Source organism: Sus scrofa, chromosome X (assembly GCF_000003025.6).
Source record: "Sus scrofa isolate TJ Tabasco breed Duroc chromosome X, Sscrofa11.1, whole genome shotgun sequence".
NCBI lineage: Eukaryota > Metazoa > Chordata > Mammalia > Artiodactyla > Suidae > Sus > Sus scrofa.
In genome coordinates, this window is record NC_010461.5 from 2005145 (window position 1) to 2077233 (window position 72089).

Below are 72089 nucleotides of genomic sequence, written 5' to 3' on the forward strand. Positions count from 1 at the left end.
GAAATCCCTATCAAATTACCCATGATGTTTTTCCCAGAACAAGAACAATCCAAAAAATTATATGGAACCACAAAAGACCAAGATTTTCCAAAGCAATTCAGAAGAAGAAAAAAAACACCCAGGAGGCATAACTCTTCCAGACTTCAGGCAATATTACAAAGCCACAATTACCAAGACAGGTGGTATTGGTGCCAAAACAGACATACAGACCAATGGAACAGAATAGAGAACCCAGAAATAAACCCAGACACTTTCGGTCAATTAATCTTTGACAAAGGAGGCAAGAACATAAAATGGGAAAAAGACAGTCTTTTCAACAAGGATTGCTGGGAAACCTGAATAGCTACATGCAAATCAGTGCAACTAGAACACACCATGCACAAAAATAAACTCAAAATGGCTGAAAGACTTAAATATAAGACAAGACACCATCAAAATCCTGGAAGAGAATATAGGCAAAACATTCTCTGACATCAACCTCATGAATATTTTCTCAGGTCAGTCTCCCAAAGAAATAGAAATAAAAGCAAAAACAAACCAATGGTACCTAATCAAACTCACAAGTTTTGCACAGCAAAGGAAACCACAAAGAAATGAAAAAGACAACTTCCAGAATGGGAGAAAATAGTTTCAAATGATGCAACTGACAAGGGCCTAATCTCTAGAATATACAAGCAACTTATGCATCCCAACAGCGAAAAGCCAATCAACCAATGGAAAAATGGGCAAAAGACCCGAATAGACATTTTTTCAAGGAAGATGTACCGATGGCCAGCAAGCACATGAAACCATGCTCAACATCCCTGATTATTAGAGAAATGCAAATCAAAACTACCATGAGATACCACCTCACACCAGTCAGAATGGCCATCATTAATAAGTTCGCAAGTAACAAATGCTGGAGGGGTTGTGGGGAAAAGGGAACCCTCCTGCACTGTTGGTGGGAATGTAAGCTGGTACAACCACTATGGAGAACACTATGGAGGTACCTTAGAAAACTACACATAAAACGGCCGTATGACCAAGCATTCCCACTCTTGGGCATATATCCAGACAAAATTTTCTTTAAAAAAGACACATGCACCCACATGTTCATTGCACCACTATTCACAATAGCCAAAACTTGGATTCAACTAAAATGTCCATTGACAGATGACTGGATTCGGCAGATGTGGTATATACACACAATGAAATACTACTCAGCCATAAAAAAGGACAAAATAATGCCATTGGCAGCAACATGAATGGAACTAGAGACTCTCATCCGGAGTGAAGTAAGACAGCAAGAGAAAAACAAATACCATATGATATTACTTATATCTGGAATCTAATATATGGCACAAAGGAAACTTTCCACAGAAAAGAAAATCATGGACTTGAAGAATAGACTTGTGGTTGCTTGGGGCGGGGGGGGAGGCAGTGGGATGGACTGGGAACTTAGGGTTAATAGGTGTAAACTATTGCCTTTGGAGTGGATAAGCGAGGAGATCCTGCTGTGTAGCACTGGGAACTATGTCTAGTGACTTGTGATGGAGCATAAGCATGTGAGAAAAAAGAATGTATACATGTATGTGTAAATGGGTTACCATGCTGTACAGTAGGAAAAATTGTATTTGGTAAATAAAAATGAAATAAATTTTTAAGAAAACATTGAAAAGGAGGACCTGGCTGAATCAAAAGCATCACAATGTTGTTAGTATGGGTTTTGTGATATATCACCAACATTAATCAAGGAAAAGAGGGTTTTCACCAGAAATGCTAGAGAAATGAATAGAATAGATATGTAAGAAAAAACTAGAAACAAAGTTACTTCCACCAAACGTTTTCTATGAAACAGACACGTTTCTTGCAACACTGACATAAGATGAAACAGAAAATTTAAATATTCCTTTTTTTTGATTAAAGAAATGGAATCTGTCATCACCAAACTTTCCATTAAGAACATGCAGGTCCAGAAGATTTTACTACAGAAACTTCTCCAATATATAAGAAGGAAAAAGCACTGCACTCCCTCAAAGTTTTCAGAAGGAGAGAGAAGAAAGTCTGTTCTATGCATTTCCTGAGACCAGCATAACCTGAAGCCCCAATTTCTGCTCTTTTTCCAATAGTAATCTTTTAGAGAGTATTCACATACTGATTCATAGCGTAGAGATCCAAATTATAAATTTACTACCTCTTCCACAATGAATGTGTCAGACCTTCTAGACTGTTAAACTTATTTTGAAATATTTCGGAGTTCCCATCGTGGCGCAGTGGTTAACGAATCTGACTAGGAACCATGAGGTTGCAGGTTCGGTCCCTGCCCTTGCTCAGTGGGTTAAGGATCCGGCATTGCCATGAGCTGTGGTGTAGGTCACAGACGCGGCTCGGATCCCGCCTTGCTGTGGCTCTGGCGTAGGCCGGCGGCTACAGCTCTGATTAGACCCCTAGCCTGGGAACCTCCATATGCCACAGGAGCGGCCCTAGAAAAGGCAAAAAGACAAAAAAAAAAAAAAAAAAAAAAAAAAAAAAGAAAAAAGAAATATTTCAACATTAAAAACACCAAACCAGGGAATGCTTCTATGCCTCAATCCCTGCATAATTTCTGGGCAGGGAATTGCCTTCTCCAAGTGAAGACAGCTTTGGAGTGTTGACAGTTAACACCAAAATAACCTTTTAAAAAATCTTTGTACTTCCTCTTGTCATTTCCCAGCATAACACACTTAAATCACCTTCCAACAACCATCGGAGCTTCACTTGAAACCGTCCTTTTTGGAAACTGTGTCTCCTTCTGAAATGGATCACACACACTCTGCTGGTTCTTACCTTGCCTGGTTTTCCACCCTACCACTTATGAACAGGTTATCTGCGACTGATTGTGGCTTCACTGGCTTTTCCTTTGTCCCCTTTCATTGGAAGGCATCCCCCTGGATGAGGAACAGAGTCTGACTTACAAGGTTTAGGAAATTATGGCACTAAATCAGTATTTTCTGAACACAGACGAAACACCAGACAAGAGGAATCTTACTGAGCATATGTGGATAAAAGTTTATAAGGCATATATGGATAAAAGTTTCTAGGTTACTGGACTACATTATATACATCCTACCAAGTTCCTATAAAGTGAAGGAAAATCCAGTCTTTCTGCAGAACACTGAGAGTTCTCTCAGTGCATCTGAACCCCGGAAAATGCTGATCTGGGAGTCCCTCTTCTTCACATTGGATATTTTAATGTGCAGAGTCTAACTGTCTGAAATATGCACACAGGAATTAAGTGTCCACCATGGAGTAAAACAAACACACACTCTGAAATTAAGACAAAGAACAAGCATACACGCACTGATAAATACTCATGCAGGAACAGAACACCAGGAGAAAACAGTCCCAAGGGACAAGGACCTGTATATTTCTGGAAACTGCTTTCCCTGACATTGGTAGGATATTAAGCCCTGTAGATTTACCTGCAGGACTACAAGTTTCCAGAAGTATTAGGAAGGTTGTGGAATATGTTAAGTTTTTTTTTTCTTGTAATAGCACTCTTTTCCTCTCTGCCTAAGTAAGCTAGAGAAGACCTTGGTGCTAGACATGATCTTAAAGGAAGCTCCAAAGGGTGAAGCCTTCTAGCATGAAAATGGGAGAAAATGTAGAGATAGCCCTTCCTCGACTCACACTGAGTGTTTACCTGGTCTTTCCTTGGTCTGTCACCTCTTAGTCTTTCCAACTCCCCTGACATTTAATGGAAAAATGGCCATCCTTTCCTGAGTCAGCCTAATGAGGCACCCTTGGAAGCTCTGAAGTGTCCAAGCTGGGGACTTATTACATAGAGGAATCCCTGTTCTCTGTAAGTCGGTTTCTAGGTCTACCTTTAAACATCCTACCCTGTGTTACTGAACCCACCATGGTTATCTTTCCCTTTCTTTGGGAATTTCAGGTACAACTAGTTGGAGGGTGGGGGGTGCCACAAGGCTCTTTATTCCCTTCTAAACACACCTGGTCCATGGCACCCCAGCCTCAAGGACAAAGGACCTCCCTGGTTCATTTATTAACCTGCTCTGCACTGGGATGCAGCTAATACCAAAGTTCGAAGAAAATGACGTTGAAGAAGTTACTCTTTAATGAATAAAGACTACTTATGAAATGAGAAAAATGAACATAAAGGGGAAAGGGGAGAGGACATGGGGGCTTCCTACTCTTTGGAAATTTGCAGGTTCCTGTAAGGATGGATGCTTCACTCCGTGTGAGAGAAGTATATGAACACATAAGAATCAGGATTTCTCAACTGCCCCCTGGTTGGCACGTTGGTGGATAACTCTCTCTTGGGAGAGTCTCCCTGCACATAGTAGGATGTTTAGCAGCACGCTTTATCTCTATCTCCTAGATGGAAGGTGTCAACACCCACTTTTCCCATGAGGACAACAAAAACTGTCACCATTCATGTGCCTGGGAGGGACGGTGATGCCTCACTGTGAACCACTCCCCAACAAGAAGTTGTACAAAGCCTTCTTAGATCTGCTCAAACCAAAACTCTAGTTTAAGAACAGAGAATGCTACATCAGGAATCAAAACTGAGGAGATGCTGCAAACAGGGCAGGCTTTGGGAAGACAGCTCTGAAGCCTCACTACTTACAAGTGTGGGCTGAGACCAGAAGCAATGGCATCTCCTGAGGTCACCTGTTAGAAATTCACACTTCCACACACAACACTATATCCACTCCATCAGAACCACCAGTGTCAGTAACTTTCTCTGGGAATCACTGAGCATGCTGTCATTTGACACACACTTGGAGAGAATTTCACCAGGATCAGATCTCAAACAGGGGGCTTGTGCTTAATTAGCTCAACTGAGATTATCAGTACTTTGGAACCTTAGTTGGGAATCCTTGAGGGAACAGGATGGGTCCGGTGACCAGGGTCAAAAGCTTCCTTGCACGATGGAGAGATGGGAATTGTGAAACTTAAGATGTCAAACCATGATCACAGGGAAAACAGGTAAAGACGTCAGAAATTTAACACTGAGGAGAGAGAGGCATCATAGTTACAGTAACCTGGATAAATTGAACAAGGAAGAACCTGGAAGAGGGACACAGGATAGCTTAGCATTGTTTTGTGGAGGTTTTGAGAATAACATTTCGGTAGGAGTGTCCCCGTTTTATCATACTATCACCTGCATTTTGATCTTAAACCTTAACGAAAGATACGGAATTAAAGTTCTAGCGACTTCCTTTATTTATAACAGGATTACTAAGAACCAAACCCAACCTGTGCCATCATCTGAAAGTAATTACTGCTTAGCTCCCCCTTGATTGGCAGTTGGAAAGGTCTTCCAAACATGGGATGATCTTAGGATTCATTCCCAAGGAACACATGTTGGTAGGACTCCAAGAGTACAACCTGGAAGAAGTAGGTTATATAAGGAGACATGGAAGTGGAGGTGACAGGAAGCCAAGAGGTGTTTGTTGGGACCTTTGGGTGCCCCTGCTCCAAATTTGCTCAATCAGGCAGCTACAAGAAAAAAAAAACCCTGAGATATTTGGTGACATGAAAACCCCATCATATATTTTCCAACAGAAGAATATAGAGGACAATAGACAGAGAAGTCAGTGGGAAAAGGAGAGAAAAAAAAATGCATGGGGGACCCAAAGAAGAGAGAACAACCACCACAAAAATATAACATTTTTAGGAGTTCCCGTCGTGGCGCAGTGGTTAACGAATCTGACTAGGAACCATGAGGTTGCGGGTTCGGTCCCTGCCCTTGCTCAGTGGGTTAAGGATCCGGCGTTGCCGTGAGCTGTGGTGTAGGTTGCAGACGCAGCTCGGATCCTGCATTGCTGTGGCTCTGGCGTAGGCCGGTGGCTACAGCTCCGATTCAACCCCTAGCCTGGGAACCTCCATATGCCGCGGGAGTGGCCCAAGAAATAGCAGCAACAACAACAACAACAACAACAAAACAACAACAAAAAAAAGACAAAAATATATATATAATATTTTTAGTCCTTGCAAGTGTGAATGGAAGTGGCCAACCAACAAAGATGGAGGCTGAAGATCCCTTTTCTGTTGCTTTTCAAGTGACAGACATCTGTTGATTTCACAAAAGTATTGAGATTTTGTCTGTGACTTTTTTCGGGGGGCTGCACTCATGGCTAGGGTTCCAATCAGCGCTCCAGCTGCAGGCCTACACCACAGCTGGAGCAATGTGGTATCCAGAACTGTGTCTGCAACATACACCACAGCTCACAGCAATGCCAGATCCTTCACCCACTGAGCAAAGCCAGAGATTGAATCCAGGTCATCACATATTACATTAAAAATGACATTTTCTGAAAAGGTGTTTTGCACACAGAACGATAAAATGAGTGGTTGAGATACCTTCTTCACATGAGGTTACTGGACATGTCACAGGTGGACCTCTGAGTAAAAAAAAAAAATAACAGAGCCTGCTGTGGGGTAGAAGAAGGTTATGACCCCAGGGAATGAGGCGTCTTTTAACATTGTTCCACCAGATGGTTTGTCTTCAGTTTGAGAAAAGAAGTGTAGACGTATCTCTTCAAGGTTAAGGAAATAATACGGGTCCTGGGGATATGTGCCTTGGATTGCTGATCCCATTATGGACCTTGGACATAAAAGAAAATAAGTATTACTCTCCTTAAAACACTTGGCATGTATTGCGATTTGTCACTCACCATAAAGGCCAAATATTCAGATCCACTTAAGCTTCTCAGAAAACAAATCCCATCGTTCAAAGCACAAAATGCCAGAATAGCTCATCACTGCCAAGCAGGATATTGGAAGATGACTTAATGTAACCAAGGGGTAAGATTAATCATTGTACATCCAACGTTATGACAACAGACCAAGACTATAAAAACGGGGAGGATTCCGACTCTCTCTAACAACTGGGACACTCCAAGCTTCTCCTGAAGAAGAATAGCAGGAACCACCAGGATGAAGAGTCTGCTGCTGAGTCTGGTCCTTGGTCTGGTTTGTGCCCAGGAACCTCAACCTGAACAAGATCCCTTTGAGGTAAGAGGGATGGGCTGGGTGGGAGTAGAGCTTGTGAATGTGTGTTGCTGTGGGGGTTTCCTTGGGCGCCTCCAGAAGCCTAGCCATCCACCTCAAACTCAGAATTGCTCCATTAATTGGCTCCTGGACTTGTAGGATTTGGTCTCTGTGGTATCTACTCTGTCTATTCCTCAAATCGATATATTGATATAGTTCTTGGAAAAAGAGCTGGATCAGCCAGGAACTGCTGGGAGTGGAGTTATTGCATCTGAAGCTGAGCATCAGCTATTTCTGAAATGTCTCCATTCCTTGTTATATGCTGGCTTGAGTTTTCACATTATTATCTAAATCTGGCTCCGTTCGGTCAAATCTGCTAATGTGTGCTGATAGGTAAAAGGGAACGGACGCTCCTGAAGGATGATGTGGGGGTCATCAGAAACAGAGGAACTCTCCTGAATCACAAGTATTTCTTTTTAGCTTTCAGGAAAATGGATAACCAGCTACATAGGCTCTAGTGACCTGGAGAAGATTGGAGAAAATGCACCCTTCCAGGTTTTCATGCGTAGCATTGAATTTGATGACAAAGAGAGCAAAGTATACTTGAACTTTTTTAGCAAGTAAGTAAAAATAATGGGGAAGGAAACCACGTATAAATACCAGAACCTGAGGAAGGTCTGGCATCCATGTGTGCAGGGAAATGCCTGGGTTTGAACAGGAGCCTGGTCCCCTCATGTGAACAGCCGAGAAGGGTCTCTGGAGACCTTGAGTCCTTGCCACCAGAAGCCTTCCGAGAAGGTCAGGAGTCCTGCCTGAGAGTAGAGGTCCCAGAAGGTCCCCTGGCTTCAAGCCATTCAAGGCAAGAGGGGCAGAGCAGCAGCAAGAGCGCAGTGCCCTAAACCCTACAGTCCCCACCTGGGGCTGCAACCTTTCAGGCAGACTTTGTAGGACAGGCTTCACAGGGAGCCCCACTGGCTGGGAGCAGGTGCGGAACACAAAGGGGTCTCTACTCAAAGGTGAATCAGCAAAGGTTCATTGTGACTATGTTTATTAAAGTCCTCATAGCACAAAGCACGCTTGATGGAATGTCCACTATAGAACAGGTGTTTTATTGGGAACATGCCCACACAGAAACAAACTTTCAAGAATAGAAATATTAATGATAAAAACCCTAAAATATTTATGCCTGAGGAGCTTGGGGTATAGATATATAAATATGTATAACTGATTTTATTTTAAACAGCATGTATTTGAGAGTATACTGACATTTAACTTGTACACACACACATATCATATCTCAGGATACATACAGAACTGTTCTAATTTTGTAACAAATACTTTACTATCTTCCTCTTTGCCATGTTGATTATGTTTGTGCCCTATCTTTGACTTGTTGTGGGGCCACTCTCTCTGAAATCAACTCTAGAGTGTACTGACCCACAGGTACCCCTCTAAAGGGCAGGGTGCTCTGAGATTTCACTTGTGGACACTGGTTTCACCACCTCAACAGTCATGATATAAATCTCCTCCCCAAATCTCATTTCTGTCCCTCACCGTTAACCACCCACCTAGCCACAGGTAACAACGGACCTGATTATTCTCACCTCCTCTAGAACTTCACACAAGGAAATCACACAGTCCACATTGTATCCCCTGCTTCTTTCACTCAGCAAAATGGTTTAAAAAGAGAACTGTTTGTCTGCATAGAGAAGGAGTCCCTTTTCTCAAGACAAGTGGAGGGACTAGGTTTGAATACACAACCATGTGGATACTTTGCAGTTTCTGCAACTGCATGTGGTTTTTGTTGTCACCACTTCATGGTTTGGTTTTGTATGTTTGTTTTTTGAGTCACTGGATGCATTTCCATAATGACTAATTACAGTGAACACAACTCACTCTGGTCATTGTCTGGCAATAGGTCTTTCCACTAATTAAGCCAGTATTTCTTGGGTGATTTCTCTTGTAACATTTGAGGCATCTGCATTTGTCATATATACCAAATACACATTTTTCACTTACGTGCACAGAGAGATACATATGAAGTCACTCAAATACATTGTAATAGAGGTGACAATATAAACATATCAGATACGTATACCACTTACTTATGTTATACAGGCATATCATGTGTATCTTTGTGTGTGATTTTCCTGGTACACACATATGTATCTTTCAATGTGTATTCCTCTGATGATGAATTAATAGAAGAAGACTTTCTATCTTGGATATGAAAAACTAAAATTTCCTATAATTTCTGCAATGTTTGGCGATCCTTTCAGCATCTATTGCCAACGTTATGAAAACCCTAACGGCTCTTTTGAGAGCTCTGCCTCTCATTACTAGGCAAAGGATGTTTTAAACAGTTTTTTTTTTTAATTTGTTTTCATTTCAGTAGGAAAAGACTTTTTTTACTCTTTTCCCCTAAAGTCTCAATTTCTTTATTTAGTTTCAAGGAAACATGGCTAAATATGTACAGTTCATTCTCAGAACTTCTACTCAGAACGAATGTGGAAATGAAATGTCTTGTCCCTTGGGAGCTACCTGATCTGAAACAATGCATTCCTGTCCTGTGCATGTCCCAGGGCTCTTAGGCATTACGGTGTTACTTACACTGGGGCTGAGAGGGTGCATCAGTGAAATTGGCAATTATAGGTCAAATTTTTAGGATGTGAAATCAACCAACTCACTGCTTTCTTTTTCAGGGAAAATGGAATCTGTGAAGAATTTTCGCTGATCGGAACCAAACAAGAAGGCAATACTTACGATGTTAACTGTGAGTAGGAGAGTTGAATGGATAAAAGTAGAGGAGGGTGCAAATCGGGGCCTCCTGTCCCGTCAGGACACCACACATGTCCATTCCAGGGTCCATCAAAGGACAGGTGTGGTCAGGCACCTATCCTCAATGCTCGAAGCCCTCTGCCATCCTGAACAAAGGCTTCCATCCCACAACTCAGAGGGCCCCTCCCGACTCACAGGGGTCCTCCATGGTGGACCCTAGACTTGGTCTTTCAGGAGGGTCTCAGGTATATGGAGCGGTTACTAGAATATTTAAAACACCCTTCAGAACGCGTGTCTCAAGGGTCTATGTGGACAGGACACATCAATATCATCCTGCAGGAGACAACTTTTAGAAATTAGCTCTGAACATCCTAATTGCTTCCGTGAATGCCAGATGAATTTCAAATCCATGGAAATCCTAGGAATTTCAAACACCAAACACAACGCTTCTTACATGCAGCTTCTGGTCAAAGCAATGAGGATGCTGGCTAAGATTTACAGCTCTACGTTCTATGCGAGAGCCTGCAGCCACATAACCAGTGGTCATTGCTCCAAGGCATATATATTGGATTACAACTTACATATATCAATATGGGATTCCAGGAGGTCCCTAGTGGTTTACGATTTGGTGTTCTCACTGCTGTGGCCTGGGTGGGATTTCCACATGCTATGGGTGTGGCCAAAACATAAGTGATTCCAACCCTTGCTTACTATAAATCATAGCACAGCCGTTGCACTATTAACACAAAGAAATCAAATGTGTGCCAGATTCTTAGCCCTTCATGTACATTGATAAACTTTTAATATTAGGTAGGAATTTTTTGAATAATTTTTTGCCTTTATTTTATGGCCCCACTCATGGCATATGCAGGCTCCCAGGCTAGGGTAGCATCTGAGCTGTATGTGCTCCTCCATGCCACAGCCAGAGCAACCCAGGAAAAGGGCCATGTGTGCAATCAAAACCAGAGCTCAATGCAATACCATATCCTTAACCCACTGAGCAACACCAGAGATCCAGCCTGCATCCTCAAGGATCCCAGGCAGATTCATTTCCAGTGAACCACGATGGAAATTCCCAAATCATGCCTTTTTTCTTTCCTAGGGGATTTCTTTCCCTCAGCTGAGGCACCCGTGCTTCTACTGTATAGACCTTCATTTCTGCCATGTTCCTATATATTTTCCTGGATCGAGAAATGGCAGTTCAAGTAGGGAAAGAAACAGAACAGCCCACCTCTTCCTCCACGCCTCTTGGCAACGAGCAATCGCAACCAGACTAGCTTGGGTTTAGGGGAAATCCCTGCACCCATACGAAGCACACACTGGACTTTGGGTGAGGGCAGCCTCAGCCAAGATATAGCCTTACCTTCCTGGCCTCTACCAGCTGCAAAACCTTTATGGCCATTAGAAATTGAGATGGCAAAACCCTCCCGGAGAAACCATGGTTAGAGCAAAGGGGGTTCCGGAGAGTCTCAGGAGAGGCATCATCTGACATGAACTGTCCCCAAATAAGCCCAGGCTCATGGATGCCCAGGGGCTTGGGAAAGATGCATACACAGGTATGGGGTTAGAAACCAAGGAAGCCATTTCAGGAGCTACCTCGTCTTGGCCCAGGCAGACAACTGGCAATTCAGTGGTGCTGACTATGAATAATGCTATGCGGGGTTTCAGGAACACAGATGGGCTGATGAAAACCAGATCTTGATGAGCGATCCCAGTGAGGTGTTATGGAGGGCTGGAAGCGAGAACGCATGCCCAGGGCTTAGAGGGAACACAAACTCGGTCAATGCTTAATCTTCTGCAGAGCAACATGGCACAGCCACAGAGGGGGAGGTGCAGGCCTCCAGGTGGGGGTGAGCTGATGCTTTAGGTGCTCACTGCCTGCACAGCTCCACGAGGACAACAGTCCTGATAGCTATACACTGGCTAGAGGCCTCTGGGCATCTGCTAAGGAATCACCTAGATGGAGAACAGAGGAAATGCAATCACGGATACTGATGGTTCAGAATATGGCAGTTCTGGTTCGGGGTGGGCACTCAGTAACCCAAAGGGTGGAAGGGTGCCTTGACTCTGGTCCTAAAGAGTGCTCTAAGCCATGGCTGGGAAAATGAAAATTGACAGGATGTTTCGACTTGGATTTCCTAACCTCCCTCATGATATTTGAAATGATGCTGCCTTCATTGGAACTCACATTCAAGAAAACATGCTAGTAGCATTGCAAGGGGGAATAAGGTTCATGCCATCAGAAGATGTCCATAAGGAAAAGCCCCTCCCCTTGCCATCCTAATCGGCTGAAGCGTTCCCTGCACCCACAGGGGGAGAGACCCATAAACACAGGATGCACTGGAGCCCAAGCCCCAAGTTTTCCATGATAAAGTTCAGCTACAAGAAATTAATTAAGGCCAGGCAACATATACATGAATGTATGTATGTTTATGTGTATAATTGCATAGACATGCACATACATTTCTATTTACATGTGTGTATAAATGTGTGTGTGTGTGTATATGTATGTATCATTTCTCTCTTTACAGACGCAGGTAACAACAAATTTGTAGTTAGTTATGCGTCCGAAACTGCCCTGATAATCTCTAACATCAATGTGGATGAAGAAGGCGACAAAACCATAATGACGGGACTGTTGGGTAAGTCTAAATCCTCATGCCATCCCCATGGGCATGGTCATGAACCATGTGCCCTGGAAGCATCTTTCTCCACACGTCAGTCGCAACAGACAGAACTCAGTATCCACTTAGAAGGCGTAGGTCTTTACGTTCCTTGCATTAAGGATTCTGGAATGGAATCTACAAAGAGAGGAGGGAACATCAGAGCTGGGAGAGAAGGGCAGTTTCAGCAGCTGTTTCCAACCACATCTCATTCCTGCAAAGTAACATTTTGGAAAAGAGTTTTCCTGGAAATGGGTCCCTCCCATGGCAACTCATCTCAAGCCATGGCTTTAATCAGGTTGACCTCAATCTCTATACTTCAAGTTCATGGTCAATGCATTCAAAACCCTAAGACAGAAACATTTGAAATACATCTTCATGGGGTCCGTGGTTCTTTTTTTTTTTTTTTTTTTTTTTGGTCTTTTTTCGCTATTTCTTGGGCCGCTCCCGCGGCATATGGAGGTTCCCAGGCTAGGGGTCGAATCGGAGCTGTAGCCACCGGCCTACGCCAGAGCCACAGCAACGCAGGATCCGAGCCGTGTCTGCAACCTACACCACAGCTCACGGCAACGCCGGATCGTTAACCCACAGAGCAAGGGCAAGGACCGAACCCACAACCTCATGGTTCCTAGTCAGATTCATTAACCACTGCGCCACCACGGGAACTCTGGGTCCGTGGTTCTGATGCCACAGAGGGGCACTGGGAGGTGTTCTGTCACCCTGGACAGTAGGCGTCAGCTCCACAGAAGGTGTCAGGCAGAACTGTGGTTGAATGAAAGAAGAAGACATAGTCTCCCATGACAAGAGTGTCCCTGGAAGGGTGAACCCTGTTTCCCAGGTACCTGGGTCCAGAACGAGGCAGGAATTCAGGAAGACATACCAGGAAGCTGATAGAGAAGCAGGCACGTCCATGTCTGGGTGGTGCACTGGGCTCTAATGCATGGAGCCCCTGAGGAGGCTTTGGGGTCCTCCTGCTGACACTGGAGGGTATGCAGTGCGTGAGCTGAACTGGGATCAATCCTCGCACACACAGCAGGCCTCTGCATCATGGCAAGTGGCACCTGGTTGGGACTCCCTTCAATTACTCCAAGGGAAGCTCTGTTTGCACACTGAATCTCCCATTCGGTACTCAGACATCATGATGGGGTCTAATGGGTCCATTGTGTTGTATGCATGCTGATTTTAGGCAAAGGAACTGACATTGAAGACCAAGATTTGGAGAAGTTTAAAGAGGTGACAAGAGAGAACGGGATTCCAGAAGAAAATATTGTGAACATCATCGAAAGAGGTAAAGCAATGCGCATTGCCTGGACATATCATTCACTGGGTCTGTGCACTTGCTAGCAGAAGACACACTGAGTGCATGCACCTATTGTCTCCCATACGGAAATGGCTAGAAAACCCCATAGGTACAATCGTAAAGTAAAATAAGACTATTAGGACTTGCTTGTATTGGTGGATTGTTTGAAACCTGTCCTTTTTATTTTCCCCCAGATGACTGTCCTGCCAAGTGAATCAAAAGCGACTTCGACATCATCAAACTGTAAGTAAAATCACCTGTTATCAATGCTGCTCCAGCAGAAAAGTCAAGGCGCAGACACTGTCCTTTCCTAAAGGTCACATTGTGTCGCTTGCAATGTTTTGCTCCAACAATGGAAATCCTCCTGCCTGACCTCACGCCTGTCACCTGTCACAGGGGCCATGCTCCTAAACCTTTGTCCTGTTTCATTCATCAACAGGATGCAACACGAAGAACCAGGCATTGCCATTGCTCCATGGAATCAATACCAATGACCCACATGCCTGGTTCCTGCCTCTTATAATCCTGCTCTGCCCATGATTATCCCACGTCCTCTCTCCTCATCCCTTAATCACATCCTCTGGGGTGGTCCTTGACTTCGGAAGGTTCAAATAAAGGGAATTCATGCAGACCTGGGCAATGGCACTCTCTGTAACACGTCAGCTACATGACATCACCCAAGGAGCCCTGTTAACTATCCAGGAAAACCTTCCCTTGTAGGACATGTATGTCATCCCACACAAATCAAAATAAGATGAAACACAGGTGTCTAGCGATGTCAAGGTGAGCAGGAGAAAAAGGACTAAACCAGCACAGAAAGGCAGGATTCTTGTGAGGACTTTGATTGTAGTGGTCAGAGTCCAAAACAGAACCCCAAGTGCATTTCCTTCATGGCAATAAAGGAAACTTTGGTTCCAGTCACTGAGGTTTACCCAGAAAACTATGACATGGCCTGGGCCATCACTGAGGGAACATGCCTCTTCGGACAGCACCAACCCTTCTGAAACTCCACGGAAGAACTCTTACGTCTTCAGGTTTAAGGCACTAGTAGTCAAACATGGGCAGGTGAGCCATGGGCAAACCACAGTACCATGAAGGCCACATAGTACCTGGAGGAACAAAATGACCAAGAGGCCAGGTACAAAGCGCTCACTGCACACCCAGGTCACCACACATAAAGATGCGGTCCCATCCTCTCCGGCTTCAAACAGCATCAGACACTCGTCCTCCCAACAAAGAGCCCTTCCCCTGGCCATGAGCCCAGAACACCCACAGCACATTGTGCTACTCATGTCACCATCCAAGGGTTCTAGGCTCCTAGAGGCAGCCCTTCTTTGAAGGGCTGAACAACCGTTCACAGACCAGGACCAAGCCGTGAGAAAACACAGCTCCACATAAGGGATTTTGCTCAGGATCCGAGGTTCTGACAAATAAACATTGACAGGTTACAAGGAAGTAGGAAGAGTAAATGGGTATGCATAAATACACCTAGAAGGGGCCCCTCAGTGGGAACAGAGGGCACCAGGAATGAAGACTATGTTGGCTTTAGTTGGAAGTCATGGAGATATCAAGGACATTGTGGGAAATCTCCTGCTTCCTATAAATGAGTGCGTGCCTTGGGAGTTCTGATTCTCATCGACAGTGGGCATCGGAAATGGTTGGATTGGGTGGTTGCATATATACACAGGCTATGAAATGGACAGGGAAGGATGAATTGCCACAGGAATGAGGAAAGGTAGACCCTGACATACACAAAAGCACTGTGAAATGTTACCTGGGCTTGCACCATGTCACCATCATCAATTTAAAAAAAATAGAAAAGGGTGTCACTAGAAATGGAAAGAGATGAAGAGTAATGTAAGATAAAAGTAGCAACAAAGTTAGTGCAACTATATATGCCATCAAGTGGACACAGTGCTTGGAATGTCTGGTAGCAAAACTGGCCCCAGATGAAACAGAAAATGTCAATAGACCTATATTCTATTAATGATACTCCCTCTGGCATCATACAATTATCCATCAAAGACTGCAGGTCCAAAGCATTTCACCAGAGCATCTGCTCAAATATCCAATGAGGAAACGTCACACGACTCAGACAAGGTTGCAGAAAGACATGACAAGAAAGATGGTGCCACCCATTTCGTGAGGTCTGCATAGACTACATCCCAAATCGGATAAAGACATCGAACTCTACAGAAACCCATGAGTTGCTATAAAAATACCACATGCCCTCAACTGCGGTGTAGACCCCTAGGTAGAAAAGGAACCCTCCAGGGACTCGTATGATTTCCTGATTCTCAAGAGGCACACATTGTCCTTGAAACACAAACATGCTCACACAGGGGAGTGCTGTCTGTGTTTTACACATACATTACCCAAGAAGGGAAAGATAAAGAGAATCCATTTCTGGCTCTGGTTCCGAAAGGACTACTTTAGAGATCATCCATATGCTCATCCTAAAGATCCACCTTATTCATTCATGACCCCTTCCAACAGGTGCCATGGCTCCCAGACAGGCAACGTCATTTGGGAATGCTTTTGCAACATGACAAACAACAACCCTGTGGATACTGACATGCCTCCATCTCTGAGAATTTCTGTAAATGCAATTGGCTTCTCAAAGGGAAGACAACCTTCGGGCACTCTCAGTGCCCACCTAAAAGACCTTGCACCAGACACCCTGGCATGTGCTGTTGTCATTTCCCCTCATGTCATTCCCACACGTACACACTTAACTCACATTCCAACCATCCAGAGAGGTTCGCCTGTCACCCTTCTCTTTGCAAACTCTGACTCCTTCACAAATGGATCACAACCACACCCATTGCCCTTCCTAGACTCCGAGCTACAACATACACGCAGGTGATGCAATTCGCAAAACAAACACTCGGAAGGTAAAACAAAGAATAAGCATGCACCAAATGATAAATACCAGTGCAACACAGAACAGCAGAGGCAAACGCTCCCAAGAGACAATGGGACCTTTCCTTCTGGGAGCTGCCTTCTCTGACATCGGGAGGATTTACTCCTGTCTACATCGACCTGCACGCCAACAAGTGTCCAGAAGAAATAGGAACGTCATGGAACATGACATTTGTTTTCTCCTTTAGCAGCTCAAATTTCTTCTCCACTTGGATAGATTAGAGAGGACCTCGGTGGCAAATACAAGCTCCAAGAAGCTCCAAGGCGTGAGGATTTCTAGCCAAATAAAGGAAGAAAATGGAGCCATGCTGCTTCCTCGACTCACACTGTGTGTCTCTGCTCTATACTGGGTCTGCATGACACCACAGTATCTTTCAACCACCCCTGACATTGAAGGGAACAAGGGCCATCCTTCCTGAATTGGCCCAAGGAGGTACGTCTGGGAGTTCTGCTGAAGTGTACCCAGGGTTAAATCCTTTCACAGAGGATCCCCTAGTCTGTGGAGAACAGTTGCTAGGTGGGGATGTCTATCTTGAAACAACCCCTCTTCGGTGCTTGAGCCTGCCATGGCTAGCAGGCCTATTCTTCCTGCATTTCGGGTACAACCAGAGGGACGGTGGGAATCGCTGGGTGAGTCTTGGTTTCTTCTGAACACACCTGGGTCAGTACACCCTGGCCTCGAGAACAAAAACCCCAGGGACACACAATGACTCCCTTATTAACCAGCTCTGGGCTCAGAGGCCACCAACACCAAAGTCAAATACAACAAGGTTGGAACCTTACTCTACAGCGACCAAGACTATTTATGAAGAGAGAAATGGCCATGCAGTGGCAAGGAGAATAGGTCCGTGAGTACAGTGCTCTCCTTCTTCCAAAGGGAGCCATACATTCGGATGAACCGTCAGGTTCCTGTAAGGACTGAGGCTTTCTTCTCAGTAAAAGGAGAGGGGTCAATCAACCTCACCATGCTTTCACTGACCTACAGGAAGGGTCACTACAAAGCAAGTACACCCTCTTTGCTATGGAGTAAAGGTCCAAAACAAACAATCCGTTGTCCTCCGTAACATTATCTGAATATGTATTCACACGCCTGATCCCAGGTCATCTCTCCTGGTCATGATTCCTATCTTTGGGCTCCCATGGGGTTTCTGAGCTGCTGTTCAAACAAGCTGACTTCATGCACCCTTGCTAAATGTGCATCTCGTAGAGAGGCATCTCATTCAAATCACAAAAAATATCCCATTAAATATCCAGGAAAATGTTCCCTTAATAGGACAGAGGGTTTTCGCCAGAGATGATGCTGAAGAGAATGACACAGAGATGTCCTAAGGTATCAAGGTGTGAGGGAGAAAAAGGCTTAAACCCATCACAAAAAGGGAGGAGTGTAATGGAGAGCTCAGGGGAGGAAGAGGAGGGCCGTGTGGTTAAGGGAAAAGTCCCTTGAGAGCAACTTAGTCTTCATAGGCATGTGTGGCTTAAAGGCGACAGGTGCCCGAAAACAGGGCAGTGCCTCTTGCATGATGTAAGGCCCAGGGAACAAACCACAGCAGTCCGCTCAGAAACCACAGGGAGAGGGGCCTGCCATAGCTTGGGATCTGGGAACAGTCTCCACCTGCAGGCCACTCACCTCAGAGGGTGGCAAACAAGAGGACATTGCAACCTTGCACCAGCCACTGCTTCTCTCACTGCCCTGGGAATGCACCTGCCTGCTGCCACAGACACGGCGAAATGATTCAGGCTGTGCCCACATGCTTAATCACTGTCCCTTCCCAGGACCCTGAAAACAGCAGCAGCCTAGGCCATGTCTCCTCCGGGGGCAGAGGGTGATGGGCTGCTTTGTGCATGGTCTACAGGTGGTGAGGGCAAACCACAGCAGGTATTGCTGACTCCACAGGTGGGGGTGGCCACCGCCTCTAGGGGTCTGTCAACAGGCACCACTTGCAGCCCCTGTCACCTCAGAGGACACCACAGAGGACGGCATTGCGAGGGAACCCTCACTGCTCTTACTCTCACTCCCCTGGCAACTCACACACCCTGCCACGGCCATGGCCAAATGATCTGGGCACTTCCTACATCAGCCGAAGGTGCATTACCCTTCCCAGGCCCTTGCAACTAGGAGCAGCCTGCATCACTTCTCTGCAGGGCCTTCCTCCTGTCAAGACTCCAGCAACTGGGCACTCTGTCCTTGCCTCAGCCACTGACTCGTTCTCCCTGGAAACACACTCAGCACCATGGACACCCCAGAGGGCTCCCACCAAGGACAGCAACAGCAAATAGCCAAACTCCCATGCCCAAAGTATACAGGGACACCCTACCAGACACAAAGGGGCGCTGGTGCATAGAAACAGCCCTCCAGGACTACAGTTTGGTTCCCCTCAACACAGACAAAATGAAAACCAGAAGCAAGAGGAGGACCCTCAGGAAGCATTCCCAGCTAAAAGAAGAGGAGAAGTCCCCAGAGGCAGCAATCCAGGAAACAGACCTCTGCAGTCTGACGGACCCTGGGGTCAAAAGGGAGATTATGAAACTCCTGAAGGCATGAAGGCTGAAGAGGAGGGACTTAAGAGCCCTTTTAAAGAGTAAGAATGGGGAGAGAGGACAAGATGGCGGAGGAGTAGGGGGACACGCTCGCCCTCTCCCACAAACACAACAAAAAAAGCACATCTACAGAATAAATGACTCGCACAGAACAGCAACCAATCGCTGGCAGAGGAACCTAAACTCCAATAATGGCAAGAAGTTCGTGACATTACTGGGCAGAACGGGAGAAAAGAGGAGAGTGAGAGAAGGTGAATCCGAGCGGGACGGGCGCTCCCAAAAGGGAACTGCGGTGGAGAAAGGGATCCCGCACCCTGGAAAGTCACCTACTCAGGGGAAAGATCAAACGAACCAGAGGAATCTCCAGATGGAGAGAAGAGTGTAGCAGTAAGTTGGAGTAGGGAAAAGCTGATCAAGAACCGAACGGACCATCTGAACTACGGGCACAGTCACCAAAAACTGAGACGCCTGGGAGGGGGCTGGGCACCGAATCCTCGGCTCCAGAGGTTAGTCCCCGGGAAAGGGCCGGGGGACGCCTGGGTGGGGGCTGGGCACCGACACCTCGCCTCCAAAGGTTAGTCCCCAAGAAAGGGCCGGGGGACGCCTGGTTGGGGGCTGGGCACGGCGACCTCGCCTCCAAAGGTTAGTCCCTGAGAAAGGGCCGGGGGCTGCCTGGTTGGGGGCTGGGCACGGCGACCTCGCCTCCAAAGGTTAGTCCCCGAGAAAGGGCCGGGGGATTCCTAGGTGGGGGCTGGGCACAGACACCTCGCCTCCGAAGGTTAGTCACCGAGAAAGGGGCGGGGGACGCCTGTGAGGTGGCTGGGCATCGAGACCTCGGCTCCAGAGGTTAGTCCCCGGGCTGGGGGGGCGGGGCGGAGCGGAAACTGCTTGGGAGGTCTAGAAACCATTTGATGGGGCAGAGACTGCCTGGGAGACTAGAAAACAAAGCTGTCACAGAGGAAGGGAACAATACTCTAGGGGCGGGGAAGTGGAAAGCCACCTCAGAGGGAACCTGGGAGAAGAGCCTGATCTGCGCCTGTGCTGGGGAGGGGAGAGAAGAAGGGATGGGTCCCCACAGAATACCCCCCACGCCACAGCAAGCTTACAGGCCCGCTAGCTAGCAGAAAGCTGTGCTTCCCAGTGCATCCCCTCCACCCACCCCCGCCACCCCCTACGCTCTCAACGGACCTGGGGCAGCCTGCCATCCAGGAGGGCTGGCCTCAACAATTTCCTGAAGCCTACCACCGCAGGGGCTGTCCCTGCACAGGCCTGCTTGCCCTTTGGAGGGCCTACACTTCTGCAGAGCAGCACCAAACACCACCAGCCCCCGAGAAAAGGCCTGCAGCCCAGAAAAGCTAGAACAAGCTTAGCCAGGCCGTGAATAGATCGACCTAATTCTCAGATGGTTTTTCTGAGTCGGGCTGCCCTGGGAAGAAGCCTCTTGGGTCTCCAACGGTCCTACACCCATGCAAGCCCCCAGGGGGTACCCTAGTGGATCAGCTGCATAGGACTGCCAGCTCCAGGCAGGACCCCCTGCACCCCAGAAAAGCTGCAACAAGCCTGGCCGAGTCGGGAAAAGATCTCAGACGGGCTTTCTGAGTCGGGCTGCCCTGGGGAGGAGCCTCTTGGCTCTCCAAAGGCCCTGCTACCCACCAAAGCCCCCAGGGGGTGCTGAGACCTAGTGGACCAGCTGCATAGGACTGCCAGCTCCAGGCAGGACCCCCTGCAGCCCAGAAAAGCTGCAACAAGCCTGGCCGAGTCGGGAAAAGATCTCAGACGGGCTTTCTGAGTCGGGCTGCCCTGGGGAGGAGCCTCTTGGGTTTCCAGTGGCCCTGCTACCCGCCCAAGCCCCCAGGGGGTGCCCCACTCCCACGGAATAGTTGCTCAACACCCCCGGCCCCCTGGAAGAGCCCATGCAGTCCAGAATAGCTGCAACAAGCTCGGCCGGACTGTGAAAAGATCTGCCTACATTCTCAGGCTGTCCTTCTGAGTTGGGCTGCCCTAGGGAAGAGCCTCTTAGGTTCTCAGTGACCCAGATAGCTGCTCCAGCCCCCAGGGGGTGATGCACTCCTGAGGAACAGGAGTTCACTGCCAACACCCTGCAAGAACCCCACAGCCTAAAAACACCAGAGCAAGCTCTGCATGACCAAGTGAAATCTGCTACCATCCTGGGGTGGACCTCCCAGTCCTGTCTGCCCTCAGGAAGCCCTCCTTTGCTTCAAAGAAACAATGTTAGCTCCATCAACCCTCCAGAAAAGCCACACTGCCTCAAAAAAGATTGACCAACAACGCCAGCCCTCAGGAAATATTCCACGGCAGTGACAAGGCAAACACTGCCCCATAACGGAGAGTACAACTCCCTCAGGAGAAAGAAAACAACAAGCAAGATGAAGAAGCTGAGAAACCACCCCCAGTCAAACCAACAGGAGAACTCACCTAAAACAGTCAACAATGAAACAGATCTCTGCAGTCAGACAGACCTGGAGTTCAAAAGAGAAATAGGGAAAATACTGAAGGAATGAAGAGAAGATAGGAACAGTAATGCAGATACCCTCAGAAAGGAACTAGAAAATATAAGGAGGAGCCAAGAAAAACTAGAACATTCATTTGCAGAGATGCAAACTGAACTAGGGGCAGGAAAAACCAGAATGAATAATGCAGAAGAACGAATCAGTGATATGGAAGAGAGAATAATGGAAATCACTCAATCTGGTCAACAGACAGAAAACCGAATCCAAAAACTGGAAAGCAATATAAGAGACCTATGGGATAATATAAAGCGGGCCAATCTACGCATAATAGGAATTCCAGAAGGAGTAGAAAAAGATAAGGGGATGGAAAATATATTTGAAGAAATTACCGCTGGAAACTTCCCAAGTCTAAAGGATGCTGGGTTCAAGATACAAGAAGCACAGAGGGCCCCAAACAAACTGAACCCAAACAGACCCACACCAAGACACATCATAATAAAAATGGCAAAAGTTAGTGATAAAGAGAGGATCCTCAAGGCAGCAAGAGAAAACCAGAATGTTCCCTACAAGGCAACCCCCATAAGAATGTCAGCTGATTTCTCTACAGAAACACTACAGGCCAGGAGGGAATGGCAAGAAATATTTAAAGTGCTAAAAGGAAAAAATATGCAACCTAGAATACTCTATCCAGCAAGAATATCATTTAAAATAGAAGGGGAAATAAAAATTTTTCCCAACAAACAAAAACTTAGAGAATACAGCAACACAAAACCCAGCTTCAAGGAAATATTGAAAGGGCTTCTCTAAACCAAAAAGAAAGGAAGGAAAGGCAAGAAAAAAGAAAAGAAGAAAAAAAGAAGAAGAGGAAGAACTAGGACTGAGGAAAATGCAATCAGAGAGCAGTCACTCAAATAAGCCAGCATACAGATTTAATCATGAACATGCTTCAAACAAAATAAAATTAAAAAGAAAAAAATAAAAAAGAGTCATCAAAACCATAAAATGTGGGAAAGGGATGTTAGCAAGTAAATAACCCTTTTTGTTTGTTTGTTTGTACGTTTCTATTCTTAATTTTAATATAGTAATGAAGTGTTTGAACTTACAGGACCATCAGGCTAAAACACACAATTATGGCAAGGGGATAGCATACTTAAAAAACAGGGCAACCACAAGCCAAAACCAAATATTGCATTTGCAAAAAATGAAAAAAAATACACTCAAGCAGATAATATCCGGAGACCATCCAACCAAAAAAAAAAAAAAAAAAAGGAAGAAAGGACAACCATAGAATCAACTGGAACACGAGGTTCAAATGGCAATAAATAATCACCTATCAATTATCATCTTAAATGTCAATGGACTGAACGTCCCAATCAAAAGACACAGAGTGCATCAGTGGATAAAAAGGCAAAAACCTTCAATATGCTGCCTACAAGAAACTCACCTGAGGACAAAAGATACATATAGATTGAAAGTGAAAGGGTGGGGAAAAATATTTCACGCCAATAGACATGACAGAAAAGCAGGAGTCGCAATGCTCATATCAGACAAAATAGACTTTAAAACAAAAGACATAAAGAAAGACAAAGAAGGACACTACTTAATGATTAAGGGATCCATCCAAGGAGAGGATGTTACTAACATCAACATATATGCACCAAATATAGGAGCACCCAGATACATGCAACAAATATTAACAGACATAAAGGGAGATATTGATGAGAATACAATCAGAGTAGGAGACCTAAATACCCCCCTCACATCAATGGACAGATCCTCTAGACAGAAAACCAATAAAGCAACAGAGATCCTAAAGGAAACAATAGAAAAGTTAGACTTCATTGATATCTTCAGGACACTACATCCAAAAAAGGCAGACTACATATTTTCTCAAATGCTCATGGAACATTCTCAAGAATCGACCACATATTGGGACACAAAGCGAATCTCAGTAAATTTAGGAGCATAGAAATTATCTCAAGTATCTTCTCTGACCACAATGCCATGAAATTAGAAATCAACCATGGGAAAAGGAAAGAGAAAAAACCTACTCCATGGAGACTAAACAACATGCTACTAAAAAACCAATGGGTCAATGAGGAAATCAAGAAGGAAATTAAAAACTACCTTGAAACAAATGATAATGAAGACACAACCTCTCAAAATCTATGGGATGCTGAGAAAGCAGTGCTCAGAGGGAAATTTATAGCAATCCAGGCCTTTCTCAAAAAAGAAGAAAGATCCCAAATTGACAACTTAACCCTCCACCTAAATGAATTAGAAAAAGAAGAACAAAAAAGTCCTAAAGTCAGCAGAAGGAAGGAAAGTATAAAGATCAAAGAAGAAATCAATAAAATAGAGACAAAAAACAATAGAGAAAATTAATAAAACCAAGAGCTGGTTCTTTGAAAAGGTGAACAAAATGGACAAACCCCTGGCCAGACTCACTAAAAAGAGGAGAGAAAGAACCCAAATCACCAAAATTATAAATGGAAAAGGAGAAATCACAACGGATACAGCAGAAATACAAAACACCATAAGAGAATACTATGAACAACTGTATGGCAACAAGTTTGACAATCTGGAAGAAATGGACAATTTTCTAGAATCTTACAGCCTGCCAAAACTGAATCAAGTAGAAACAGACCAAATGAACAGACCAATCACTAGAAATGAAATTGAAGAGGTCATAAAATCACTCCCTACAAATAAAAGTCCAGGACCAGTTGGCTTCACAGGTGAATTCTATCAAACATATAAAGAGGAATTGGTGCCCATCCTCCTTAAACTCTTTCAAAAGGTTGAAGAAGAAGGAAGACTCCCAAAGACATTCTATGAGGCCACCATCACCCTCATTCCAAAACCAGGCAGAGACACCACCAAAAAAGAAAACTATCGCCCAATATCATTGATGAATATAGATGCAAAAATTCTCAACAAAATCTTAGACAACCGAATCCAACAACATACCAAAAAAATTATACACCATGACCAGGTTGGGTTCATCCCAGGTTCACAAGGATGGTTCAACATGCGCAAATCAATCAGCATCATACACCACATTAACAAGAAAAAAGTCAAAAATCATATGATCATCTCAATAGATGCAGAAAAAGCATTTGACAAAGTTCAACATCCATTCATGATCAAGACCCTCGCCAAAGTGGGTATAGAGGGAACATTCCTGAATAGAATCAAAGCCAGTTATGATAAACACACAGCAAATATAATCCTCAATGGGGAAAAACTGAAAGCCTTCTCACTAAAATCTGGAACAAGCCAGGGCTGCCCACTCTCACCACTGCTCTTCAACATAGTTTTGGAAGTCCTGGACACAGCAATCCGACAAACAAAAGAAATAAAAGGCATCCATATAGGAAGAGAAGAGATCAAACTGTCACTGTATGCAGAGGACATGATACTATACCTAGAAAACCCTAAGGACTCAACCCCAAAACTCCTTGAACTGATTAATAAATTCAGCAAAGTGGCAGGATATAAGATTAACATTCAGAAGTCAGTTGCATTTCTGTATACCAGCAATGAAACATCAGAAAAGGAATACAAAAATACGATACTTTTTAAAATTGTACCTCACAAAATCAAATAACTCGGAAAACACCTGACCAAGGAGGTAAAGAAAATTATACACCATGACCAGGTTGGGTTCATCCCAGGTTCAGCAGAAGGAACTATAGAACTATATGCCGAGAACTATAGAACTTTAATCAAGGAAATCAAAGAAGATGTAAAGAAATGGAAAGATATTCCATGTTCCTGGATTGGGAAAATCAATATTGTAAAAATGGCCATACTACCCAAAGCAATCTACAGATTCAATCCAATCCCTACCAAATTATCCAGGACATTTTTCACAGAACTACAACAAACAATCCAAACATTTATATGGAACCACAAAAGACCCAGAATCACAAAAGCAATCCTGAGAAACAAAAACCAAGCAGGAGGCATAACTCTCCCAGGCTTCAAGAAATACTACAAAGCCACAGTCATTAAAACAGCATGGTACTGGTGTCAGAACAGACAGACAGACCAATGGAACAGAATAGAGAATCTGGAAATAAACCCTGACACCTATGGTCAATTAATCTTTGACAAGGGAGGCAAGAACATAAAATGGGAAAAGGAAAGTCTATTCAGCAAGCATTGCTGGGAAACCTGGACAGCTGCATGCAAAGCAATGAAACTAGAAAACACCCTCACACCATGCACAAAAAGAAACTCAAAATGGCTGAAAGGCTTAAATATACGACAGGACACCATCAAACTCCTAGAAGAAAACATAGGCAAAACACTCTCTGACATCAACCTCATGAATATTTTCTCAGGGCAGTCTCCCAAAGCAATAGAAATTAGAGCAAAAATAAACCCATGGGACCTCATCAAACTGAAAAGCGTTTGCACAGCAAAGGAAACCCAAAAGAAAACAAGAAGACACCAGACAGAATGGGAGAAAATAGTTTCAAATGATGCAACTGACAAGGGCTTCATCTCTAGGATATATAAACAACTTATACAACCCAACAGCAAAAAAAAACAATCAATCAATGGAAAAATGGGCAAAAGACCTGAAGAAACATTTCTCCAAAGAAGATATACAGATGGCCAGCAAACACATGAAAAAAATGCTCAACATCGCTGATTATAAGAGAAATGCAAATCAAAACTACCATGAGATACCACCTCACACCAGTCAGAATGGCCATCATTAATAAATCCACAAATAACAAGTGCTGGAGGGGCTGTGGAGAAAAGGGAACCCTCCTGCACTGTTGGTGGGAATGTCAACTATGGAGAACAGTTTGGACATACCTTAGAAATCTATACATAGAACTTTCATATGACCCCACAATCCCACTCTTGGGCATCTATCCGGACAAAACTCTACTTAAAAGAGACACATGCACCCGCATGTTCATTGCAGCACTATTCACAATAGCCTGGACATGGAAACAACACAAATGTCCATCCACAGATGATTGGATTCAGAAGATGTGGTATATAGACACAATGGAATACTACTCAGCCATTAAAAAGAATGACATAATGCCATTTGCAGCAACATGGATGGAACTAGAGACTCTCATCCTGAGTGAAATGAGCCAGAAAGACAAAGACAAATACCATATGATATCACTTATAACTGGAATCTAATATCCAGCACAAAGAAACATCTCCTCAGAAAAGAAAATCATGGACTTGGAGAAGAGACTTGTGGTTGCCTGATGGGAGGGGGAGGGAGTGGGAGGGATTGGGAGCTTGGGCTTATCAGACACAACTTAGAATAGATTTACAAGGAGATCCTGCTGAATAGCATTGAGAACTAAGTCTAGATACGCATGTTGCAACAGAAGAAAGGGTGGGGGGAAAATGTAATTGTAATGTATATGTAAGGATAACCTGAACCCCTTGATGTACAGTGGGAAAATTAAAAAAATATATTAAAAAAAGAGTAAGAATGCAGATGCCTTTTAGAAAGGAACTAGACTATATAAGGAGGAACCAAGAAACTTTAGAAAATTCATTACCAGAGATGCACACTGAGCTAAAGGCACCAAAGAGCAGAATGAATGAGGCAGAGGAATCAACCAGGGACTGGGAAGAGAGAATCATGGAAATCACCCAACCAGGACAGCAGAAAAAAAACATGAAAGCAATATAAGAACTCTATGGGATGATATAAAGTGGGACAATGTATGCATCATAGGAATTCTAGAAGGAGAAAAGCAAGGGTATTGAAACGAGAGTTGAAGAAATTATGCCTCAAAACGTCCCCAGTCTAAAGGATACGGATAGCAAGAAACAGGAAGCACAGAGAGGCCCCAAACAAGTTGAACCCAAACAGCTCCACACCAAGACATAGTCTGTCTGATAAAAAGGGCAGAAGGTCAAGTTAACGAGAGGAGTCCAAAGACAGCAAGAGAAACACAAAGCATTCATTCTAAGGGAAGCCCCACATGCTATGCTATGAATAGAGTTCTCGACAGAAACACTACAGGCCAGAAGAGAGGGGCTAGATATAGTCAACGTTCTAAAGCAGAAATCGTTTCCACCAAGAATACGCTCCCCAGCAAGAATCTCATTTAAAATAGAAGGAGAAAGAAGGACTTTCTCCCACAAACAAAAGCTAAAAGAGTAGAGCAATGCTAAAACCCTTCTGAAAGAAACACTGAAAGGGCTGCTCTAAATAAAAACAAAAGAAGAACTAAGAAGAAAGAGGATGGAGGAAATCACAGCTGGAAAGCAGTCACTTAAGCCAGCAGACACAATGAAAAGGGACAAACACACACACACAAAAGCACCATGGAAAAGTGACAATAAACACGAAGAGCAGAAAACGGACCAACATGCAGATGTTTAAAAAGGACTTCAAGGAGTCCCCATCTTAGCCCAGGGGAAACAAAACCAACTCGGAACCATGAGCCTGGGGGTTTGACCTCTGGCCTCACTCAGTGGGTTAAGGATCCAGCCTTGCTGGGAGCTGTGGTGGAGGTCACAGAGGCGGCTCAGATCTGGCACTGCGGTGGCTCTGGGGTAGGAGAACTCCAATGAGACCCCTAGCTTGGGAACCTCCGTATGCCTAACAAGACAAAAGATGCAAACACTTTTTAAAGAATTAAAGGACTTAAATAAAGAAGGGTGAGCAGGAAGTCAGAGAATGTGGGAAGGCAATTAAGAAAACCTAGGCACAGTTTTGTAAATCATGTGTTTGACCCTCTATGACTCTCAGGCCAAATCAAGCAGATACAGGAAGTGCTTCACAGACTTAAAAAAGAGAGCAACCGCAAATCCAAACCACACATGAAATGCGCAAAAAAAACAGTGAGAGGTTTACCTCTTCTCTTCCTATTTGGATGCCCTTGATTGCTTCTGTTTGTCTGATTGCTGTGGCTAGGACTTCCAATACCATGGGGAATAACAGTGCTGAGAGTGGGCATCCTTGTCTTGTTCCAGATTCGAGTGGGAAAGCCTTCAGCTTTTCTCCACTGAGGATTATACTTGCGGAGGGTTTGTCATAAATCCCTTTGATGATGCTAAGGAGTGTTCCGTCTATTCCCACTTGGGTAAGAGTTTGGATTATGGAGGGATGTTGGACTTTGTCAGATGCTTTGTCTGCATCCATTGAGAGCATCGTGTGATTTTTGACTTTTCTTTTCTTAATGTGGTGTGTGCCATGGATGGATTTGTGTACGTTGAACCATCCTTGTGGATCTGGGATGGATCCCACCTGGTCATGGTGTATGATCTTTTGGATATGCTGTTGGATTCGGTTAGCTAAAATGTTGTTGAGAAGATTTGCATCTAAATTCATCAAGGTTATTGGCCAATAGTAGTCTTTTTTGGTGGTCTCTTTGTCTGGTTTTGGAATTAAGGTGAGCGTGACCATCATAGAACATCTTTGAGAGTAATCCTTCTTCTTCAACCTTTTGAAAAAGTTTAAGGAGGATGGGTACAAGTTTCTCTTTGTATGTTTGTTAGAATTCGCCTGGGAACCATATGGCCTTGGACATTTATGTGTAGGGAGTGTTTTTAGGACATACTCCATTTCACTTCCAGTGATTGGTCTGTTGCGTTCGTCTGTTTCTTCTTGATTCAGTTTTGGCAGGATGTAGGTCCCTAGAAAGATGTCCATTGCTTCTAGGTTTTCGAATTTGTTGGCAGATAGTTGTTGACAGTATTCTCTTATGGTTTTTTATATTTCTGTAGTATCTGTTGTGACTTCTCCTTTTTCATTTCTTATTTTGTTTATTTCGGTTTTTTCATTCCTCTCCTTGGTGAGTCTAGCCTGAGATTCATCTATTTTGTTTAACTTTTCAAAGAACCAGCTCTTGGTTTGATTGATTTTGCCTATTGTTTTTGAATCTCTATTTTATTTCCTCTTTGGACTTTATGATTTCCTTCCTCCTATTGACTTTAGGTTTTGCTTGTTCTTCTTTTTCTAATTCATTCAGGTGGTGGGTTAAGGTGTCAATTTGAGATGTTTCTTCTTTTTTTGAAGAAGGCCTGGATTGGTATGAACTTCCCCCTGAGCACTGCTTTTGCAGCATCCCATAGATTTTGAGTGGTTGTGTCTTCATTATCATTTGTCTCAAGGTATTTTAATTTCCTTCTTGATTTCCTCATTGACCCACTGGTTTTTTAGTAGCATGCTGTTTAGTCTCCATGTAGCTGGGCTGTTTTCGCTTATTTTTCTCTGGCTGATTTCTAGTTTCATGCCATTGTGGTCAGAGAAGATACTTAAAATAATTTCTATACTCGTAAATTCACTGACGTTAGCTTTGTGCCCCACTATGTGATCAATTTGTAAGAGGTCAAACTGTCACTGTATGCAGAGGACATGATACTACAGATAAAAAACCCTAAGGATTCAACCCAAAAGCTACTTTAACAGATCAACAAATTCAGCAACGAAAGAGGATATAAAATTAACATTCAGAAATCAGTCTCATTTCTGTATACTAACAAAGAAATATTAGAAAAGGAAGACAGAAATAAAATACCTTTTAACATTGCACCTCAAAAAATCAAATACCTGGGCACACACCTGGCCAAGGAGGTAAAGAACTTTTATGCTGAGAACTAGAAAACATTAACCAAGGAAATTCAAGAAGAGGTAAAGAAAGGGAAAGATATTCCATGCTCCTGTGTTGGAAAAATTAATATTGTAAAGATAGCCATACTACCCAAAGTGATATACATATTCAATGCAATCTGTACCAAATGACCCATGACATGTTTCACAGAAGTAGAACAACAATCCAAACATTTATATGGAACCACAAAAGACCCATAATTGCCAAAGCAATTCTGAAGAATAAAAACCAAGCAGGAGGCCTCTCTCTCCCAGACTTCTGGCAATATTACCAAGCCACGGTCATCAAGACAGGTGGTACTGGTACCAAAAGAGATACACAGACCAATGGAACAGAACAGAGAACCCAGAAATAAGCCCAGACACCTATGGTCAATTAATCTTGGACAAAGGAGGCAAGAACATAAAATGGGAAAAAGAGAGTCTTTTCAGCAAGCATTGCTGGGAAACCTGGACAGCTGCATGCACATCAATGAAACTAGAACACACCCTCACACCATGCACAAAAATAAACTCCCAATGGTTGAAGGACCTAATTAAAAGACAAGACACCATCAAACTCCTGGAAGAGAATATAGGCAAAACATTCTCGGATATAAACCTTACAAATGTTTTCTCATAATCAACAGAAATAAGAGCAAAAATAAACCAGTGGGACCTAATTAAACTGACAAGCTTTTGCACAGCAGAGGAAACCAAAAAGAAAACAAAAGGCAACTTACATAATGGGAGAAAATATTTTCAAATGATGCAACTGACAAGGGCTTAATCTCTAGAATACACAAGCAACTTATACAACTCAACAGCAAAAAAGCCAATCAACCAATGGAAAAATGGGCAAAAGACCTGAAGAGACATTTCTCCAAAGAAGATATACAGATGGCCAACAAACACATGAAAAAATGCTCAACATCGCTGGTTATAAGAGAAACGCAAATCAAAACTACCATGAGATACCACCTCACACCAGTCAGAATGGCCATCATTAAGAAGTCCACAAATAACAAGTGCTGGATGGGGTATGGAGAAAAGGGAACCCTCCTGCTCTGTTGGTGGGAATGTAAGCTGGTACAACCACTAGGGAGAACAGTATGTATGTACCTTAGAAAAATATACAGAGAACCACCATATGACCCAGCAATTCCACTCTTAGGCATCCATCCGGACAGAATTTTCCTGAAAAAGTCACATGCACCTGCATGTTCACTGCAGCACTATTCACAATAGTCAAGACAAGGAAACAACCCAAATGTTCATCGACAGATGATTGGATTAGGAAGATGTGGTATAGACACACAATGGAATACCACTCAGCCATAAGAAAAAAACAAAATAATGGCATTGGCAGCACCATGGATGGAACTAGAGACTCTCATCCTGAGTGAAGTAAGTCAGAAAGAGAAAGACAAATACCACATGATATCACTTTTATCTGGAATCTAATATACTACAAAATGAACATCTCCACAGAAAAGAAAATCATGGACTTGGAGAATAGACTGGGGGGAGAGGGAGGGAGTGGGATGGATTGGGAGCTTGGGGTTAATGGATGTAAATTGCTGCTTTTGGAATAGATTAGCAATGAGATCCTGCTGTGTAGCACTGAGAACTATGTCTATTTACTTGTGACAGAGCATGATCATGGGATTAAAAAAAGAATGTATATGTGTATGTGTAACTCGGCCACCATGCTGTAGAGTAGAAAACAATTTCTATTGGGGAAATAACACTAAAAAAATAAATACAAAAAAATAAAAGTGTGGTACTGGTATGAAAACAGACAGACAGATCAATGGAACAGAATAGAGACCCCAGAAATACACCCAGACACTTATGGTCAATTCATCTCTGACAAAGGAGGCAGGAATATAAATTGGGGAAGAGACAGTTGTTTCAGCAACTCATGCTGGGAAAGCTGGACAGCTGCATGTAAAGCAATGAAACTCGAACACACCCCCACACCACGTGCAAAAAGGAATTGAAAATGGCTGAAAGACTGAAACAAAAAAGATATCATAAAACTCCTAAAATTCAATATAGGCAAAACATTCTCTGACATCAACGTTACAAATGCTTCCTTAAATCAGATCCCAAGGCATCAAAAATAAAAACAAACCATTGGGACCAAATCAAACTTAAAAGCTTCTCCGCAGTAAAGGAAACCATAAAAAACAAACACACACACACACAAAAAAAAAAAAAAAAAAAAAAACCAAATCAAAAAGAGACAACCTAAGGCACAGGAGAAAAGAGTTTCAAATGATTCAACTCACAAGGGCTTAATCTCTAAAATATACAAAGAACTTATGTAACTCAACAGAAGAAAACAAACACCTGAATTGAAAAAAAAAATGTGCAGAAGGCCTGAATAGACATTACTCCAAAGAAGATATACGGATGGCCAACTGGCACATGAAAAAATACTCAAAATCACTAAATAGCGAACAGACATTTACATCTATTTTCACGTTTCAATATTATGAACCCAATGAATAATGCTTATGTGTCTCCATCACTGTAGAATTTCTGTACATGACACTGCCTTTGCAAACTGAGAACATCTCCAGAGTACCTGCAATTCATACCAAAAGGACCTTTCCACACACCTTTGTCATCCCAGCATGTCCTCACACAGGTACACACTTAACTCACCTTGCAACTACCATCAGAGCCTCACCTGCAACCCCCTTATTTTTTTTTGGAGATTGTGTCGCTTCCCCAAAACGGATGCAATCACACTCCTGGTAAGTACTTGGCCCTCGTTTCCATCCTAGAACTTACCAACAGGTGGTCTATTTGGCAATTCCCGGTGAACCTGCTTTTCCTCTGTCCCCAGTATGCTGTACTATGAAGAGAGTCTGCTTTGAACAGAGTCTGCTTTGAGCCTCAGGCTTTTGTGGCACCAAATCAATATTTATTAAATACAAACAGTGGTCAGGAGGCATTTCACAGAGAATGCTTTCTTTATGATGTCTATATGGAAAAAATGTCATAGTATATTGGACTATATTCTGTTTCCTATATTTTATAGGGACATCCTACTGTGTTCCTATAAAAGAAAAGTCCAGTCTTCCTACAGAAACCTGGGACTTTCTCTCACTGAGTGTGAACACCTGGAAAAGGCTGGTCTGGGAGTCACTGGCCTTCACATTGGATTTTTCTCCACCGTGGCGTTACCCAACAGCCAGCAATGACTAAGGCAGAGTGGGGGCTGTGGATAAAATCAATTCCTATTTACTTGGCCAGAAACATTTTCACCAGCGACTAATTCCAGAGGCTGATGGACTCAAATATCCACGTGGAAATTAAATGTCCATCATGGAGCAAGACACACAGGCTAACAATAAGGCAAAGAACAAGCAGACACCAACTGATAAACACCAACACAGGAACAGAACACCGAAGGGAAACAGGTGCAAGAGCCCATGGGAACTTTCTTTCCAGAAGTTCCCTTCCCAAACATTGGTAGGAAATGTTGTCCCGTGTACATCTACCTTCAGGCGAAGAGCATCCAGAAGTATTAGGAAGGTCCTGGAACATATTACTGTTCTCCTTTTAAGACGTATCTTTTCATCTCCAGCTCAAGAAGCTGGAGAGCTTCTCCATGGCAAAGACACGCTTAAAGGAAGCTCCAAAGCATGAGGAATTTCAGGAAGAACATGTGACAAAAAGGAATAGTTGTTGCCACCTCTGCTCACATGGAGAGTTTATCTGGTCTTTCCTTGCTCCCAGGTTCTCCTCACGGTCTTGCCAAAACTCCAGACCTCTAAACGGAAACCTGAGCATGCTTTGCCAAGTCAACCGAATGAGGCATTTTTGGAAGCTCTGCAGAAGCGCACAGGCTGGGCCATTGTTTCATAGAGGAATCCCTTTTTTTGTGTTTATCAGTTTCCAAGTGAGAACATCTACCTTTAAGTGTCCCCACTTATGTTTCTGAGCCTTCCATGCCTCTTTCCCTTTCTTCCTGCATTTCATGTACAACTTGCTGGTGGGTAGGAGAGTCTGGGGGACACGGAGTTCCTTCTAAACACATCTGGTCCAGTGCACCCTAGCCTCAAGGACAAATACACCCCCCCCATTTAGAAGTACATCAAAACTGAACCTGGATACGACCACATACTTATTATAATGTCAAATGAAAACAGCTGACCACCCTGAGTCTTGGCAATGGCTTGGAGCAACCAGAATTCTCATATACTGTTGAAAGAGATGTGACATTAGAAAGGCCCTTTGGTCCAGCCATGCCACTCCTAAGTGTCTACCCAAGAGTTAGGACAGCTCAGTTCCTTAGAGAGACTTATGCATGAATGAATGGGCATCCATCGTTATTTGAGTGGATAAAAACGGACTATATTCATATAAGATTGGGCAGGGATAACAGGAACCATATAGATAATTACAAAAATTGTTATGCTGACTGAAGTGGGGGGAGAGGAAGAATGACCAGGGCGTCCAAGGATAGTTCTGAAGTTGAGAGACATATGGTCCATGTCCTGACTGGGGAAAAGCTTTCATAGTTGTAGGCATCCATCCATGTGTATCACCTGTACAACTGAGATACGTGATGTTGCCCCGTGTCCCATTTCTCTCTCCATGAAAGTTTTAAAAACTCTTCTTTCCATTGAGATAAAGAGTTCAGTTCAGTGACAGAGGGATTTCCCTATGTTCTTGTCTCTAATTCCTACCCATCCGTGGACTGTACTCTTAACATGGTCATCTCAGGGCTGCCAACCTCTCAACAGCCAACTATCCACCTGAGTGTGTGAGACTAGTGGTCCAGGGATGCTGGAATCCAGGTTGACTGATGTGTGCACAGTTCAGGACGATGGTGGGAAGAAAATGGATTTCAGTATCAGGAGCTCCACCTACGGGAGAAATCTCAACAAGGGTAGTGAGATGCAGTTACACACCAAGGCAAGATGCAATTGTGGAGATAGACTGGTAGGGTTCCTTGAGGAGGACAGAGAGGAAAATTTGCTCTCATGGAAGTATTTCACTAAATCGAAAGATAAAACTATACACCATCTGTGTTGTATATCCATGTGTTTACACACATACACACACACACACAATGGACTACCACTCATCCATAAAAAAGAATGTTTACGGAGGCATTATTTACAATTGGCAAGACATGGAACCAACCTCAATGTCCAACGGACAGAGAAATGGATAAAGAAGATGTGGAACATATATGTAGTGGAATACTACTCAGCCATGGAAAAGAATGCAATAATGCCATTTGCAGCAACCTGGACGGACTTGGAGAGTATTACCGTAAGTAAAACATGTCAGAGAAGGACAAATAATGCGTGATATTGCATGCATAAATGATAGAAATAAACTAGTGAACATAACAAACAGAAAAAGAGTCAGATATAGAGAAAAAACTACTGGGTACCGGGGGGAAGGGGGCAAGATACACGAGGGCATTAAGAGATACAAACTACTCTGTTCTCTGTATAAATAGGTAAGCAACAGGCAAGACTGTACAACACAGAGAATATAGCCACTAACTTAACAACTAGAAATGGAATATAATCAAAAATTATGACTCACTACATAGTATAAGGACACCTCATATATTATATATCACCTGTAATTCCACTAAAAATACATAGACTACTCTGAGCAATACCTTGATAACTGATTCATGGTACAGATGTCTCATTTTAACTTTGTTAAACCAGGCAGTCACATCTTTAGCCCTAGAAAATAAACTTACATATCCCTCCTCAAGGTTAAAGAAAAAATACAGGTCTTGAGGATATGTGTCTTGGATTGCTTCTCCCCTTTTCAAAACTCAGGCTATAAAAGAAAATAAATACTACTGTCCTTGAAGCACGTCCTAGGTATTGTGATTTTTCAGGCTCGAGGCCAAATTTTCACATCCCCTCAATGTTCTCTTCCAACAAACCTCAGGCTGAAAAGGAAAAAATGCCAGACGTGTTTATGGCTGCCAACCAGGATATTGTCAGATGGATCTGTGTAACCAAGGTCTTATAATTAACAACCGTGGGGTCATCAAGTGTCCTCACAACAGACCAGTCCTATTAAAAGGGGCAGAATTCAGATAACCTCCAACAACTGGAATGGGCACAACTTCTCCAGAAGAAGGAGGACAGGAAGGACCAGGATGAAGGGTTTGCTGCTGAGTCTGGTACTTGGTCTGGTTTGTGCCCAGGAACCTCAACCTGAGCAAGATCCCTCACAAGTACCAGGGATGGGCTGTTATGGTAGGACATCTCGTGTGTGTGTCTGTGTGTGTCTGTGTGTCTGCACGTGCGTTTCTCACTCTTCTGTATGTGGGTGATTCACGTTTCTCTACACCTCGATCCATGGATGCCCATGAGGATAAAACAACCTCTTCTTTCAGTTCTTTCTATGTTTTTTTTCATCTTATTTGTCTACAGGTGAAAAAAACTGAGAGTCCTCAACAATAGCTATATGAGTTGTCCTGGTCTTTACCTGCATTGTTTTAGCTCTTGCAAGAACTTCTGAGTTGTGTGCTTTCTGTGGGAACATGAAGCATCACTTTTTTTCCTATCATGCTGCAAGTTAGTGGGGAGGACTCTACTTCCCTCACTGAGATCTGGTTTATTTTTTCTTTGGAGGCCACGCAGAAGCAATGATTTTGATGGGTGCTGCTGAGAAAACAGTTAAAGAGATTAGCCAACATTTCTTTGTCTTTTTTTTTCTTCTTTGTATGGCTGCCCCTGTGGTGTATGGACATTCCCAGGCTAGGGGTGGAATCAGAGCTGCAGGTGCAGGCCGGTGTGTGACAGGCACAGCCACCCTCGATCCGAGCCTCACCTGCAACATACACCGCAGCTGCAGCTAAGGCAACGCCAGATCCTTAACCCGCTGAGAGAGGCAAGGGATCGAACCTGCAACCTCAGGATACGAGTCAGGTCCTGAACCCCCTGAGCCACGATGGCAACTCCTAACAGCAACTTCTTCCATTAACTTTCCCTTTCAGATGACAGGAAGCTTGTGTACGATTTGCACAGCAGTCGATGATGTAGAGAAGATAGGTGAAAACGGCAAACTCCGGGGCTACATTCGCGGGATTGAATATAGGGACGTGTGTGAAATGCTCATCATTACCTTTTATAACAAGTAAGTAGCCTCTGCCCCAACGTAAGGCCGCAGGTCTGCTGACTTCCGACATGGGGTCCAGACTCCAATTTGCAGTGAACTGTCCGGATGATGCTGAAGAATTGGCATAGGTGAGGTCTCTTCCTTGGAAGGGTGTTCTTGGGAGAGTGTCTACCCTGGGGGTTCTTCAGGAACCCCCTGCATCACTGCGTGGAGCCTTTCCTTCAAGGGCATGCTAGGGGAGCCGCTCTGCTGGGATTCAACATGATCAATGACACAGAGGGAGGCCATGAGAAGAGGCTGTGGGCTCGAAGGGCTGACAGTCACGGCCACGGCCAGGCTGTCCCTAGGGCCTGTGTGTTCCAAGAGTTTGCCTATCTTGGAAAGAGAGGATCCAAGTTTATCCAAAGATGCATGTCCATGGGAAGAGTTACCCACACAGGTTGTTTCCAGGAAGGAATGAGGGCTTCAGGACAGTGCGTAAACCCATATAGGATGTTTATGGCAGGCTTATTTAAGTAGAAGAAGCAAGACAGGACAGGTCCTGCATCTCATTACAGTTCGAAAGGTAAAATCAGGGTCCCACACGTCTGTGTTACAAAGGTTAACACAACCACTCGAGGATCAAGGTCATACAGAAGCAAAGATCCCTGAAGGAACCTGCCAGGCATGGGGCTGGGACATGGTTGCATGGGGGATGGTACTTATTCTGTGAGCACTAAACGAGAACTGAAGCCAAGAGTCAGAGAAAGAGATGGACTGTGTGGAGAGTCACAGATGTAGGAAGGGCCATGGTGAGTTCTGGGGTGCTTGGATTTTGCGTGTGGCCATGTCCTGCACATCTGAAATCAATGGCAGAACAGCTACTGGGAATAAAAACTCACAATTGGCTGTGAAGCATTTCCTGGGTCCTAACTATGACCTGTATGTTTATCATATGGGGCAGCCGCCAGGATGTAGGTGTGCCCATAAGAGCATCATAAAACTCATTTGCTCTCTCCAGGAGCTCAAGGGCAAAGCCTGTACTTAGAGAGAAAGGGGGAAAATTTTAGCAAAAGAGTCCGTTGATTGGGGGGAGGAAGGGTATCAACATTTTAAGGAAAATCTAGGCTTTTGATGTTCACGTCTCCAATTCAACATTGCGGTACGTATGGACTTGCTCATCTGTAAAAACAGTGAGGCCATTAAACCCAAGTAGAGAATAACGTAGCACATGGAGAAACAGTCATAAACAGGAACGTGAGCTCTGCGTGTGAGATGTGGATAACACGTTTGCACACACCAGATCTGTGCACCGAATGGACATGCCTCTCTTTCCATTTCTCTCTTGTGTCTTTTTTAGGGCCACCCCTGCAGCACATGGAAGTTCCCAGGCTAGGGGGCAAATCCGAGCTACAGCTGCAGGCTTACACCACAGCCACAGCCACGCCAGATCTGAGCTGCCTCTGTGACTTACCCTGCAGCTTGCAGCCACACCAGATCCTTAACCCACCAAGCAAGGTCAGGGATCAAACCTGCATCCTCACGGAGATCTCAATGGGTTCTTAACCCACGGAGCCACCACAGGAATGCGTCCATTGATGTCTATGTCTATGATCGGGTCTGTGTCTATTGCCAGGTCTATTTCTCTCACCATCTAGCTCTGTTTGAATCTTCTTGCTCCATCTGTGTGACCTGAATTCTCAGAGGCTGAAGAACTTGCTTAGGGAGAGGGAGGACCAAACAATTGACGGGAACGCCCTCAGTGATGGTGGAGGGATGGAGTCTGTGGGATGGGGGGAAAGGACAAGGCAGGATAGTTTCTATCCGAGGAATGAAGCACCAAGCTTCAATGGAGCTGAGACTCTCTGCCCCTCCCCCCCAGTTGGTATGTGCCATGTCTGGAGACATTTTTGACCTCACCGTCAGAGGTTGGGGCTACCCAAATCTCCCAGATGGAGATCAGAGATGTTGCCCAGGACAGCCTCCCTTCTCCTGCCAAAAGGCCAATAGCCCTGAGCATCAGAAACCCCCCAAAATGGAGTCCATGAAGCACAGATTAAAGACACCCGTTGTTTTGAGCAATTCAAATGCATGGCAATTCTGGCAGCTCCTCGTGTCTTGAGGAATGGCTGGGGAATACGGAATGTCTTGTCTGTTTGTTTTGAAGGGTTACTGGGATATGCCAAGATATACAAGGCAGTGGGGAAGACACAAGAAAACAGTATTTACAGGACAGACTGAGTACATGGCTTTTTCAGACAGGTGCATCTGCTCAAATCATGGAACATGGCTCGGCTCCATCCAAGACATCTCACTGTCCGGAGCTGTGTACAACTGTTCTTGCTCATTACAAAGGCCATATGGGGAAAGATATAATTTTCCAAGCATTAATTTGGTCACATGATGTCCACATAAGGTCCAACTCTGAAATATTGCTATTGATGGAACCTGAGAAGTAGCCTCAGAACACTGATTTCATGTATTCTTCAGGCATCCCAAAGGATTTAAAGGAAATTAAGGGAGTTCCCATTGGAAACAAATCCAACCAGTATCCATGAGGATGCAGGTTCTGTCCCTGGCCTTGCTGAGAGGATTAAGGATCCAGTAGCATTTCTGCGATCGAAGTGTAGGCTGGCAGCTGGAGCTCCGATTCCATCCCTAGCCTGGGAACTTCCATATGCTGCAGGTGCAACCCTAGAAAGCAAAAATATGTTACATAAAATTATACCAACTCTTCAAAAATGTTTCAACCTTTTATTTGAGCAGCACAGTCACATCTGCTTTAATTAAAGCCATTATTTAAATACTAAAAGGTCTTTATTCAAGTGTGTAAGTAGAATCTGATTAATTAAAACCCCAAAGATAAGTCTGAGACTAGCTAACATAACAGCAAGAATTTCAAACCAATTTTGACATCCTTTGAAAGCAATGACGGTACCAGGATGGACTGCTCTCTCTGCAGTTTAAGGTAACTACAAAGGCAGCGACCACATGGCTCAGCGGTAATGAATCTGACTAGTATCCACCAAGATGGGGGTTCCATCTGCTCAGCAGGTTAAGAATCTGGCATTGCCATGAGCTGTGGTGTAGATCGCAGAGGCGGCTCAGATCCTGCATTGCTGTGGCTGGGGTGTAGGCTGGCAGCTTCAGCTCTCATTTGACCCCTTGCCTGGGAACTTCCATATGCTACAGTGTGGAGCCCTAAAAAAGACAGGGGAAAAAAAAACTGCAAAGAATTCTCAAGTGTCAGTACTATCATATTAAATAATCCAATGCCTAAAGATTGGATTTTCCTGGAAAACCAGTGAAGCATTCTAACCTTGCTCTCATAAGTATTTTTGAATTTTACATGTGGATAAGCACCAATAGGATCTGATTGTCTGATTGGGACATTAATTACAGATGATATCTGTCCAACATTTTGCAATAGCCTTCTTAACCCCTCTGTCTTATTACCTATTGTACTAGGAAATAAGTGATGATATGTCTTTCCAATTGTGATAGGATATATTTAAGTACTTAGAATTACTGCTTTTTGTCTTTCTAGGGCTGCACTCACGACATAGGCAAGTTCCCAAGCTAGGGGTCGAATCGGAGGTGCAGCTGCCAGCCTACACCACGGCCACAGCCACAGCCACAGCAGATCCAAGCCACATCTGTGACCTACATCCATCCCAGCTCACAGTGCTGCTGGATCCTTAACCCACTGAGCCTGGCCAGGGATCGAACCTGCATCCTCAGGGACAGTGGTCAGGTTCATTACCGCCAAGCCATAGTGGGAACTCCTAGAAGGACTTTTTAATAATGGCTGTATTTAAGATGGGTTGCAAAATTCCTGAAATGTTAACTGTTGGCTCTCGTGAGCTGGAATGAGGGGGCAGCACCCCACCTATCAATTCTGCAGTTAGCAACCCTGCTCTCCTTAGCCGACTGCCCATGTCCTCCGGAAGACTGGAAAGCCTTGCCATCTGAAGACGCGGGGTGGGGTGCAGAAAGCATCCCTCCCTTTGTAGCTGGCTGAACCCCTTCTAACCGTGCTGAGGGATGTTCCTAAGACAGAGAGAGTGATGAAGGAAGATGTGAGACGCAATGTCCAAATGAACACTTTGTAGTGCGTTTTGAAATTGTTTTTTCTTTCACAGACATGAGTGAAAATTATTTCCACGTGCTTTATGTTTCAAACGGCACGTTGGTTACCTACGCTGTCAACACCGAAGAAGGGGAGACCACACATCTGACGGAAGTTGTCGGTAGGTTTATGCTGTGCAGAAGGCATACGTTAACAGCACCTACATTTTTATATTGTGGAGAGTGGCAGGTATATAGCATGCTGCAGCAGAAATACGTTCATATATGAGAAATCAGACAGCATGCTGGCAGAATCCCAGATGCTGAAAGATTGTCCACCAAAAAAAAAAAAAGCACCCACTCTGGAATTTATCAGATGGCTTTTTTTTTTCCCTCTGTGGTTTCTTTTATTTTTACTTTTTTAAAATTATTATTTCCCCAATACCTTTTTTTTTCTACTGTACAGCATGGTGACCCAGTTACACACACATGTATACATTCTATTATCTGACAGCTTTTTAAATTTTTGTTTGTTTGTTTGTTAGGGCTGCACCTGTGGCATGTGGAGGTTCCTAGGCTAAGGGTCCCATCAAAGCTGCAGCTGTAGGCCTAGGCCAGAGACACAGCAACGCAAGATCCAAGCCTTTTCTGCAACCTACACCATAGCTCACAGCAACACCAGATCCTTCAACCACTGAGTGAAGCCCGCATGCTCACGGATCCAAGTCAGGTTCGTTAACCACTGAGCCACAAGGGAACTCCTGAAAATATGATATACACTTATTCTGGAGATTTTCACAAGACTGCAGGATGGTCTGTGGGTTTATTGCCACCTACCACACGTTGGAAGAGCTGAGTCCTGACTCCACAGTGAAGCAAGCTTTCCAAGTGGATTCAGCAGACTCTCTCTTTCCCAGCCATGACTGCATTCATCTCAACCACACATGCTTTATTTTTACCAAAATTGTTACGACGGTGCTAGAGCCTTGAACCCATTGCTCTGCAAATAACCACAAGACTCTGCTGAGTCCTTCCAATGCAGTGTTCCTAGGCTGGTAAAGAATCCTGCCCTGGGGGCAATGTCAGGGGCCAAAGATGGACCCTTTCCAGCCTTTCTGATATTATAACCACACTGGAGGGGGCTGGGGGCTGAATCGTGTCTTTGACCAAGGACAGAGCTGGACGTTTCCCTGAGCAGGGTGGGATGACAGGATGAGTATGTGCGGTGAAAAGTTCAAAGTCTCAGGCCACACCGTGACCTGTCCCGATGTAGCTTTGGAGATGCTATCTCATCTGGGGATTCTTAAGCTCCAAGGATGAAGGGGCTTCAGTTTCCTCAGTCATTCTAAGAATTGAAAAGGGGTAAGATGCTAAGTGTTTGGATTCTACCATATGGTACTCTCTGAAGACCGAATGTGCACACTGAGGCACCTCCCGTGCAAATTACATGGTGAGCATCAGTAAAGTGATGGGGAATGGAGGTCCCATGGTGGCTCAATGGTAATGAACCCCACTAGGATCCATGAGGATGTGAGTTCGATCCCTGGCCTCGCTCAGTGGGTTATGGATCTGGCAACTTCCATATGCTGCAGGTGCAGCCATAAAAAGAAGAAAAAAGAAAGGAAAAGAAAAAAACAGCTTTTCCTGGGCACCATATGCCACCAGTACGGCCAGGGGAAAAAAAAAAAAGTGATGGGGGGAGGGGCAGTGGTGATGGTGAGAGTGACCAGACAGTGCATTTATGACCCAGGTTGCACGTGATGAATGGTAAAGGGTCCTAACGGCTCACTGCTCTGCCTTATTCGCTATGCAATCCAGCCAAAGGATATGGCCTCATTGAGAAAGAATATCAGATGTATAAGGAACTAGCTGAGATCAAGGGTATTCCAGCAGACAACATAGAAAACGTCGTTGGAACAGGTAGAGTCCCAGAGCACAGCATGTATCCAAGATGAAAACCTATCACTAGGATGCTCAATTCAAGTTTCCTGTTGACACAATCGTCTTTTCTACAGGCTGTTATTAAATAATCCTTACACTTTTCAAGAATTTTACTGAGCTCTTCCCCTCTTATTCATTCTCTTTCACAGATGACTGTCCTCAGTAAGAAAGAAGATCATCAGTGGGGTGAGTGGAAAGGTGATACATACACCTGCTGACTTTGTCAGGAGGTTAACCTCTTCTTCTTTTGTTTCTATGGCTTACAACTTGAAGAATGGCATGTATGCACAACGGAATATTACTCAGCCCTGAAAAAAATGAAATAACGCCCTTTGTAGCAATATGGATGGACCGTTATGATGAAGTCAGACAAAGACAGGGATCACATGACATCGCTTCCAGGTGGAATCTAAAACAGGCCACCAATGAACTTATTTACAAAACAAAGACTCAACAGTCATAGAAAACAAATGTAAGGTTCCCAAACGGGAAAGGAAGAGGAAAGGATACATGAGGAGATTGGACTTAACATATACACATGATGATACATAAAACAGATCAATAGCAAGGTCCTCCTGTACAGCACAGGGAACTCGACCTAATTTCCTGAGATTATGATGGAAAGTAGTATCAAAAAAAAAAGAGTGTATCCATATAGCTATGTATGTATGTATGTATGACTGAGTCCCATTGCTATGTAGGAGAGATTGGCACAGCCTTAAAAAGCAACTATACATCAATAAAAACTAAGTTTTACAAAGAATGGGATAACCAAACAGTCCAACTTGCCAGGTGGCAAAGGCTAGGACTGAGGCACCTGTGTGGATTTCAATGTCTTAAAAAAAAAAAAAAAAAAAAAAAAAAAAACCGACAGTGACATAGACTATACAAAAGGATGCTTCCTTTTAGGGAAAAGGGAAGAAATGTTGTCACCTGCTGAACAGGGACATATGATGAGCCCTGGTGAATGGCAGTGTGACTGCATGATGTTGTAGCCACAATGCCTATTATAAACAAAATGGACAGAAAATGTAAGGGGCACAGCCGAGTAGATACTTTTGTCTCTATCTTGCAGCAGTGACTATGTAACTTAAAAACTCTCCACCTAAGACGCAATACAGGATTGATCTCTACGCAATGCATCCTGTGGAAGAGTTCTAGCCAACCCCGCACCTGCACACATACGGATGCAGTTCCGTAACCAGAGTCCTGGAGGAGAATTCCTCCACTGTTTCTCCCCAGATTGCTTTTCTCTTTTCCTTTCATGCTCTCACCAGTATTACTGTATGCCTATCAGCTCAATGATGTTTGGGGTTTTTTTCATGCTTCAAGACGATCATGACATGAGACTACCAACCGCGTTGGCACCACTAAGGCGCCAAATCCTCAACGTGAGGACGGAGAAGCCTTGTCCATCAAATGATAATGATTTCCTCTTTCCTAGAAAGTCCTCTTGGACTCCTGGCTTTCCCTTCCTTTCATGGATTCTGCCCTTGCAGATGTTACCAGATCCCCAAAGTGTTTAATAAATTGATGAATATACACACTATGCATCTGGGAAGAAAGGTAGGGTACTTGTAATGCACAGAAATACTCGAATGCCCCTAAGCAGAAAATCGAGTATGCAATGAACTGGGAGAGAATTCTGTGAGTTTAGGACTCAGGGCGCAAATCCTGGGAGTGTCATGGTGAGAAGAGAAATAAGTCACAGCGGTCCTTGGAAAATGGGATATAAATTTTCACTAGACGTCACTTGAGAAATGGGACTGTCAGTCAGACAGACCACTTCAAAATAAAACACTCTGCTTTCCTAACTGGCACCTGAAAACACCCCAATTATGATGGGGCAGAATAGCAGAAATGTGCCGTGGGGCCTGAGGGTGGCCATAAGGATTCAGCGGAATGCAGTATAAAATGACACACAACTTGGGAGCTCCCCCTGTGGCTCAGTGGAAATGAACCTGGCTAATATCCAACAGGATGCAGGTTCCATCCCTGGCCTGGCTCAACAGGTTGAAGGATTCCATGTTGCCGTGAGCTGTGGTGTAGGTCGCAGACTCGGCTCAGATCCTGGGTTGCTGTGGCTGTGGTGTAGACCGGCAGCTGCTGCTCAGATTCAACCCCTAGCCTGGGATCCTCCATATGCTGCGGGTACAGCCATAAAAAGCAACAAAAATAAACAATAACCATAAAACAATAAAATGACACACATGGTAATTTAGAGGAAGCACCTGCTGAATCAGACCCACCATGTCTCCTCTGCTTAGAGCTCTTTGCTGAAATGAGAGGCTTCGTTTTCCTTCAGGTATGACTGTTGCTCATGAAAGATGAGCATGTAGCTGAAATCGGGTAAGAGGCTAAATTGCAGGAAGAGAATCTGGTCAAGATGCAAGACAAAGAACATGAAGATATGATGCACAAAGCCCTGACACTATTCAGAATGAGATAAGAGAAGCACAGCACCAAGTTACCTATGTAAAGGAATTCTTTTAGGTCGAGGAGATTCACAGTTAACTACTAGCAACAAACAAAATGCTTAGCATGTATGAGATACTCCCTTTCTTAAGCAAAATCCACCAATCAGGTGGCTTAAGTGAGCAGCCCCAGTTGACAAAAAAACCCAAAGACTTGAATAGGAAACTTACAAAATTCTCTCCTGCAACAAACAACTCTGAAACTCACAAAATCATGCAAATATCAAAGACCACCATTCTGGAGTTTTGGAAATTAACTAAAAGCATATGCAAAATATTTACTCACAAAGAAGTACTCAAGGGAGTTCCCACTGTGACTCAGCTGGTTAAGATCCTGACTAGTATTCATGAGGACTCAGGTTTCATCCCTAGCCTCGCTCAGTGGGTTAAGGACCCAGTGTTGCTGTGGCTGGTGTAGGCTGGCAGCTGCAGCTCTGTTTCAACCCCTAGCCAGGGAACTTCCATATGCTGCGGGTGCAGCCCTAACAAGACAAAAAAGAAAAAAAAAGAAAAAAAAAACAAGAACAAGTACTCAAGGAGGTTGGTTGAAAACCACAGGGTCTGTAGTGTCTGTCTTGGGGTTGCTACAATCCTACCCACCCCTAATGACCACCAGCCTTGCTGCTGCTGCTGCTGCTGCTGAAGTAGGCTGACTTGCATGCAGCTCTGCCAAAAAGGGCATTTCCAAAATCAAGAGTCGTTGATTGGTGACACATGATGGGGAAAAAGCTTCATGGCTACCCCCAAAAGATGATACTGTTGGATCAGGTAAGAGACCAGGCAAACACAGTAAGGGAAATGTGAACGCTGAGATCGACCTAGAAAAGTCTGGAAACCTCTGGCATATTCCCCCGGGGTTGGGGAGGCTGTGTGCCTATGCAGGGCTGCAGCCGTGCCAGGAAAGACAGAAGAGAGCCCTGGTTTCCCATTTGCCTGGGGCTCTCTGTACAACTAAAATGCTTGAACTTGGAATGCATGATGCAAGCCACACATGGGTCTCCTGGGGTGAGATGTTTGTGCCTTGTTGCCTCAAGTTGTTTAAAGGAAACAAACGACTGAATGGTTGAGTACTAAGGGAGGTTGATTCAGGGCTGACCTCTAGGAGAACAGCATTAAAGGCAAAAACAAGAGGAGCTCCTGCCATGGCACAGTGGGATCAGTGGTATCTTGAGTTCACTGGGACATGGGTTCGATCCCTGGCCCAGTACAGTGGGTTAGGGATCTGGCACTGCTGCAGCTGCAGTGTAGGATGCAACTCCAGGATGGATCTGATCCCTCGCCCAGGTACTCCATATGCCATGGGGCAGCCAAAAGAGACCAAATAAATAAATATAAGAATTTTTTTAAAAAATGAGCAGACTTAAGTGGCTGTGCACTGCAAGGAACAGAGACTATAAAATTATTACAGGCAAGTCACTAAACAAAAAAAAAAAAAAAAAAAAGCAAAGTTTTCTGAGCCCCTCATTAGTCATAATAATGAGTTTCCATCATGGCTCAGTGGTAATGAACCCAACTAGTATCCATGAGGATGCAGGTTCAATCCCTTGCCTCACTCAGTGGCTTAAGGATCCAGCATTGATGAAGTATAGCTCATCAACAGTGGGGGGGAAAGGTATAACGGAAAGGCCCAGACACTGGTCTTTGCATAAAAGTGCTTAAAAATCAGCTATTTTAAATATGTTAAAATAAGAAAAAGATTTTTAAATAATAAAAGACAGTAACACAGCTCCAAAAAAGCCTTTTGATACAGAGAGACAACTTCCTTAAAAAAAAAAAAAAAAAAAAAAAAAAAAAGACTGCAACTTTGGAATTGAAAGTTACAAAATAAATGAAAAGTTTCCTAGCATGGCTCAGCTGCAGATTTGACTTGAGGGAGGAGTGAATCCGTGAATCTGAAGCTAGGTCAGTAGTTATTATTCATGCTGAGAAAATGTAAGAATAAAGAATGACGAAAAATGTACAGAGTCTCAGAGACCTACGGAATTCCACGAATACTAAGGCCCATAGATAGAGAGAAAAAAAAAGCACAAATTTTATTTGACAAATATATGGCTGAACACTTCCCCAATTCTATGGAAAAAATAAATAACTACAAAAAAACCTACCTTATACTTGGAAAACGCTCATGAAACTCCAAGTAAGACAAACAGAAGGACTTGCTCATCAAGATACATCCTAAGAAATTTGGCAAAAGCCAAAGATAAAGGGGAAATCCTGAAACTGGCAAGAGAAAAGCAACCTGTGGCATACATGACCTGCTCAACCTGATTAACAGCTTACCTGTCATCAAATATGACGGGTCTAGAAAACAGCAGGATGCCATATCCAAAGTGTGGAAGGGGCGGGGGGGGACTATCCAAAAAAACTCTACACCCAACAAAACTATTCTTCAAACAAGGTGTTAAAATAAATGCATTCAAATCCAATCATCTGTGATGGACATTTGGGTTGTTTCTATGTCCTGGCTATTGTGAAGAGTGCTGCAATGAACATGTGGGTGCACGTGTCTCTTTTAAGTAGAGTTTTGTCCGGATGCCCAAGAGTGGGATTGCGGGGTCATATGGAAGTTCTATGTATAGATTTCTAAGGTATCTCCAAACTGTTCTCCATAGTGGCTGTACCAGTTGACATTCCCACCAACAGTGCAGGAGGGTTCCCTTTTCTCCACAGCCCCTCCAGCACTTGTTATTTGTGGATTTGTTAATGATGGCCATTCTGACTGGTGTGAGGTGATATCTCATGATAGTTTTGATTTGCATTTCTCTTATAATCAACGATGTTGAGCATTTTTTCACGTGTTTGCTGGCCATCTGTATATCTTCCTTGGAGAAATATCTATTCAGATCTTTTGCCCATTTTTCCATTGATTGATTGGCTTTTTTGCTCTTGGGTTGTATAAGTTGTTTATATATTCTAGAGATTAAGCCCTTGTCGGTTGCATCATTTGAAACTATTTTCTCCCATTCTGAAAAGATGTGGTATATATACACAATGGAATACTACTCAGCCATAAAAAAGAATGACATAATTCTATTTGCGGCAACATGGATGGAACTAGAGAATCTCATACTGAGTGAAATGAGCCAGAAAGACAAAGACAAATGCCATATGATATCACTTATAACTGGAATCTAATATCCAGCACAAACATCTCCTCAGAAAAGAAAACCATGGACTTGGAGAAGAGACTTGTAGCTGCCTGATGGGAGGGGGAGGGAGTGGGAGGGATTGGGAGCTTGGGCTTATCAGACACAACTTAGAATAGATTTACAAGGAGATCCTGCTGAGTAGCATTGAGAACTTTGTCTAGATACTCATGTTGCAACAGAACAAAGGGTGGGAAAAAATGTAATTGTAATGTATACATGTAAGGATAACTTGATCCCCTTGCTGTACAGAGGGAAAATAAAATAAAAATAAATAAATGCATTCACAGATAAAAACTTATAGAATTGTATGTCAATTATACATCAATAAAGCTATTCCAAACAACAACAAAAAAAGACTTATAGAATTGATGATTGGCATACTAGCCTTACGAGATACAAGATGAGACGAAAACAAATTGAAAGCTGAGCAGTAATGACAGCAGGTGGGTAACCTGGATGGGCATTAAGACATAAAGACCTCCAGAGAGTTCCTATTGTGGCTCAGTGGGTTAAAAACCCAGTGTTGTCTCTGTGAGGATGTGGGGTCCATCCTTGGCCTCACTCAGTGGGTTAAGGATTCGGCATTGCTGTGAGCTGTGGTGTAGGTCACAGATGCAGATCAGATTGGGTGTTGCTGCGGCTGTGGTGTAGGCCCACAGCTGTAGCTCTGATTTGACCCCTAGCCTAGCAACTTCCCTATGCTGCAGGTGCGACCATAAAAAGAAAAAAAAAAAAAAAAAAGAAGAAGGAAGCAAGAAAAAAAGAACTACAGACAGCTCCTGAAGCTTTCTAAATAGCAAACAGGGAAATATAGAATGTATACATATTTATTATACAGACTTTATCCAAGAGGAAATTCATGTTACAGTTTGGAATACGTCCGCTCTAAAATTCCTCTGGGGAAGCCCTAAAGTCCAGTACATCATGTTATAACTGTATCTGGGGAGTTCCCTCTATGAAGCAGCAGAAACGATGCTGACCAGTATCCATGAGGATGCAGGTTCCATCCCTGGCCTCGCTCAATGGGTCTGGGATCGGGCGTTGCCGTGGGCTGCGGTGCAGGTTGCAGACAAGGCTTGGATCCCACATCGCCAGGGCATAGGTGACAGCGACAGCTCTGATTAGACCTCTAGCCTGGGAACTTCCTATGCCGCAGGTGCAGCAAGCCAAGCAAAGTAGGAATGCACTATATTTGGAGATGGCATCTTTAAATGATGCACCATTAAGGTAAAATGAGGCCACTGGATTTGTCCACATCCTATGTGACTGGTGTTTTCATAAAGAGATGGAAATTCAGACACACACAGAGGCATGAGACTTTCTGAGGACAAGGGAAAAGGCCCTATGAGGCCACAGAGAGACAATAAGCCAAGGAGAACATTTCTCAGAAGAAACCAACCCTGCCAGAACCTGGATCTTAGACTTTCAGATTCCAGGACCATGCAAAAGATATGTTTGTGGCTTGTCCTGCCCTGTCTGTAGTACCTTGCTATGGCAGCCCTACCAAACTGATAAAATCCCTTTAATCATGTCGATACATAAAGAAAAAGCACCTGATCACATGTATCAATTAGAAACATTATTAGGACACCAGAAAAAAATTTTTTAACGTCCTGAACTTTAGATAGGCATAAAATAAAAATGAACATATAACATTTAAACTTTTTGTTTGGCTACAATCATAAGATTAAATTTAATTGTGTAAATTCATTGGCTCTGAAGGTCATTTCCAAAAAAAGTAAATACTGCATCAATGAAATTTGAACAGATGTGTGGCAATGTTGAGTTTGTGGTCTCTACATATATATTTTTTTTGGGGGGGGGGCTTTTTTGTTCTTTTTTGGGCCACTCCCGTAGCATATGGAGGTTCCCAGGCTAGGGGTTAAATCAGAGCTGTAGCTGCCAGCCTACACCACAGCCACAGCAACACAGGATCCGAGCTGCATCTGCAACCTACCCCACAGCTCACAGCAATGCCAGATCCTTAACCCACTTGGCAAGGCCAGGGATCAAACCCAGAACCTCATGGTTCCTAGTCGGATTAGTTTCTGCTGTGCCACTGCAGGAACTCCAGTGGTCTATATTTTAGTTTATTTTATTTGAGTATATGTGATTTACAGCAACATTTAAACTTAATGGTGAAAGATTATGCTATAGCCCACACATCAAGCACAAAATAAAGCTGTCTGTTACCACAACAGCTAGTCAGCATTTATTGGAGCTCCTAGCAGTAACGAAGTAGACTAAAAAAAAAAAAGTATAGTTTCACAAGATACAAAATTTTCCATGTTCACAATGTGATAATTTATAAAGAATAAACCGTAATATCTACAAAATAAACAGGAACAACATAAGTGAGTTTAATGAGGTCCCAGGGAACAAGTCGAATAAATGAAACTAACTGAATTTTTTAGTATGTTATAGACTATTCCGAAGTGAAAATTAAAACAATATGAAATGCTGAAAAGCAGTGGAACACATAAAATACTTAGGATACAGTTAGCAAAATATGTAACATGTGTATTTCCCAAATAGACATGATTCCTAAAATTAATGAAATAAATTAATGAAGTGAATTATCAAGGTTCAGGAGAAAACCTAGATATTCTTGGGTTTGGTGGTACATTTTTAGAGCTACACCAACAGCACAATTTATGCGAGGAAGAAAATGATACATGGAACTTCATTAAAAATTAAAAACTTCTGGAGTTCCCGTCGTGGCGCAGTGGTTAACGAATCCAACTAGGAACCATGAGGTTGAGGGTTCGGTCCCTGCCCTTGCTCAGTGGGTTAATGATCCGGTGTTGCCGTGAGCTGTGGTGTAGGTTGCAGGCGCGGCTCAGATCCCACGTTGCTGTGGCTCTGGCGTAGGCCGGCGGCTACAGCTCCGATTAGACCCCTAGCCTGGAACCTCCATATGCTGTGGGAGCAGCCCAAAGAAATAGCAAAAAGACAAAAAGACAAAAAAAAAAAAAAAAAAAAAAAAAAAAGAAACCAAAAAAAAAAAAAATTAAAAACTTCTGCTCTGCAAGAGGCACTATTAAGATAATGGAAAAATAAAACACAGACTAAAAGTATTTTCAGAGCACGTATCTACTAAACGAGTTGTATCTAAATAGATATAAAATAACTGAAGCTCACAATATTAAAAAAAAAAAACCAACTGAAAAATCTGGAAAAGATCTGAACAGATATATCCCAAGAAGATAAGCTCAGGTGTATAAGCATATAAAAGGGTTTTCAACATCACAAGTCATTAAGGATTTGCAAATTAAAACAAGGAGCGTTTTATAGCATCCAGTCGATGTTTAGCTCTTTATCTCTTTTTACTTTATTTTTGGGTATGGTGTTAGAGAGTGCTCTGATGTCATTCTCTTGCATGGAGCTGTCCAGTTTTCCCAGCACCATCTACTGAACAGACTGTCTTTTCTCCATTATATATTCTTGCCTCCCTTGTCGTAGACTAGTTGACCAGAGGTGAGTTCCTCAAAAAAGTAAAAATGAAACTACTATAGGATCCAGCAATTCACCTCTTGGGTGTCTATCCAGACAAAACTATAATTCAAAAAGATATATGCACTCATATGTTCATAGCAGCACTACTTAACAACAGCTAAGACTTGGAAACAACCTAAATATTCATCAACAGACGAAGGGATAAAGCCAAGATGTGGTACATTTGTACAATGGAATAGTACTCAGCCCTAAAAAAGAAATAATGCTCTTTGCAGCAACATGGATGGACCTAATGCTGATCATACTAAGGGAAGTAAGTCAGAGAAAGACAAATGTCATATGATATCACTTACATGTGGATCTAAAATAATAGAAATGAGTCTATATACAAAATGGACTCACAGATATAGAAAACAAACCCAGTTACCCAAGGGGAGAGGAAAGGGGGATAAATTGAGAGACTGGGATTAACAGATACAAACTACTATATATAAGCAACAAGGATTTACTGTACAGTACAGGGAACTATATTCGATATCTTGTAACAAACTGTCATCAAAAATAAAATAATCTGTATGGCACAGTCACTAGTGACTTTATCTAGCCACTTGCGATAGAATATGATGGAAAAAAATGTGAGAAAAAGAATGTATATAGTGTGTGTGTATATATATACATATATATATGACTGGGTCCCTTTGCTATACAGCAGAAATTGATAGAACATTGTAAATCAACTATAATAGAAAAATAAAAACCTTAGCAAAAAAAAAAAGGATAACCAACAAGGATCTACTGTATATGGCGCAGGGAAATACTCCATCGCGTATCATAATCTATATGAGAAAAATGGATATATGTATATGCATCACTGATGCATTTGGCTGTATACCTGAAACTAATACAACATTGTAAGTCAACTGCACTCCAACAAAAATTTTTAAACAGAAAACAAAATCTGAAATAAGTGTATGTATATATATGTATCTCTGAGTCGCTTTGCAGGACACCTGAAACACAATAGTGTAAATCAAATATTACCTCATTTAAAAAAAAAGTGTCCTTCACTAGATAAATGGATTGATAAACTGTGGTCCATCCAGACAGTAATTCAGTGATACAAAGACATGAGCTCTCAAGACGTGAAACAACAGGGGGCAACTTTAAATGCACGTTGGTAACTGGAAGGAGCCCATCTGCAAAGGTTGCAGGCTCGGATTCCACCTCCATGACATTCTGGAAAAAGCAGAATTACAAACTCATTAAAAATTGCCAGGGGTTCAGGTGGAGGGAGGGAGGAGCAGGAGCAGTATGGGGGCTTCTGCGGAGCAGCAGAGCTGTTCTATTGGATGCTTTAAATGTTGGTGACCTGGCATGAGCACTTTCAACACCCCACACACGGTGGGCACAAGACCATGCAGGACAAATCCTGTTGTAAACTGAGGATTTTCAACAGTGTGTCACGGTGGGTTCATGGACCGTAACACCCAGCACTAAGGCCAGAGGTTGATAAAAGGAGGAGCTCTTGTCAGGAGGTGAGGGTGTAAGAAACACTAAGCTCTTCCTACTCAATGTTTCTGAAAACCTAAAACCTCTCCAAATAGTCCTCTCGTTTATCTAAAAATAACAGAACTCCAAAACCCCAGCATTACCTTCAACAATCTAAAGCATGATGCTGCACAAAGCCAGAAAGCAAAGAGAACATGCTATATGATCCTTGGATATGAAATCAGAGGAAAAATAAATGCGACCTAGAGTGATAAATTAAATCAGGTTTTGTGTGCCTGCTGCTGAGTGGGTGGGAGTGGCGACTACAAGGGGGAAAAGATAAATAAGTGGAGATACAGAAACTTTCTGTAACTTCCATAAAAATGTGCTGGCATCCGATGTTTGTTTAGCCTAAATGAAGGCTTAAGAATAGGAAGTCAAAAATGATTTAATAATCCATTAAATAATTAAAATGCTGAGGACTTATCTACTTGATGGAAGGCTATGGCCTACATCAAAACTAAATAATATTTCATGTTTTCCAAATTAATTGAAAAGCTAATTTTTCAATGAGGATGATTAATTTTCTGCATTTTCCTATCTAGCTCCTGTACTTCCTCCAAATGCAGAATAATGACTTCATGTATAAGATTTATAAAACTAAATATTTGGCAAAATATTCTGCTTACACTGATGGGGGAAGAGTTTGTATTGGGCTCCTCTTTCTGCCAAGAACAACTAAAAAAATCAATGTTTAAAAATATGTATTCCTGGAGGTGGGCAGCAAAGAGCAGGATGTGAGGTGTCCACACTCCTGGGGAAAGGGGAGAGCATCGATGAGAGAGGAAGCAGGTGACTGTCCCTCAGGGCGTGCCCTGTGTGACACCACCAGAACCAGGGAACATGCTGCCGTTTTCCACGTCTGGGAAGTCAGAGTTTGCCCTTCCACACAGCCCAGGACCCTGTAAATCAAGGGCAGGAGTCCCAGAGGCTGAGCTCAAAATCAGCACAAACCCCCTGGACACCCTGCCTGACTGCTGATGGAAGGAGCCTCAGACAGCTGGGTCCCAGGAAAGCTACACTGTTGCACAGCGACAGCACCCCCAGGTGGAGAGAGTCCCGAGACCCAAGGCAGACCCAGTTACTGAAACAAAGTATCACTCTTAGTGTAATGAAAGATGCATTACTTCAGGGTAAGGGGGCAAGCATGAGATAGCTGGACCTGAAAAATACCTCTTTCTCTTCTCTTTTCCCTATCCCAGGCTTCCTATTCCAGAAATTATGAAACTTACCTATATCCTATATAATTAATGTTAATCACTGATACATGATAAATATTAAACTATGTTAGTTACATAATATATTAATATATAAATAATATTATGTATAATATATATAATGTAATTTCTGTTCTATAATGCCTGGAACAACAAAGGAGAAGAAAAACGTGGAGACTTTGTACTGTATCAAGGTCTGTCTTTGGTATCTACCGATTAAGAATGTATGATGGCCCTGATATAAGGTATTCAAGTATGGAAATCATAGATAGGCTTGGAAACTGAACTACTGGTTGTCAGGCATTCAAAGAAGAGGGGAGTGGGCAGTTTCACAGCTGAAGAAGAGTTGCAGAAATGGCTGGTTGGTGATGGCTGTACATTATGAATATATCATACCTTCTATGTTGTATTTTACCACAAGAAAAAACTGGGGGGGGGAAATAAGAAAAATATGACAGTCCTCAAGAAGAGAGACACAGATTGAAGGAAGAACACAGACAGTCCAAAAATGGACCTTCACATATGTAAATATTTTTTAAACAAAAGTAATGAAGAAATTCAGTGGCAAAGGAAAATATTTTCAGCAAGCATTGCTGAAATGCTTTGATATCTATATGGATAAAAATGAACTTCAACCTCCAACTTAGACGATGCATAAAAATCAATTCAAATGATGAAAAATGTAAACACTAACCATAAAGGGAGAGGTATTAAAGATGCCTTTGCAAAACTATTCTTCTCAAAATGAGCTAAATGAATGAACGATAAGCACATTAAAATGCCCTGAACCTCACCAGGATTAGGAAAATCCAATATAAAGGAAAAATTAGATGTTATCAGTGCACCTTGGAAGAGCTAAAATTGAAAGGAAATTAGCACACCAAACATTGGTGAGCATCTATTTAAGATGGTAGGAACACGTTGGAAAACCATCACTCTATGTCTTAAAAAGTTAAATATCCATAGCTTCAATAAACCAGCCCTTCCCCTGCATATGTATGAAATAAGAAGGATGAAAAAGCACATCTAAAAAGGGCCTTACAAAAGACTATTGAGAGCAGATTTCTTTGTAACAGCTGCACACTAGAACGATGCCAGGTCACTATGTACAGGTAAGTAAAAAACACCATGAGATTTGAGGATGCAAAGCCAGAGAACGACTGATACTATGAAAAGTTCTAAAATTAAGAAGAATGAGACAAAGGCATAAATACTGTTGATTCCAGTTTTAAGATGATGCCGAGCAGGCAAAACCCCAGCAATCTGATTGATGGCCTCTCCTGGGTATGGGAATGCAGGAACTCTCTGGGTGATGCAGTGACCCACCCCTTGACAGGTTCTGTGTTACACTGTACACATATGTACACACCCACACATACACACACGGTGATACTGATTGATTTTACTGTGAAAATCTTCATGTCAGTTATTTCCCAATGAAGCCTTCTGAAATAAAAGAAATATTCAAATGATTCCTCTATCCAACAAGAAGCTGCAGGAAGTTCCCAACGTGGCTGTGTGTTGCTTCTCCATCTGGAGGCTCAGATCCCATCCCCAGCCCAGGGCAATGGGTTCAGAAGCCGGCATTGCCACAGCTGTGCATACGTCACCAGCTCCAGCTCGAACTCAGTCCCTGGCCTGGGAACTTCCAAGGGGCCAAGGTGTGGCCAAAAAAGAAAGAAGGCAGAAAAAAATCTGAATGTACTATGTCAGAAGGGGGGGGGGCAGAACTCAGAAGGAAAGAGTGATGGCTGAGAGGTTTATAGCAGGTGTTTTCAGGAATCCACTCAAGTTGGAAAGCAGAACCCCATTAGATGTCTCGACTCGAATAAGCCTTAGTCAGTCAGGTTCAGGTAACACATTTATTCTAAGTGAGGGGGTCGCAAGGCACGGTATCAGGCAGAAACACACTGAAATGGTTCCCCGAGAAGAAGCACGAGAGATGGAGGCTGTTGTGTAGCAATGACAGTTCAGTCTGCACATGGGCTTTGCACAAAGCATGAGGGTGAGGGCAATGAAACACTCTGGACTTTATTTTTTATCCCATGTGTTTAACAACAGGAGAGCACACAGGTAAAATGTAGGACAGTATGTTAAAATCCACCTAAGCGCAGATGCAAAGACAAAGAGTTCTTTTTTTAAAAAAGACAATGAGATTAAATAATCACAGATGGTCCTTCATGGGAAAGTGAGACTCCAGTTACAGAGGGAAACATAAGGCTAAACTTATCCCACTGCTGGGAGCCGAGTTTCCAGAATGGAATCCACCTGATGACAAAGTCCAGGGGACTCTGAAGAAAGGGCTGCAAAATAGCAGGCTTGCCAGACCCCCGAAACCAGAGGACGTTATGCCTGAGGAAACATACCTTTAAGTTTCTGCTCTTTTGCAAACAATCTGTGCTTTGTTTACTGGACCTAACTCCCTGTCCCTTACCTCAAGAAAGGAATTGATTAACTTTTATTATCTTTGCCTGCCAAACCTCCAACGTACCTCCGGGAGAATAGCTCCCCACTGTCTACATTCAAATGGGTCTCTGATTTGGCTTCTGTTTTCACAAGATCTTAGATAATATTGGTGTGCATTATTTAGCTAAAATTGTTTTAAGTTTTTAGTAAGTAAAGAAGTAAGTTTTAGGAGTTATAGGTAGTTATTGATAATTATTGATTTATTGAATTATTTTAAGTATAGAAATCTATTAATAATAAAGTTAAAAGTAAAATAGTTGTTAGGTTTATAATCAGACGATTGTTCTAAGAAAACAATATATTTGTAACTTTTACAAAGGTCATGTGTGGCTTATGTGATTCCTAGATCCTGCTTGATTGCTCTTTTATGGTGTTCAATTCTATTTTATGCTTTTAGACTTCACTTTACCCAAATCATGTGCTTTTTAATTCTAAAAGTTTATGTTTTTTGGAAATTTTGAGATATTGATCTTCCATTGTTTATGTCAGTTTTAGCCTTTTCCTCTATAGAATTTGCTGTTGTCCACCAATAAATTTGAGACTGCTTGAGCACTACTCGAGAGTGTCTGCATCTCCATTCTTCTTCCTGTGCCTGCTGCCCCTCTTTTTCGGCACATCCCCCTGACCACTGGGGCGGGACCCTGGCATTCCGCTACATGCATTCAGCTAAAACTTTTGCAGAGGCCACAATTCAAGCCAAGACATAGAACCAACCTAAATGCCCACCAACAGATGAACAGATTAAGATGTGGTGCATATATACAAGGGAATACTACTCAGCCATAAAAAGGACAAAAGCATGTCAGTCACATCGACATGGATGCAACTAGAGATTCTCATACTCAGTGAAGTCAGTCATACGGAGAAAAACAACTACATGATATCACAGACCCATGGAATCTAAAATAGGGCACAAATGAACCTACCTACAGACCAGAAACAGGCTCACAGACATGGAGAAGAGACTTCTGGTCACCAAAGAGGAATGGGGAGGGGGAACAATTAGGACGTTGGGATTAACATATATACACGACTGTATATAAAATAGATACACAATAAGGACCTACTGTATAGCACAGGGAACTATGATCAGTAACCTGTAGTAACCTAAAAGGGAAAAGAATCTGAAAGAGACTGTGTGTGTGTGTATGTGTGTATACATATAATCATTTTATTGTATACCTGAAACAAACATACTGTAAATCAACTCCACTTCACTACAAAATAAGTAAGTCAATAATATTCTTCCCCCCATCCCCACCCTCAGCACCATGATTCTAGACAATGATGGGTCCTCAAAGCAAGAGGCCTTTCTCTGGATACTTTGGCAAATAAACTCCTTTGACTGGGAGATATTTTGATTAAACAACCATTGTCTCTTCCTGAGGGTAAATTTTCTTTAGGATCAATTATGGGCCAAAGGTAAATAAAATAATCTCCAGGAGGTAAGTTACCGGGCAAGCAGCTATTAAACGCACACAAAGGTATTCAAATACACCAGAAGATTTCACTTGGTTGTTGGAACTACCTGTTGCAAAACTGCATCTGCAGGCAGAGAAGATTCTAAGATGTTAGCGGGTTCCTGGGCTCTGCCCACGTTCTTTTTGTGCAAGAACTGACTGAACGCCTAGCTGCTTTAGGAGTCCTGATGCTGTTCCCTAGGAGATTCGTTTGGCCTGAGGATTTGTTGTGTCCAGAGGACAGGATTATGCTTCAGGTGTCTGAGGGTGGGGACGCGTGCCCTCTTCACGTCCACAACCTCTGACTTCTAGACCTTAGACGGCATCCCTGGGCTTCATGGCTCCCCCAGATTCCCCTGCATTTTGACGACGGCATGTTCAGGTTCCACCTTTCATCCTGCACTTGGAGATGAGATGCTGTTGCTGGAACTTACCTGTTCCTGCTGTCCTCTGGCTTAAAGCCAGCTGTCTCCAAACTGTATACATAACAAAGGCCTCCTGATCTCCCAGATGCTCTAAAACTCCACAGGTGGGAACTTAACTCTCCAGAAACACCATGAAATGATGTAAATTTCCTGCTCCAGCCACTTGTGGGACTTAAAGCGGCTGACTCAGCACTTGTGCACACCAGTACCTTGAAATCTTGTGGTTCAGATATTGGGCTGGTATCTTTTGTTTTCACTATCTTTTGTCTTTCAAGACCACCTTCTGTCCCAACATCTATAAATGCTACTACAACCTGTTAAATAGTTCAATACACTGCGTATGTCCTTGATGAAAGAGGGTCCATCCCATATTATTATAACACATGCTAAATGCACTGTCTTTTTTCCTCATTAGAGGTTTCTTCTCAAACCACTTCAAAAACATTTCACCTTAAACAGCCCCATCTATTTTAACTATGCACTCAGAGCACCTTTTTACTCAGGTGTAAATTCTAGAGCAAATGGGCTACATTCACTATAGACCTCCCTTATGTAATCTGAGACAGTTACAGACAGGGATAGTTCAAGGTATTGATTTGAAAGAACAGTCGTAATATTTGACAGCAGAAAATTCAGGAATATCACACAAGTGTGACGTTGGTTGGAGCCATTCAACAAATACTCCTGGCTTAGGAAGATCAAAATAGGTTCTCATTGCTAAAGTTGTATTAAATTTAAATCTGGATCTTTGGTGAACAGTTTTAGAGGTGTAATTCCAGAATATGATGGAAAGAAACTCTATTTCAACACTTTTAAATCTGAGAAAAGTACATTTATGTTTGGATGACATAAACAGTGACCTCTAAGAATTTTCACATCAGCTACACATGTAAAGTTTCTCAGTCATCACACAGCTCCCTAGAAGAAGAAAATGAACTGAAAAAGCTCTGCTTTTCTGAGACACACTAGAGAACTGAGGTCTAGGGGCAAAGAGACTGATCCAATCCCTGGGGACAGATGATGCTTTACCTGAACCCAAGCTGCTGGAGCCTTCACAGGGTAGCTCAGGTTAAATGGTTATTTTGTCACATTCCTGGAGCTGGAATGTGGACTTTGAGAAGGAAAACATCCTGGGAACTCAAGCCAGGTGACCCACACATCTTCTTAGGTTGTGACTCAGGAACCCTACCAGGTTGTCACAGTGAAAAACCAAGAAACATCCCACTGCAGGTCTGATAAGCATGAGGAAGAGAAACTACCATGTGGTAACAGTCACTGCCTTCCCAAAACAAAAGCTTTCGCCAAGAAAAATATATATATTTTGCCAGAGTCTTAACTCAACTGAAGGAAAGCTATTCAAACCCCACACTTTTAATTTCACTGGAGAAGCACCTGAGAAAGTTCCAGTTCAAAGACCCAAGTGGAATTTACACCTCCTCTTCCCAAGGGGCGTTGCTTCCTGGTGGTGGCCGGGAAATCTAAGGGTCCCTCGGACCTGTGTCACCAGGGCACTCAGTCCCCAGTCGCCCCCCTCCCCCCCCCTTTTTTTTTTCTCTCTTTTTAGGTCCACACCCGTCGCAGACAGAGGTTCCCAGGTTAGGGGTGGAAAGGGAGCTGTCGCCGCTGGCCCACACGACAGAAACTCCAGATGCCAGATCTGAGTAACCTCTGTGACCTACACCACAGCTCATGGCAATGCCCAATCCTGAACCTACAGAGAGAGGCCAGGGATGGAACCTGCATCCTCATGGATACTAGTCAGGTTCGTTTCAGTCACCAATTCTTAACAAGCTGATGGGACACAGACTGACAGGGACAAGCACGACCAAAAACAGAGCCTGCCCCTCCCAGGCTCGGAGACCCGCAGCAGCTGCGCTCTTAGGAAACGCTTTGCCCTCACCCCCTGCAGTGGGGCCTCCGGCCGCACCATCAGGTCAGGAATGCTCAACAACCACGTCGTGGGGCGTTCCTGCACGGAGGTTACTCACCCAGAGGCGTCTTCCTTCCCAAACCCCAACGGCTTTCCCGCTGCAAAACCAGACCCAGCTCCGGAGGCCGGCGGCGCCGGGAGGGATCTGTGGCTGGAACCAAGGGACACGTGGCCGCTCAGGTTGGGCCACCTGGTCTCAGCTCCCCTGGGCGTGGGGGCAGACGCCGGATGGAAGTCAGGAGAGCCTCTCCAGGAGGCCTGGCGAGAGGCCAGACGACACAACTCATGTCGACCTCCCGGGAGCCAGGACGCGGGCTGAGCATCGGGATCAGAGGCCGGGGGATGGGCCCGGGGCAGCGTGGGCATCACGAGGGCGGGTGATGGGGAACAGGTGCGCAATCGCCCTACCGCGCAGCCGTAACTCGGCTCCGCACGTGTTCAGGTTCAGCAGGGACCACAGTGCGCAGGCCCAGCTGTGGGATGGGGGTCCTGCAGGGCCTCAAGGCCTCCACCCCAACTAGATGCAGCTAAGATGCCACGATCCTGGAAATTAACTCGGGCAAACAGCTTATGGTTTTCAGGCTCTGAGCTGCTGGAAAGACATGAGGTCCTCACGACCCTAATTACGGGCGGCAGATGGATGGGTTTAACCCAGGAGTTCGTGGTTCAGTCCCCCATCTTCTGATTCTTCCTCCAACTTGGGGGAGAGGGGCGAGGTCAGCTCTGGGTACTTCCTGCCGAGAAGGGGGTGCAGACCCAACAAGGGCTTCAGGATGAAACTGGCTACCACTCCTTTGAGAGTGTTTTCTTTTTTCTGGTATCAAGTTCACATGGAGACCTAGGACCGGGGCGAAAGGGACTTGGGGCCGTTGCAGGTGACCGGCGGGAAGGGGAGGGGGGCAGATGACCAGTAGGGCGGGTGCATAAACCTCAAGTCCGCCTGGAAGCAGGTCAGGGGCCAGAGGACTGAAGGGAGCAAGAAGGGAGGCGGGGCGGTAGGCCCTGTGCAGCGGGAGCATCACTGGGGCGGGCGATAGGGAACAGGTGCAGAACTGTCTTTCTGCGCAGGCGTAACTCGACTCCCGGCCTCCGCACGTGCGCGTGGTCAGCAGCAGACGCGCAGGCCCCGGTGTACGATGGAGGGTCTTGCAGGGTCTCATGGGCTCTGCGCAAACTAGATGCAGCTGAGATGCCACTTTTCTCACCATCCACTACGGCAAGCAGGTCACCCTTTTGCCTCCGTGCGTCTGGGAGGACGCTTTTGTCCTAAAACGACCTTGATAGAAGAATCAAGAATAAAATTTTTAATGCAAAAAGAGGAATAAAAAGTACACCCCACCAAAACCGCGATTGGGACTTGAAGCCACAGCATGGACTAGTCGACCACAGAGGAATGGATGTTCCACGGTCCGTTTATTCACCCCCCACCCCCTAGGATGGCTTTTGGGTTGTTTCCACCTCTGGGATGTCCTGACCTGTGCAGGTTCCTGAGCAGGGGTTGCTCTCAGCACCTGTGTCATTTCTGACGGGTTCGCACACTGCCTGGGGTCTCCTGTCACCGGCCTGGAGGCAGCAAATGTGGAGGTGAAAGGGATGGAGTCGGCACAGGTGGTTGCAGAAGTCCCAATAAAGGGTCAGAGATAGAGAGGGAAACCTAGGCGACACTGGGAGATCACTGTGAGTTAAGAAATCGCTCAAGGGAGTTCCCGTCGTGGCGCAGTGGTTGACGAATCCGAGTAGGAACCATGAGGTTGCGGGTTCGGTCCCTGCCCTCGCTCAGTGGGTGAAGGATCCGGCGTTGCCGTGAGCTCTGGTGTAGGTTGCAGACGCAGCTCGGATCCCGCGTTTCTGTGGCTCTGGCGTAGGCCGGCGGCTACAGCTCCAATTGGACCCCTAGCCTGGGAACCTCCCTGTGCCGCGGGAGCAGCCCAAAGAAATAGCAAAAAGACAGAAAAAAAAAAAAAAGAAATCGCTCAAGAAAGCCATGTGAAACTGGATTGTTAGGATCATTATACAATACAGATGTGATAAATTCATTTGAGTAATAAAAAAAAAGTTTGAAAAAAAAGCCATCAGCAGGAGGCAGGCTGGCTTGAATAGTGGAGGTGCAAGAATTGCCTTAGGTTGTTGGGTGGGGGATGGGGGAGGCCGCCATTCAGATTCAGACCAAGGAAAGGAGTTTGAGCATCGACCTTCTGGCTGATTTGAATACACACCTTACCAGATACTAAGGAGCTACTACTCCCAGAAAGGAAGGGGCAAGCTTTTCGACCCCTACTCCCATGGAGGATAAAACTGTAGCCCATAGGATCCTCCAGGCAGAGCCTCCGTGCCTGCCCACTTGCACCTCTCACAAGCATCCTACCCTAATAAATCTATTTCTTCCCTATCCCTTTGTCTTTCACTGAATTCCTTCTGGGCGGAGACACGAAGAAGCTGAACCTCAGTGAATCCAGACACAGGGTGAGTGATTCTCATTTAAAACCGTGGGTTCAAGTCCCCATCTGGGTTTAGGCTGGGTTCAAGTCCCGGCACGTGGGTTCAGGTCCCTGTCTGTGTTCTGGCTGGGTTCAAGCCGTGAGTGCTGTCAGTTTCAGCAGGCACTTAATCAATATGACTGTTTTGGGGGTGGTGATGACTGTACAACAGTGTGAATGCACAAAACGCCAGTGAATTGAGCAGATTCGTGATCGAAATTATGAAAAATAAATGCTTCAACCAAGTGTTATTTCTGAATGCTACTCATCATGTAGACAAAACTCTTCCTTTTCATATGGATTTAAGATCTTGGCTAAGCCAAAGGCAATTAAAAATACTGCAGGAAGTGTTGGGTGTATTTTCTGTGCTCCAAAGTACAGCCTGATTTATGCTATTTATAGTTGCTGTGTAACATCATAAATATTTCATTTCCCTGGACCAGTTTCACTGGGACTGGCTCTGAGCAGGCTTTACCAAGAGAGGCACAGGGAAGGATGCTTTACATCCTCAGTGCCTCTCTTTAGAGAAACTGCAGGGTTCTTAAAACTGTCATGCCCTGCGGGTGGGGATGCAAACCCGTTCAGCCACTTTGGAAAGCAGCCTCCTTCCTGCCTCTGTTGACATTAAATATCTAAGGCTGTCTTAAAAACTCAGTAATTCCCTCCTAGGTGTTTATCCAAGATGATGCAAGCAGTGTGTTCATGAATGCCAACTGCTTATTTGTTCAAACAGCCCCCCATTGGAGATACCCCCCGAGGCAGCAGGTATGCAGATAGCTGGGGAATCCAGCAAGCAAGGTCCCCAGGACGGGGTTTGGGAGCTGACCAGAGGCCACCAGGCAGAGAGTCGCTGAAAGAAAAAGGAAGATTTAGAGGAGATAAGGATATTACCTGGAGGGATGGAGATAAGGAGAACCACTGTGCCTCTGGATTAAGTAAACAGCGGAAATCTGGTCCATAGGAAAAATGGCCATTTTCAGTTACAAGTCCAAACTGTTTGCTTAAAAAAAAAAAAATGTTAGGAGGGCCAAGTAAGCCATTGGCAGGGCTTAGACGACAAGATTGAAGGTACAAGATAGATTTCAATTTGGAACAAAAGAACCCATGCGCCAACGTGGTAAGGCTTAGAAAATGAACACTGTCCATTTCCATTTGGAAAGGCAGGAAGGAAGATGGATTCTGACACAGGATGAGGATTGCAGGCGATGTCAGGTCACTTTCCAAGCTTCCCTGTAAGCGGAAGCACCCTGCCATTTGCAGGAGAGTTTGCTCTGGACAGCTGGTGACACCATCCCAGTTGAAAGTGGGTGAATTCCTCAAAACCCTTAGCTACAAGCAGCAGCTCACAGGGGTATAACGGGGGGAGGGTAACCCAGGATTAGCAGATTGGAACAGGTTCACGGAAACCTCATTTCGCCACACTTAGGGATTCCTTCATGTAAATTGTCTGTAAAATATTCTGCAGAGCTCTAAGTTCTCAAGATGCTCTGCAAGAAAATGTTTCTCTACCAAACATATATGCTTTCAGATATGCTGCATAGTGCATGCCTCATTTGGGGTTTTACAGTGTCACCTGATACCCTGGAAGAGGTCAGAGGAGTTTGTAATAATAAACCTGATTTCACTGATCAACCTTTCATCAAAAGTCTTTATCGAAACAGAGACTACAGTTATCACCCACTAACTCTACAGACCATAACCTTTACTCCCACTAATAACGTGTTGCTGGTACAGCTGTTAAAAATCAATCAAATCAACCAGCTACTTGTTTTTATGTAACCATGATATCTCTCACATATAGTCATATGCCTTTATACATATAAATGCATATGTAATATATGCATTTCATAGTCTTCAATGACATCAATTTCAAAATGACCACTTATTATATTAAAGTATTATATTAAAGTATCAAATGCTTTTCATGGTTTGAAATTGCCTGTGTATCTGATAGAATCCAAACTCATTCATTCCCTTTATTGATTGGGTCTATAATTCCTTGAGTTACAGTGATGACAATTGTGTGTGTGTGTGTGTGTGTGTGTGTACACACAGCATCTTTCTTGGTTCTGAATTGAAAACTATGCAGACACTCCTGGAGTGGATGGAAACTGAAAGTTTCTAAGTCATACACAGCAACCTACACAGGTTACACTTGGAAGACATTTCACCTGATACCTGACATACAAAGGGGTGAGTCTTTCCTAACCCAAAAGGGTTCACAGAGTTTCCATGACTTGCAGGAAGCAGCGGTGCTTCCAAGAGTCTGATTTATTCATCAGAAAGTCAAGGTGACAGCTGCTGCTATTTAATTCTTGAGAAATTGTTATCAGGCAGTAAACACCTCTCATGGTTAAAAATTTGATACATCTTTTGGATTTGGAAAGCATGGGCTCTGGAAAACAGGAACCATTTCTGCCATCAAAATGGTGGTACTGAGTTTTTCAAAGAAAAACTGTATTTTTTCCTGAATGTGATATATTAATTACTTAAAATCCAAAATATTGCAAATTCCAAAATATATTTAAGGGTTCATGTAAGAGTTGGTGGGCCCACAGTCCCTGAGTCTGAAACTCTTCTTTATGGAGACTCAAAATATAAAATTGTTGAAACCTGCTAAGATCAGGAACAAGACACTTTTATTTGATATAATTTTGGAAGTCCTAGCCATGGCAATCAGAGAAGAAAAATAAAAGGAATCCAAATTTTAAAGGAAGTAAAACTATCACTGTTTGCAGATGACATGATACTATACCTAGAGAATCCTAAAGACTCTACCAGAAAACTGTTAGATCTCAACAATGAATTTGGTAATGTTGCAGGACACAAAATTGATACACAGAAATAAATTGCATTTTTAAATGCTAAAAATGAAATTATCAGAAAGAGAAATTAGGGAAACCATCCCATTTACCATAGCATCAAAAAAGTTAAATAAAATGCCTAGGAATAAGCCTACCTAAAGTGTCAAAAGACCTGCACTCTGAAAACTATAAGAAGATGCTGATGAAACAAATCAAAGATGACACAAACAGATGGAAAGACATACCATGCTCTTGGATCAGAAGAGTCAATATTGTCAAAATGACTATACTACCCAAGGCAATGTACAGATTTGGCACAATCCCTATCAAATTATCAATGGAATTTTTCACAGAACTACACCAAAATATTTTAAAGTTTGTTTGGAAGCACAAAAGACCCAGAATAGCCAAAGCCATCCTAAGACATAAAAATGGAGCTGGAGGAATGAGTCTCCCTGACCTCAGACTATACTACAAAGCTACAGTTATCAAAACCATATGGTACTGGCATAAAGACAGAAATGTAGATCAGTGCAACAATATAGAAAGCCCAGAATTAAACCACACACCTACAGTCAACTAATCTATGACAAAGGAGGCAAGAATATACGAGAAAAGACAGTCCCTTCCATAAGCGGTATTGGGAAAACTGGATGGCTACATCCAAAAGAATGAAATTAGAACACTTTCTAACATCATACCCAAAAATAAACTCAAAATTGATTAAAGACCTAAATGTAAGACTGGATACTATAAAACTCTTAGAGGAAATCATAGGCCAAACACTCTCTGACCTAAATCAAGCAATATCTTCTCAGATCCATCTCCTAGAATGATGACAATAAAAACGAGAATAAACAAATGGGACCTAATTAAACTTAAAAGATTTTGCACAGCAAAGTAACCATAAACAAAATGAAAAGATAACCCACAGAATGGGAGAAAATATTCACAAAGGAACTGACTGAAAATTGGTTAATCTTCAAAATATACAAACAACACATACAGCTCAATTAAAAAAAAAAAAACAATCGAAAATGGGCAGAATATGGATGTTTCCATCATGGTGCAGCAGAAACAAATCCAACTAGTATCCATGAGAATGTAGGTTCAATCCCTGGCCTCACTCATTGGGTCAGGGATCCAGTGTTTCCATGAGCTGTGGTGTAGGCTGCAGACATAGCTTGGATCCCACATTGCTGCGGCTGTGGCATAGGCCAGCAGTTGTAGCTCTGATAGGACCCTTAGCCTGGGAACCTCCATATGGCATGGGTGAGGCCCTAAAAAGCACACACACACACACACACACACATAAATGAGCAAAATACCTAAACAGTCATTTCTCCAAAGAAAACATACAGATGACTAAAAAACACATGAAAAGATAGTGAACATTGCTAACATTGCTAATTATTAGAGAGCTGTAAATCAAAACTGCTATGAGGTACCATCTTACACCAGCCAAAACGGTCATCATCAATAACTCCATGAGCAATAAATGCTGGAGAGGGTGTGGAAAAAACTGTAGGTGGGAATGTAAATTGGTACAACTACTATGGAAAACAGTATGGAGGTTCCTCAGAACACTAAATATAGAACTACCATGTGATCCAGCAATCCCACTCCAGGGCATCTATCTGGAGAAAACCCCAATTCAAAAAGATCCATGCACCCCAATGTTCATTACCACACTATTTGCAATAGCCAAGACATGGAAACAACCTACATGTCCATAGATAGAGGAGTGGATAATGATGCAGTCCACATATGCAATAGAATATTACTCAGCCATAAAAAGAATGAAATCATGCTATTTGTAGCACCATGGATGGACCTAGAGTTTACCGTGCTAGGTGAAGTTAGTCAGACAGAGAAAGACAAATACATGATATCACTTATATGTGGATGCTAAAAAAGGATACAAATGAACTTATTTGCAGAATGGAAACAGAAACACAGACTTCAAAAACAAATTTACAGTTACCCAAGGGGTCAGGTGTTGGGGGAAGATGGATGGAGGATTTGGAATTGGCATATGCACCCTGTGGTGTGTGGGACGATTGGCCAGTGGGGACCTGCTGTCTAGCACAGGGAATTCTACCCAATATTCTTTGATCATCTATGTGGGAAAAGAAGCTGACATGGAATGGATATGTGCACACATATAACTGAATCGGTTTGTTGTGCAGCAGAAATTGTCACAGCATTGTAAGTCAACTGCAATAACACGTTTAAAATTGAAAAAAAGATAAAAAATTTTGAAAAAAAAATTTTGGAAACAAAAAATAAAAAAATAAATTGTCAAAAGGCATATATTTTTTGCTGAACATAATAATATACTACAATGAATTTTAAAATATGTCATAAAATACAAATGTAATTTTACAGTTTATTAAATTAATTTTAAATATTTAAATAATAATACCTACTTGTAAGTAAAATGCCAGTATATATGTGTGCATGGTTGTATATGTGTGATCAATATATAATGTAACAATAATACATGATGGAGCTTATATATATTTAATGTTTAATTAATCATATAAAATTATGAGTTACTTATAACCTGCTGAGCAACCAGGGAACACCTCTGGTCGGTTGCTTTAATGCCAGCATTGTTTAAAATAACTTTGAGAAATAAAATTTGACTTGGGATGGTGTGATCATCCTTCAAAGATGGTTTATTTTTTCTTCACCTAATTGTACCATGTGGACAGATTTATTTATTTATTTGTTTGTTTATTTTTATTTTGTTGTCCAAATCAGGACATATCTTATTTTACTTTGGTCTTTGTTTTGTATTAGGGGAGAGTTGATTTACAGTGTTGAGTCCATTTCTGCGGTACAGCATAGTGACCCAGTCATATATATATCCATTCCCTTTCTCTTCCATCACGGTCTATCCCAAGAGAATGGATGGAGCTCCCTGTACCGCACAGCAGGACCTCATTGCTTGTCCATTGAGAATGTCATAGTTTGCATCTACCATCCCAAATTTAAAAACTGATAAATCTGAATCCTGCTGTAGAGCACAGGGAACTGCACCTAGCCGCTGAGGATGGAACATGATGGAGGATAATGTGAGAAAAAGAATATGTATTTATATGAATGACTGGGTCACTTTGCTGGGCAGCAGAAATTGACAGAACAGTGTAAATCAAGTGTAATGGAAAAGTACAAATCTTTTTTAATAAAAACTTAAATTTTAACATACACAAAGATGTTGCTATAATCTACCTATGTATTTAAATCGCCTCCCCATAGCACGTGGCTGAAGGTATAACAGATGCAGTTGTTGATAACACGGCATCCATGGAATACTGTTCATGGCTCTCAGGTCATCCCCCTGGGTCCTACTGGGCACGTGGGACACTGTCCTCCAGAGACAAACTAGCCTGAGGCCAAGGAGCTCTTACACTGCAGGGAATGAGGGAGCAGAACTGGAACCCAGAATCCTGGTGACTCCACCTGTGGTGTCACCTCTTCAAAGAAATGCCATCCATTGCTGCATCTCATCAGAAGTAAATATTCTTAGGACACAATTCGATGCTCTCGTGGAAGCTGAGGGACACAGGACATATCATGCCAAAAGGGCTGCTTTCATTCAAAATCCAGGTAGACAGACTTTATGATGTCATTTCCAGCCTGAATATTTTTAGCCATCCAGAAGGAAAAAAAAAAAAAACAAAATCATATACAATGCTTTTCTTTAACTTCAAGAATAATGATGGCACAGTTCCCATTGTGGCTCAGCGATAAGGAACCCGAATAGTCTCCACGAGGATGGGGGTTCAATCCCTGGCCTTGCTCAGTGGGTTAAGGATCTGGTGTTGCAATGAGCTGCAGATGTGGCTCGGATCTGGCATTGCTGTGGCTGCGGCATAGATGGGCAGCTGCAGCTCCGATTTAACCCCTAGTCTGGGAACTTCCATATGCCATGGGTATGGCTGTAAAAAGAAAAAAGTAATAAAGTAAAATAATAAAATAAAACAAAACAAAATAAAATAAAAATACTGATGCCAACCTCACTTTCAGGCCAAAAACTCACATTTCTGCCTAAGGACAGACAATCCATCCTTCTGCCGTGAATCCAAATACTTTCTTCCTCTTTACTTTTTGTTTCTTGGTAATGTGTCCATCCTTTGTGTTAGCAATGTATTCTTTATCTCTGTTATAATATTTTATGATACAATTTTCTAATTTCTTTCCTAAAGAGACTATACCTCTCTTGAAGTGACTAACAGTATTGCTGAACTCATTGCCGGATAAAGCATGTCTCATTTACCTTAAATGTTTCAAAACACTTCCATCATTCTGTGCAAAGAAAATAAGACCACTTCAAGTCATTAATCAGACAGAACGTTTCTTCAGTGTCACATCCTTCGTCGTTGCTGTTGGCATTCACTCATTATCCAGGACCCCTGCCTTGAACCCCCTTTTCTGAGCCTACACTCTTTGTCCAAACACCATTCTCTCAATTGCTCTGGTCTTAAAGTGAGAATCTATAAAAACATTTTGAAATTTGGCATTAAGAGCTCTTTAACAGTTTGTTCCAAAGTACTGCTAAAAGTCCAGAATTCCATTAGGTGTCTGTGTTTGAGCTTATCGCCCACATGTATTTTGCTGGTCACGTCTCTGGGAACATGTGTGTCTTGCCCTCTCCATAGCTCTGAGCTGTGGGTTAAGTTAGGTGCCCCCAGCAAACATGAAATCAGGAGCTGACCAATGAGAGAAGGGCAACAGGGCACAGGAGCCATCCAGCCCCAAACAGCAACACTTCCTAAATGACAGTGAAGTTTCTGCTGATTTACAAAGACGTTATTGTGTGGGCAGAGTCAGATTCATGTGTCAAGTGTACAACTCCTTTCATTTTGGCTGTAAGGGTAACAGGAACACACATTATTCAAAGTACCTGCAAAATAACTGTACACGTCTTGCATGATAGCAAGGTTTGTACAGTGGGTATTCCATAGAGTGATGATACATAATGGTTATGAGACACTTAACCAGGAAGACAGGTTATTAAAATACTTTTAAGAGTTTCAAGTGAAACGGTTGCAGCTTGAATAACCAAATCCACCTTAGACGCCAGGCAAGAAATAGGAATTGCTTAGAAATGTTTATCTTTAAAAATGATTGTCAAGGCTCTTTCTCCAGTTGACAATACATCAAATCCGGGAGAAGAGGCCTCTATTTCATCTTGGTGATGTGTATATCTGGGTGAATCAATGAACTCTCAAAAGTTACAAAGACTTAAGAAGGAGTCCGGAAGGATTAGTCAAAGGGTCAATGGTAACAGTTGCTGTTTCAATAAGAAACAAGGGTACATATCC

The 72089-nt window shown here is 43.3% G+C and overlaps 1 protein-coding gene across 1 annotated transcript; it reads left to right on the forward strand.

The window, feature by feature from the left end:
* OBP (odorant binding protein) lies at positions 6922-13930 on the forward strand. The gene is made up of 6 exons (NM_213796.1): positions 6922-6999; positions 7456-7595; positions 9678-9748; positions 12285-12395; positions 13603-13704; positions 13911-13930. The coding sequence occupies exons 1-6, from the start codon at positions 6922-6924 to the stop codon at positions 13928-13930; spliced, it is 522 nt and encodes a 173-aa protein (NP_998961.1).

Excerpts from the sequence above, each read along its gene's own strand:
- OBP (NM_213796.1), top strand. The coding sequence starts at position 6,922 with ATGAAGAGTCTGCTGCTGAGTCTGGTCCTTGGTCTGGTTTGTGCCCAG. Across the intron at positions 7,000-7,455 it reads CTGAACAAGATCCCTTTGAG|CTTTCAGGAAAATGGATAAC; the intron begins GTAAGAGGGATG and ends ATTTCTTTTTAG. Across the intron at positions 12,396-13,602 it reads CATAATGACGGGACTGTTGG|GCAAAGGAACTGACATTGAA; the intron begins GTAAGTCTAAAT and ends TGCTGATTTTAG.